The 71593-nt window shown below is 47.3% G+C and overlaps 1 protein-coding gene across 2 annotated transcripts; it reads right to left on the bottom strand.

The window, feature by feature from the left end:
- Positions 1–12988: 12988 nt before the first annotated feature.
- On the bottom strand, positions 12989–39526 carry PNPLA4 (patatin like phospholipase domain containing 4). 2 transcript variants are annotated; one of them, XM_032880227.1, is made up of 7 exons: positions 39490–39526; positions 38155–38339; positions 34467–34561; positions 34164–34299; positions 23163–23228; positions 13974–14126; positions 12989–13248 (listed from the first exon to the last, which is right to left on the bottom strand). In XM_032880227.1, the coding sequence occupies exons 1-7, from the start codon at positions 39512–39514 to the stop codon at positions 13117–13119; spliced, it is 792 nt and encodes a 263-aa protein (XP_032736118.1). In that variant the 5' UTR covers positions 39515–39526; the 3' UTR covers positions 12989–13116. The 2 variants fall into 2 exon arrangements, with proteins under 2 accessions (XP_032736118.1, XP_032736120.1); XM_032880229.1 differs by lacking the exon at positions 39490–39526 and adding an exon at positions 38682–38697.
- Between the last annotated feature and the right edge of the window lie 32067 nt (positions 39527–71593).

The following is a 71593-nucleotide window of genomic DNA, read 5'->3' as shown; positions in this document are numbered from 1 at the left end:
GCAAACTGTAGAGTCCAGCTTTGGAAACATCAAGGCTGGCAGAGAAAATTCTAAACAGACTTACCAAGCTGGATGGGTTACAAATCATGGGCTTCTTGGCGTCTCTCATGAAAGAAAAGAAAACCAGACGTGGCCTCCATGCCTGAATTTGGAAGTAGGAGTTGAGGGAAAGCCTTGTTTCAAGGCCGAGAAAGGTTCCTGGAGAAGCTTTGGCAAACGAGACAATCTGCCTGCACATGACTTTTAGGGACACTTGTCTCTTGGATAGATGTAAATGAAGGAATAAGAAAAAGATACTGCAAGTTTCCCCCCATTACCCCTCCCCTCTAAACCACGGAGAAGAGCTTTACCCCTCCCTGGAGATACAAAGAAGTCTAGCAAGACGCGACCTTGCCACTGCCACCATCGTATCCACCAGTACTAAGAAGCAAAGGAACGTATTAACAAGGAATTCAAATAGTGAAAATAGCATAAGGCATGATTTTCTGAATATGGACAAAATTGATCTTTACTGGGATAAAATCAACCCAAATGAAAAGTATTATGATCTCTAGGTTAAAACAAGGCCTACTTCCCATTTGTTTATTTTTGTCTACGTGGTCAGTGACCTTTGAAAAGACTGATACTATCCATTGTTGGTGATGGTGGGGAGAAAAACGTTCCAAGATTTGTTGAGAAAGCTTATTTTGTTACAATCTTTTTTGGAGGTCAGTTGGCCCAGGAGCTTTTGGAATGTTAACTGTGTTCCCTTTAGCAATTGTACCTGTAGGAGTTTTTCCTGATGTAAATATGTGTGTTGTGCAACGATTTATGCATAAAGATTGAAAGCTAAGTGACCACACGTAGGAAATGGGTAGTTGAGTTTCAGGGCCCTAAGACAAGGCAATTTAAAAGTAATGAGTGAATTCAGGGGAATGATTTCTGTGATATGCTACTGGATGTTGAATAAAACAAAAGAAAGTTGAAGAAGAATATATACTGTGTAGAAACTATGAACCAAATCTATTCTTTATCTCAAAAAATGTATTTCTGTGTGTGTGTCCCACAAAAACCAAATATATACCAAAAATATAACAAGTAATATTCCTAATATAAGGATATGAGGAACGAATTGAAGACTTTTTTTTAATGTAGAGAACGTTCTCATTTTGAATTCAAACACGCACAACCTTAAAATAAATAAAAACAGATAGACAGCTTTCAAAGTAAGATTAGCCACCATTTGCAAATTTTCGAAAAACACTCAGAATTTGTGCAGTAGGAGGTAGCTGGGCGTTTGGCTGCAGCTCTCATGGCTTGATAGCCCAAGAATTCTTTCTGTATATTCTATTTAAAAATATATATGGGGACACCTGAGTGGCTCAGTCAGTTGGGCGTCTGACAGTTGGTTTAGGCTTGTGGTCTCTGGGTCTTAGGACCGAGCACTAAGACAGGCTCTATGTTGGGCAGGGAGTCTCCTTGGGATTCTCTTCCTATCCCTGTGTTCCTCTGCTTGCTTTTGTTGTCTCTCTTTGTCTCCCTCTGCACCTCCCCCTGCTTGCATTCTCTCTCTCTGTCAGATAAATAAGTAAAATCTCAAAAAAATATACATATACATATATATATATATATAATAAATCTTCTGAATCATATTGATGAGGTAGACCTCACACCCCAAAGCTAACGTGTCACATCTTGTCCATCACATATCTCCCTCTTCAAATTAACCACAAGGGTTATTCAGCCCCAATGCTTCGCATGTCGAAAGCATCTGTAAACCTAAGTGAATTTTTCCCCTACAAAATTTCAGGATTGTAACCTCCTGTGAATATTGTTGCAGATTCTCTCGTGTCATGAAAGTTGAAAGAATAAGAAAAATCGGCTAAACACAAACAGCTTTAAAAAAGAGTACTCGTCAGGGGTATGAAGACGGGGGTGGCTGGGTGGTTCAGTCAGTCAAGCGTGCAACTCTTGGTTTCCACTCAGGTCATGACCTCAAGGTGGATGTGGTCAGGCCTCACGCTCAGTGTGGAATCTGGTTGAGATTCTCTCTCTCCCTCTTCCTGTGCCCTCCCCCTGCTTGTGCACACACCCTCTCTCTCTCGAGTAAAATAAATAAAATCTTAAAAAAAAAAAAAAGAGTACGAAGATAGGTCTTTTACAGAAATGCGTCAGAATCAAAATACATTAGCAAGCACAAGACTAAGGATAAATGGTAACAACTATGAATAGTATTTCACTACTTTGCATGGGTTCTGCCTTGTATCTGATTTTCTGTATTTTGTTATTTGCTGTAAACAAAAGTTTGTTTCCTTTTTTCTTGCTGTTTTCTCCCATAAATAACATTCTACTGATAGTTGTGGATTATTTAGGAAGGCTAAGATAATGGCAACTAAAATAAGTAGGTAAGGAGTATTTTTCTTTATTCTAAACATTCCATCTGTCTGACTATATTTATAGTATGTAAAACACCTGTTTTTATTTCCAAGGGACCAATCTGGTTCTGAAGTCGCAGCTGGTGATAGTCTATGAGGGTGTTTAGATACTATTTCTTGAGCAAGGCAGATGGCTATCAAAAGCAACTTCATAGTTTTATTTTTTATCACCATCCCCAGATTTGGACAAACTCATGTGGACAGAATTGACAGGACTTGAGCTTGAAAAGTGCAGGGCATGTGTTCAGCTGGTATGCACAAGGGATCGCCATAAGCATGGGAACGTCAAAGGGACCAAACATGGAGAAGGTTCATGTCATAGAAATAATGCTAAGAGAAGTCACTACCCAGGACTAAATGCAGGTAAGCAAGAATCATTGTCGTTTCCAAGACAACATTGACCTCAACTGTCAGATTCGCTGCCCTTGATGACCAGGTCCCTTTCAGAACCAGCGCTGGTTGAGAACAGCCCTTCTCTATATACCAGTCTGTGCAATGAAGGCAGAAAGGGCACGGTATGAATATGTTTATGATGAAATGTACTAAGAAGATGAGATGTTCAGATCAAGTGCCATGGGGGCAAAAATCCCCAATAAAATCAACCAACTGCTGGAAGCAATGACTTGGGCAATTCCTTCTGTAAAGGACTAAAGATAAGATTAAAAGTAGGACCACTCCAGTTGAGGAATCGACTCAAGGAAAATCATCTGGGAATGCACAGAAATTTCCATGACCTAGTCCAGCTGATAAACCAGATCATTCAACCACGGGCAGCCATGTGCAACTATCTGAACACTTTTTATCTTTAGGGTTAGAAATATGGAAATATTCAATGTATATACAGTTGCTAAAATCAATGAAATGCAAGAAACACAATTCTAATAATGAATAAGAGAATAATAATATAGATAATAAAGAAATGCCCATTATATTTACCTTATTAGTACTTTTGATCTGATTATCCTGAGTGAATCAGTCCAATTTTCAACATGTTCAATATTAACATGTCCTTATTGTGTCTGCTCTATAGGACAGTAAAGCATTTAAGAAAGACACATCAGACTGTGATTTGAATTAAATGATTAGATAATGTCATTAGTTGTGTAGTCAATGTTTAAATGTCTATAGAAACCTAATCTTTTTGTTTAATAACTTTTTGCTTTATTGGTTCCATAAATAAAATATGGGTCTTTCGAAGAATGCCACAGAAATAAATTGGGTATCAAAGTAAAAATAGTGGTATTCTTCACGCACATAAACTTTTAGATGTGAAGAATCTAGCAGCATTTAAAAGGGCAGGTGCATCGGTATCTCACCTTGTTCACAGCTAGTAGAAATGGAGATTGAATTTAAGTTCTAGAAATAACTGCTGGAAAGGAGAGGTAAAACTAAGGAAAGAATTCCATCTGGAATATGGTAAATAAGCTCCTAAAAATATGAGCGCTATAATCACTATTTGAAAATATGTGATTTTAGAATATTTAAATCAAGTAATAGGCAGCAGAGAAGACCACTCCATGGAAATATTTGTTGGATATTCATAGAATTAATTCTTTCTCTCTCTTTCTTTTTTTTTTTTTTTTTCAAATAATCCCTGTGCCCCTCATGGGGCTCATACTCCTGACCCCAAGATCAAGAGTTCCATGCTGAGGCGACTGAGCCAGCCGGGTGCCCATGGAATTAATTCTTAATACAGGTGTCCACCATTGAAGGGGAAGGATGTGATAGAACTCAGCAGTTAAAAGCATAAGGGGGAAGAACTCAAAGTCAAAGGATAACAGGTAAAATTGAAGACTGTCTATAGTTAACCCTGTGGAAACCACTTGAGAAGGAAGAGCCTAACGGAGGGCCACTCATGACTGCAGGATGGGAGGGGTGAGACTGGGAGTTCAGTGAAAGCCTTGTCAAGTTTGAAGGCATTTCTGAGACCACCCAGTAGAGGCATTCAGTAGGCACTTGGATGGATGGATCGGGAGGTCAGATGATGGGCATCTGCGCCATGGCTAGGTCTTGGGCACCATGTCTGATGGGCTGCACGTGAAGGCTCACTAACCACTGGGAAGGAGTGGGAAAAGTGGGAGCTTGCAAGGTTCTGTGACCTGTCCCCCCTCCTCACCCCCGGCGAGATGTGTGCAGAAGAAGATGCTGGCACAGGGCTCTTTGAAAAGAGGTGAAGGGTTACAAGGTCATTGCACAAATCCTCTCATAAGAGGGGAGAGACTTTCTCTTCATTTGAGCATGGAGGAAGGAAGGGAAGGTGGGAGTGAGTGCCAGATTTGCTGGATTGGTTTTGAGAAGCTAGTGGGATTCCCACTGGAGGCACTTCATTTCCATGGTGTGGAAGATGAAGTTCCTGGCTGATTCCGAGAACAGGGGAGGGGTGATAGTTGAGCACAAGAGACAAGGAACAAAACTTTGATCACAGTAGGGTAGCCAAAGAGTGAATTTACTTGCAAACATTTGGCATTGACACCTTTCAAACCTTAGAAGTCATGTAATAGAACTCGAAAACAGATTTTTGCAAAGTTTGGGTATAGAAAAATGATAACACATAAACATATGCAAAGTCTTAAACTTGAAATTATTAAGTGAACTGCTAAGGTCGTTCTACCATTGGAGGGAGAAAGACAAATAGCATTACCCACCATTAAAATAAGTTACTAGAGAACCTCCCATCCCTTAAATGGTAATGGAATTTGGATGTTTGTTTTCTGTGAATGTCAAAGGTAAACTGATTTTCTCTAATGAGCTTAGAACCTTCCTCGCCAGCAAACACTATGGTCCGAGGTACAGAAGGTTTTATGGAATTTTGCATCCAAAGGATTATAACTTGTAATTGTAGCATTCCCGTTTCTCTCCCAGACACAAGCGCCTTACTTGTTCCAACCCATTATCCTACTCACTGAAATCAACAGCAGCTCTGACAGTAGAGTTTTTCTCTGTTGCCACCTTAGAAGCCTCCACTCCACAAAATTCCACTTTTTGCCACTTTCCCACCATCACGATCCTTAGTCTCTGTTTCCAAGTGTCTGCTATTTAACCGTGCTAGAAAGCCACGGAAGCCACAGAGCGGTTTCCTGAATTGTAGAATAAATGATCCAAGCTGGCTTGGCAGACCCACGTTTCCTTCATAGCTGTTCTAAACTTGAATGGTCTGCCTTTTGTTCTGAGCTGAAAGCCAACACCCTGTTTGTTTTTCTGGATCGCTCAGAAATGTTTTGCATAGCCAGCGAGTAAGTATCCTGAAGATCCTGCTTTTCTGAGAGTTCCTCCTCTGTTTTCCACTATGCACAAATCCTCTCATAAGGATTTATGCATAGTGGTTTCTAAGGATCATAAGGATTTGTGCATAAGGTGGTTTCTACCACCTTCCGCTGGATCCACTCTCTGCTCTCTTCCTTTTCTCCAGGCACTGGATTCCCTCACTTGGTGACAAATGTGCCTTCCTCTTCCTTCCCTGTCTCCCAAGTGTCCCCAACCAAAAGTAGTATCTATCCACACATCTAACTTCCACGTTTACGATCTTCTCTCCATCCCTTTAATATCAAACATCCTGGGGAAAAATCTGTCTATATAATATAGCAATATTGTCTGTGCCATCTGCCATTACTGCCCCCCCCACCCCAGAATAGTCTCTTCTTCCCATTACTATGGAAACAACCATCTGACCAGTGTTTCTCAAAACTCAATGAATCACTTAGTAATATAGTTTAAAATGCAGATTCTATTTATGAGGTTGAGCCTGAAGCCTGAGCTTCTGCATTTCTAACAAGTTCTCAAATGATGCCCCAGTCTTGGTTGAAGGACCACAGTTTGAAATCCAGGAACCTGAAGGAAGATCACTCCAAGATTTATTCATGTCTTTGCAAGCTGTCACTTGAGAACTAAACACTAGACTCTCATCTACATTGTTTCAACTACTTTAACTGTCCAAGTCAATATTTATTTCTTGAGGCCATCCGTCCACAACACTGGTTCTCACTGGATCGACAGTCCTGTGGCGTCACGTTCAACGGCTTTGCCATCCATATCTTACAGGTCTTGTCTGCTGAACTCAACACAGGGCACCACTCAGGCAATTAAACTGTACAACTCTGGCTCCCTTGGAGGAAGAGCTTCTTTTAATAATATTACTGTGCAAACATCAATTTTATTGAAAGCCAGTGATAAAAATATTTCCATATTTCTCCCTTCCCTTTGGGCTCCAGGACTGAACTGACAAAATATCCAACTCGAAGCCCACAGGAGGACAGCAATGGTGCATGACCCACTGGGACCCAGTGAAAATTTTCTCTCTCTTGGACTTTCTGTTAGGCCTATTTAAAAAAAAAAAAAAAAAAAAATCCCTGCCTATGCCTTGTGACCACTTACATGGTAAAATAATGGGTTTTGCTCAGAGAGCAGCCACCTTATTCACCATCTGGAGAAAACATGTTCTAAAGCTAGATCATACCTGGAGATGTGATTTGAGCAACTACACACAGATGTGCCTGATACACCCTGGATTGTACAGCCAAAGGTACCAGTCCGTGCCCTACAACATAGCAACTATCGTTCTTGTATTTTTCTTTCTTTCTCTTTCTTTCTTTCTTTCTTTCTTTCTTTCTTTCTTTCTTTTTTTAAGATTTTATTTACTTGACAGACAGAGATCACAAGTAGGCAGAGAGGCAGGCAGAGAGAGAGAGGGGGAATCAGACTCCCCGTTGAGCAGAGAACTCAATGCGGGACTTGATTCCAGGACCCTGGGATCATGAACTGAGCCGAAGGCGGAGGCTTTAACCTATTGAGCCCCCCAGGCGCGCCTCTTTCTTATATTTCTCTTTGAATTAAGGTCTTTTGAATTGGGTTTCCTTCACATGCAACAACAGCTTTCAACAATTAACTGCCCTGAAAATGACCTTTATTTGGCTTTCCTTAAATAGAAAACATCTCTAATGCCTCCTTGGAAAAGTGGACAAAAGATATTAAAGAAAAAAATGAAGAAGCTTAAGGTCACAAAATTACTTAGCCTTTCTTGGCTGTCATGGAGCATTTCTTCTGCCAGCTGAACTTTCACATGCATTTGTCACATTTCGAAAACATAAACATTGTGGGTGTGAAAGAAATGTGCAACATTTGTCACTTAGTAGGAAGAGACTAGACACCACCCGGAATTTGAGGTTCCTATTGCGAAACATTATATTGTATGATCCCATAAGTAGGTAAATCTGTAGTGATTGTGTTTCTTTCCTATTTAATTTTTTTTTTTTTAAATTTTATTATTTGAGAGAAAGAGCAGCAGGGCAGAGGGGGAAGGACAGAGGGAGAGGGACAAGCAGACTCCCTACTGAACATGGAGCCTGCCAGCTGAGCTCCATGTCTCCAAGAGATCACGACCTGAGACAAAAATCAGGCTTCACCGACTGAGCCACCCTTGCACGTTTTTTTAGGTGATGGGCATTGTTTTGTTTTTGTCAATGCACTGTTCCATCTCTTAAGTTCTGGTAGAATAAAAGCACCATTTTCCTATATTTCTGTCGACTTTTTAATGAATACTTCTTGCAGTATTTTTTTAGTTGATCATCTTGTTTTTTGAGGCACAGAGTCCTTCACTCCTTAACCGTTGAGGATTTTGGTGTCCTGGACCCATCTCCAAAGGAAAATGTTTTTGCTCTGTTTTTCCACCATAAATAGAAATGTCATTTTCTGGCATAAGGAATTCAAACGGTTGCAGAAATGACAGATTCCAGAGCAGAGGGAGAGGAAGTAGAAGAGAAGCCTAGAGAATCTTGTTCCAGAAAGCAAGGAATTACTCAACGGATGAGGAGGATCTGACAAGGGATGGTGACAGGGGAATCGGCCAAACTAGGTTCCCGCTGAGCAAACAGGCAACTCTGGGCATCAGAATAAATCATGACAGTAGCTGATTATAATCCATTGAATAAAATAGGAAACCACGAGTCCACACGGAGATAAACTGACAGATTGATGAAGCAGGAGATATTTATATGCTTTTGAAAACGCTTCCCCACACACAGATAGGTGTTGATTATAAAGGGGGATAGAATAACTTTATGGGGGAAAATCCTGGTGAACATCCCTTTCACCAAGATCAGGTCACATGCCAACCGCTAAGATGCCATGAGAAAGAGGCAGCATTACATCTGTGATTTCCTTGCCGATCATGAGGATACACGAGATAAACCGAAACTGAGGGAAATCGTTTAAAATCACTCACGGGACGAACAGTGACTCCCCAAACTCTGTCCATCCAGAACCCCAGAATGTGACCTTACTTGGAAATAGGTCTTTGCAGATATAACTCATTAAGAAGGTCAAGGTGAGGTCATCCTGGATTTAGGGTGGTCCCTGGATGCACAGACGGCCATCCTTATGAGAACGTAAACAGACACACATGCTCAGGGAAGAGACCCACGGGAAGAGAAGCAGATGTTGGAACGATGCTGCCATAGCTAGGAAATGCCAATGATGGCCAGCGGCCCCCAGAAGTTGGGAGAGAGTCAGGAAGCAGAGTTTTCTTCAGTCCTCCAGGAGCAACCAACCTGGCCAACCCCTTGATTTTTGGATTCTGGCCTCCTGAGTCTGTGAAAGTTTCTGTTGTTTTAAGCCAACCAGTTTGTGGTCCTAGTGATGGCCATCCCAGGAAACGAATGAATAAAAGGACCCATCACCTTCCAACCTCCCACTGATACTGCCAGTGCCGTGAGGTCAAAGAAAGACTGGATAACGTGGCCCGAATGGAAGGAAACTGAAGAGACATGGTCCAGACAGAGGAGACCCCAAGGTGCTCCCTCATCCCTTACGCCTTGTGACAACAGACCGAGAACATGGCTGTCTGCGAACCTGGGCGCTCGTGGCTCAGCACCTTCAACTCGGACTTCAGCCTCCAGAAGCGTGAATAGTACTTTCCTGTCATCCGTATGGCACCCCCCGTGCCTGGAGTTTTGTTCTCGCCGCCCAAAGGACTAGCACGGCTTGATACGGACAATAACACTAATCAGGAATGGCCAAGGCAAGCGCATCCCCTCCCTCTTCACGAGGGATCAGCTCTGCTAATTGCTTTGGATTTGAAACCGCCACCAGCTATGTCTGCTTCAGGCTGGTCAGCGCGCCTTCGTCTCCCAGCTCCACAGCCTTGCCAGGAGCGAGGGTTTGGGGGCACTGGGAAGGGTGCCCATTGCCGATGTCTCCTCCATGTGAGTAAACCCAGGGAGCAATCACTCTCTGGGCAAATATGCCCCTTCCTCAAGCAACTTCTGCATTTGAACAGCTTCTCTACTAGCATTGCTGCCCCCGCCCAGGTGAGTGACAGGTTGGGGGGGATGGCAGAGCTCTGATCTTGGCTAGCAGTGGACACCAGTATGTCTGTGTGGTCAGCAGTGGACACCACTATGTCTCTGTGGTCTCTACTTGCTGTGAGACCGAAGGAAAGGCAGCAACCCTGCCCCCTCCTCCGTTTCTTACATCTCCAGTTCCTCATTGATCACATGAGCGGCATGAAGGCAGGAGCCCTCACGTACATCCTATAGAACTGTTGTATGGCTCAGTCCCGGTCTTCAGACATAGAACATGTCATCTGACCTCCACTCTTCAGGATGGGGTCACGTGCATGTCTAAATACAGGAGGCTTCTCAGCCTACAGACCACAGCCCTTGAGCCGGGGGTAGGGTGGTTGCTGGGGGGCGGGGGACAGCTGCAGAATCCTATGGCAAAGCTGAGGGACCCATCAGGGGAGGGCTACGTTCCTGCACTGGCTGGAACTTTGTGGCTTTCCACATGTGGATGGTACACTGATTTGCTCATTCGTTGGTCTGCCCACAGAAGAACTGGACAGTGTACAGCTCGAAGGACACTTGTAAATACGGCGGAGAAATGGAAAATCCACAGGAAGTAAATGAAAGAACTCGTAAGTGTGCGCTTCATGTCTGCCCCGTTGAGAGACACACGCCCCGTGCCTCCGGTCTCTGCGTGCCCGCGTCCAGAGGTACGTGTAAGGATGCTCGTCCACAATCGTGGTGGCTTTAGTTCCAGATGACGCTGGATGTGCAGTTATGTAAGGTGGGCAGGAATGTCCATTCGGAAATGCTGTCTACGGTGCGGAAAAGACGGAGTCCTCTGTTTGCCTCTCTGTAACTCAGGCACGTGCCTGAGGAATTACACTGAAGGCACAGATGTCAGGAGTGCGTCAAGACACGTATTAGCGCTGAGCAAGCCAAGGTTTCGGTTATGTCACCGGAGGCAAAACTGAGGGCAGAGGTGAGTGATTACATGGCAAATTCAGCCCAACTGAACGGTCGATCTGCAAATAATAATAATGGCGATTAATAATAATTACTAGTGATTATCAGTAATTGCTCCTGATCATTAGTAATTATTATCGTTGTTGTTTAAAAACAGGTCCACTTCTGGTGGCCCGCAGAGACTGCTTTTCCAATCCTGTTTTGGGTTACGTGGATAATTAATGGCAACGTTCAGTTTTACTTTGCCAGAGTGTAGATACGGCTTAGGCAAGAAAAACCTCAAAACTGTGAACCTCCTTAATGATTGGCTCCTCCACTGTAAAATTAATAGACTGGATCCGAAAACTTTCTGGGACTCATATTTACAAGTATCAAAAGGGAAAGGGAGTCTATGTATCTGTGTTAACTATCGGGAAAAAAATGAAGGGCAGAAAAACTAAAACTGGCTGCAGATAAGGGCCCTGGTTTGTTCTGACTCCTCGTACCATGCCCAGAGCCGGACGGCTGTTCTCTGCGAGCTGCTGGTGTGCTCACAATACACCCTGTATTGTGAAACCAGAATGTAACGGAGGTTGTATTTTTGTTTGTTTGTTTGTTTGTTTGTTTGTTTTTATACACCGCTTGCTCCTTTAGAGCATTATTTAACTTCAAAACCAAAGGTAGTTTCTCTAATTGCCAATGGAAACAGGGGGTTACCATAGTTACACAGTAAAGAGGGTTCCTGAAAAGAAGAATAGGAAGACTAATGAAATTTTTAAATGACAGATTCAAAAGCATTAGAAAACTGCCCCGATCGGGGACGTATTAGGCTGACAATCACAGTGAGTACCCAGCAAACCTATCAGGATCTGGGTCTGTTGGGAGTGCCTGGTTTCCGTCAGTCCGGACGGGTGAGGACGTGCTGTGAGCAGCACAGACCACGGGTCGGGACCTCTGCCGCCGGAGAACTCGGTCCAGCACCCCTGGCTCGCAGAAAGCAGCATTGCAGTACCCTGCTCCTCTTCCCTCATGGCAGAACACGGCTGCCCTGCACGCACCTGTCCATGAGCTAACCATGGTTTTCGGGGGGAGTCGTGTCCACCAGGACGGTTAGAGCACACAAGCAGTGCGTAAAGTCGCTTCCATGTCTAACATGGAACATTTGTTTGTGCTCACGGGGGCACCCATAAGAATGGGTTGGAATATGGTACAAATAGGAGAGTCACACAAAATGATCAAAAGGGGGGCAATCGAGCAGACAGACGGATGTGGAACTAAATGGAAGATGTTCATGTCACGTCTGAAACAACATGTTAAGATTTAGCCACCTGTGTTCTAGAGGAGCAGGAAATAGACACCCCAAGGAGGATCACTACGGAGGCCTGTGTCTCTGCATAACTCATAAGCAAAGAGGCAATCGGTGGCGGTTATGTGCTAAAAATTGTGTATTTGGAGCTTTTAGGAGCCATAAAAGTGATTTAAAGGATGGTTTCAAATGTTAAAAGAGAAATGCATAACAATTAAACATAGGCAATGAAACCAGTTTGTTTCTAACTGCCTCTTAGTAATTAAGAGTTGATGCTTGGCAAAGCCCCACACACACAGATTTAAGACTTGAGACAGTGTCCAGGAATTAGTATAAACCCACATCCAAGTCCTCAAAGTGATCGGATTGCTACTTAGAAAGCGGAAGAGCTAAATCAGTGTAACGGGACTTAAAATAATGGACGAATGATTATTTTCGATTGAATTCTTCTTTACTGGACTACTGGGTGGACCTGGTTCTTCATATGTAGAAGTGTATCTTCTTGGTTCCTTGAGTAGATTTACCCACTACCTAGAGTGATGGGTCAACATCTGATGGGATGTGGCCTGGCCGTAGACAGAGAGAGGAAGCAAGACATCAGCTGTAAGAGACAGAGATAGAGATATGGGTAAAGAGACAGAGGTATTAAGGAGAGCTGAGGGTTTACAAGAGGGAACCATGAGAGCAGCCTGATAATCACCTTAGCGGGGATACACGGGGTGGGCTGGGGTTTAAAAAGAGGAAAGTGGGCAGGGAATGCAGTTCTGCTGAAGAGAAAGGCAAACCCCACCCCCTAGTGCCCGAATCTGCTGGGCTTCCGGGCTGCCAATGTCGCATTGTCCGTAGGAAGAACGGTGGCCCTCCAGTTTCAACACCCCATGGTTCACCCAAATTGCTTACCCTCTAAATTTTCCAAAGGACTTGTCTGCTCTCTGGAAAGGACTCCTCAGGACCCGCGTACGTCCTGCCTAATAAAATACCTCTCACTTCCTTGCACAGAAGAAACAATCAGAAATATTACAAAAACTAGTAACAGAGAATCCTGATAGGTTTTGTGTTTTTTTTTTAATGATTTCATTAGAAACCTCCATCAACAACGATGTGGACAAAAATTAAAAAAAAAAAAAACAACAAACCAAGTATGAAGTCTTCTCTGCATTATAAACTCACAAGCATTCTATTCAAACCAGTTTTCTTTGAGGAGAAACCTAATGGCGTCATCCAAGCCAAGTTGATACAGAGATTCCATTTTCCTCTTGCTTGGAGGGAAGAGGGATTGGTTAAGTCTCACCAGGTTTGCCACGGACAGCTAGAAGAGAACAGATTGAAGCTAGAGGAAGTTACAGCACCGGTTAACGGCACCGACGATTTCTTACCGTAGATACAAATCGTGGCTTTACAAAATCGGTTGGAGAAAATGGAACTTTAAAGGTCTAACTTCAGCCCTAGACGAGCTGAGGGTTTCTCAGCCTCGGCAGTGAGGACGTTTGGGGCCAGACACTTGGCTGTTGCGGGGGGCTGCGTGCTGACTCGTAGCACTCACCCCTACGTACTGGATGCTAGCAGCACCCCCAGAGGAGACAACCACCCACGTCCCCTACCCATAACATGGCCTCCTGTACACAACCACCGGGAGTGGAGGCAAGGGAGCCCATATTTCACCTAATTTATTCAGTTAAGCCCCAAATCTTTTGTCCCGTACTTTGCCATACTTAACGATCATTTTTAAACAAATGATCTGATTTAAAATTGCACTGAAAACCTACTGTATGTTCTCTGTCCTGAAGAAGAGAAAAAAAAAGAGAACTTTCCCCAAACAGATAGTACAGAGTGAAAGGCTTGTGCACTCACGGTGCGTAGGTTCCCCAGGCCCATGTGCATGCGTGACGTGACGTGTGTTGTCGACTAGTCAGAAACCCTATGGCCGAGAAGATCCCATTTGCATATAAAATTATCAATGAGCTTCCAAAGTTTCGGAAGCGTGTGGTAGTTTTTAGGCGATAATCTGCAAATGTAATGGTGCCTCTGGCTCACCATTACGTCCTGATTGGCGACATTAACGTAGAAGTCCAGCTGTCCTTTGTCCTGCGGGGAGATGTCCAGGCGTCCGCTGAAGGGTGAGATGGTCACCGTCCGGCCTACAGGAAGGATGGGCAGGCTGTTCGTGAAGCCTCCATCCACCCACTTCTGTGGAAAGAAAGACCCCCTTGTCAGCACACGTCAACGTCACGCCTGCTACGAAGATGAGCACAGACTTTCCAACAGGGCGTTTTCCTTCTCATAGAATCCATGCCCTGGAAATACTCTTAAATTACTACCAATCATCACCCATCAGATGGGGGATTTCTGTACAACTCTTTACATACATATCATTTACCTGCATTATGAGAACCTCACAGAATCGGAAAGCCTCTCCAGCTGCTTATTTATTTTTTAAAAGATTTCATTTATTCATGAGAGACAGAGAGAAAGATGGAAGCAGGGACAGTGCGTGAGGCCGACTCCCCAGTGACCAGGGAGCCCGATGTGGGACTTGATCCCAGGGCGCAGGGATCAGGACCTGAGCCGAAGGCAGACACGTTACGACTGAGCCCCCCTAGGCACTCCCTCTCTAGTTGTTTAAAACCTTTAACTGGATTATTGTACATAAGAAGTACCTAAATGTTTATAACAGTGCATACACAAGAGGCCATGGAATAAGCTTGGGGTGCATAATTATGTCAAAGTGGAAAGCCACCTTCACAGTTGGTATTGCGTAGACCATCCACCATCACATTCTGTGTTTATTACAAGTAGTAGAAACTGGCATTTCCTGTCGCAAACTTAAAAGTAAGCTGAGCAACCAGAAATCCTTCTATTTCTAAAGTGGCACCTGTCTACAGGACATGAGGTTTCAAAGCCAGAAAGAATGGGAAGTACGACATGTAGAACAAAACAAAACACGCTATTGAACTCCGAAGAGGTTCTGTGTTTTTAGACCCAAATCCAAAGGGGACAGATGGACAGAGCAGATAAGAAAAGCTTCCAGAAGCTCCTGGATAACTATGTTAGGAAAAAGGACAAAGAAACAGAAATCCTTACGCTACCCATTTCAAAGCAAGTGAACGGAGAGTATTGACATCATCAGGTCTAAAAACAGACACACAGACACGCAACAGAAGTACACCTTCTCCAAGTTGTGTCTGTGATGGAAATAACCTTCAGTTGACAGGGAAAAAACAGTGTGATAATGGTTGAGAACCCCTCGCCAAAGAACCTTTAGTGGAGAATTCTGCTACGTTGTTTCCCCTGAACATGTGGAATGCGACGTGGGAAAACCCAAGCTGTTCTGTTTAGCACAAAGGCAGAGCGAGGAGAGAGAAACGAGTTAATACAAAATGCCCTGAACTTGGTTAAAACACACGTTCGTTTTGTTCTAAGGTGTCTGTGTGTGTCTGTGTGTGTGTGTGTGTGTGTGTGTTTTACTCCTTATTGGTAAAGCTAGTGACGGAATAATCAGTCCTTGCACAGTACACAATGGTTTCCCCCAGCCACTAACTGCCCCCACCGCCCCGCCAGAGGGAATAAAACTAGATACATGAAAAGGGAAAGCGTCTTGAAAATTTGAGGGGTGTGCATTTTGGTGTCGGAGAAAACAGAAGTAGAGTGGATTATAATACATCAACCTGCATAACTGCATATTGTCGTTCTAACAGAACATAACAGAGATCACCATGTAATTACGTTCTGTGTCTCATATAGACACATTCATGTGTGTATGTGTGTTCAACACACCCGTGTTCCCATGTGTTTGTGTCTACATATGATTATAAACACAGTTCAAAATAAGGGAGATCTGCAGTGAGAAGCCCCCCAAATTCTCCTTCCATGCCTCCTCGTCCCAGAGCTCCCGTTTGTTTTTCTGATTGCTTTGGGCATGGATACGGATTTCTGGCATATGTTCATCGCTAGAGAGGGGGAGGAAAAAAAAAAAAAACCTTCCAAAAGTATCGTTCGTATTCTCAATAGACTATATCACCAATGATTGAAAAGTCTGGGTAGTTTTCATCAAGCGAAATTAGAAATATGTACCGTGTGTCATATGACTCGCTCATCTGACTCGCTCAACTTAAGGGAAGGAAGGAAGGGCCGTCTGGCTCATCACGGTGCAGAATGCTCTCATTTACCACAGGGCTAATGACTGCTGTCTCCAGGAACTGAAAATTAGTTCTCTGAATTTTCCTCCCTCTCGTTAGCTTATTCTGATTGGATAAATGATGGTGGAAAACATATAGCTTATCCAATGTCTTGATTAGATTTGCAGCATTACCAGCTCCGCTAGAACCGTACTCGGTACCAGCTCAGAATCTCCCAAGAGCTCTGAACTGGGTTCCTGATTTACACTCTCAGGAGCTGAATTGTTCCCCAAACCACGCATTCCTGCAGGCATGCAGATTCTAGCAATATCTCTAGATACAATGGTTACAGCAGGAAACGTTCCTCGCCCCCAAATTAAAAGTGGGGATCTTCTATATTTAGCGTGCTCTAGTTTACACGCCTGCATTTAAATGCTGCGGTCCTCGAATTCGCGGGTGGTTTGCTACATGTTTCTACAAGTCATCTCATCCTTCCCACCTTATGGGCAGCATTCTGTAAGGTGGTCACTACCGCCATGAGCTTCTGTGATTCCGGAATCTTCTTTGGGGAGAGAAGCAAACTGTGCTGGTGCTTCCCGTGATGGTTTCGTACCAATTCTAAAGGCACAGTGGGAATTGTCCCACCCAAACAGGCCAGGTTATGACGCGTCAGGACGTGCCCAAGTTGGCCTTACACACGGATGTGCTCGGGGACAGATGAGGAACATGTTCCGCGATTCATAAATTCAGACAATTCTTGGTCCATAACTAAAGGGGAAAAGCTAAGGAAGTAATCTCTCTTCTAAGGGCCTATGATTTCATTCTGCAAGGACTTCAGGACATCTGATGTGGACACCGAGATAGGGATGTTCCTGAGCAAGACAAAAAGCAAATGACTCCAGAATTCTTTGTCAGGAGAACGAACGCCATGTCGAAAGCTAGAATTATTGTAAGCACCATGGCACAGGGCCTCACGGTTTATGAAACCACCCCCCGTATGACCTAGTTTAATCTTCGAGAGTGCCAGCAGATGGGTAGGTCATGCTCGTTATCATCAGTTTTCCCATCTTACAGGAGAGGACACTGAGGCTTGCAGGGTTCGTCACGCTAGGTTGCAGGTTGGCAAACTGCGGCCCACCACCTGCTTTTGTCAATAAAGTTTTATTGGCATATAGACGTGCCCTCTAGTTTATGTTTTGCTGTTGCTCCTTTCCCACGGCAACAGCAAAGCTGAGCGACCGGGTCAGCGGAGCCCGCACGCCCCACCATGCCGCATGTATCTCCTCGCGGGCGCCTCCCGGAAGTTATGTGCCCCGTCCTCCTGCGGAGTAGGCACGCAGAAGGTGTGCGGCTGGTCCCCTCACTTGCACTCTTCCTTCTCCCACACTATAAAACAGCCACGGAGATCAGAACCGTTTCCTGCGGGGGGAGAGGGCGTGGCCAGGGCAGCAACTAAGTCCTGACGAATTACTCGGCATTTGCAGGCCTGTCTTATCTTGTATGAAATAGAGGAAAAATCGTCATGTCCAACAGAACATTCTCGGTCCCTGAGTCTCAGAATGGAGACAGGGAGGAGAGACGGAAAGACAAGGAGATGCCTGCTCTCCACGACATAGGTCAGGATCTCCCATCTGAAGTAAGGAAACACGAGCGGGAAGGAGAGATCGACGAACTTTCCTTAAGAAAAGGGAGACGGCTGAAAATGAATAAGAAATTTAGGAAGAGGTTGAACAGCCCTACTACTATTTTACTAAAGATTATGGGTACATTGTCTTAATTTTGGAACGTCTCACTTTTTATTTAAAAAATGGTGATATTCAATTTTGAGAAAACACGGAGTGTTACATCAAAAATATTCCGTGAAAGACTAATAATGTGTTTTTTTCAAAAAGACCATGCAAAAAATTGTAGAATGTTGCTGAAAAATAAGGCCTTCTCTTTCAGATGAACTGGGAATTGATGCGGGGATTTCCGTCCCGCCTGGTGGCTGGTGACCAAGCCTTTGAGGGGACCGAGCCACGTATCCGTGTGAAATGTCTAAATCATAAAGAAGTAGAAGCCTAAGGTCTGTAGTAATGATTTTATACAAGTACATAGTGACGTAGACCATTCCACAGCTCTCCTTTCCTCACATTTGTCAATAATGAAAGAGTTAATAATTTAGAACCCATGAAAAATGCTCAATAGACCCGAAGAAGTCAATGTTAAATTTTCTCTATATAAGTCAACATATTACCCGAATTTTATTTCAGACAACAAACAAACAACAAAAACCCCCAAATTCTGAAGCTTTTCTTGAGATGTGCATCTGTCGGCTCTAAAGATGCTCTTATTCTGTTATTCGGACGTTTTAGTCACTTGCCAATCATAGTGCCATCTCTTAGAAACAAAACAACTTGTTAGTCAAGAGCTCTTCTTGAAAATGCTCATTTTTGTTCCAAACTGATGGCAAGAACCTGCGAAAACGTGGCCTGATGTAATGCATGTCCGGAGGCCATACATACGGATAGAAAGGTCATTAGTAAAAGATACAAGTCTGACCTTCAGTGTGTTTGCATTCTCATTTGTGTATTCAGCTGTGAATGACTCCCTACTATAAATAAGGTTTTAAAAATGCTCTTAAAAGATGAAGCCAGGAAAAGCTACGAGAACTTTTTTTTTTTTTTTTTACTATTTTGTTTATTTATTTGAGACAGAGAGAGAGAGAGAGCGCCCAAATCAGGAGAGTGGCAGGCAGAGCGAGAAGCAGACTCCCCGCAGAGTAGGGACCCTGAACTGGGACTCTATCCCAGGATGCTGGGATCATGGCCTGAGCCAAAGACAGATGCTTAACCGACTGAGCCACCCAGGCGTTCCTATGAGGACTTATTTTTTTAAAAATTAGGTTAAAGGAAATAGAGGTCATTCCACTTCAAACAGCTGGTAGACAGGTTAGGAAGGAAATATACTGTTTGTCAAGGTAATCCTCAGTGTTACAAAAGTATGACACTTTTAAGTGATTAATAATTGATTTTAAAAATAAAAACATTAGGTCCACAAATATATATTAATGAAATCCACTATTTTCAATACATAGTTTCTACCAGATGTGGAACAAGGAGGTCTGTGCGTTGCTTGGGGCCGGCAGGAACGGAGTCTGCATGTGGCCCTTCTTGGTCTCTGCCACACGGGCACTGCTCTGTCTGTGTCCCAAGGCTTGATGGCCCCAGTGCAAGTCGTCCTCCATTCCCTTTGCCCCCACTGTGGGCACAACCTCCCTTACTTCCGAGAAACCACCACAGCAAACACCCCAGTCAAGACCCGAATTCCACGAAAACTTTAAAACCTAGAACTTGAGAGACGTTTTCAGCATGATGGAAATTTTTCTGTAATTTAAATCCTAGGAAAAGCTCACACCCACAGCAGGACACTGTGTTTAAAGCACACGAACCATTTCCCTGAAAATGGAACAGTTCTGGAAAATAACTTGGCCTAGAAACCCTCTAACACCATGGGAGGCTATCAGGCTGATGGAGAGTCTGCGATGAGCACAGAGCGAGCCTGCGCTGTTTTTGGGGTCTGCGTCAATGGACAAGGTCTCTGAGGGCACTGTCCGTCCTTGGCTACATGCCGTCTCCTCTTGGTGGACATCACTAAACCACCGAGGAATACCGAACGCTTTCAAAAGGCATCAAAATTAAGTACTTATCATGTGTCTACTAGGGACACACGTGGGTCATTAGCAAGACCTTGTCCTCCTGCCCAAGGTCAGGGGCCTCAGTGCTGGTCTCCATCCTTCTCCCGGCCTGGGGGCCGCATCCCCTGCTGCAGAGTTACGGCTGGGCTTCCACAGTCTTGTCCAAGTGCTCAGTCACGTAAAGGGAAATGCAGGTGAGAACAGCTGACCCTTTTAACCACTGCTAGTCATGAGGTCACAAACCAAAGAAGCAGGAATGGGGATGGAGGGAGATAAGCTGAGGGAGATGAAGGGACACACTATGCAAACTGGGGCAAGAGGCACGGATGGCAGAGACACAGTGGTTGGGGATCCTCCTGGGAAGGCTGCCCCCTTAGTAGCTAGGTGGCCTCGGGGAAGCAACCAAACATCTCTGCATCTGCATACCTCATCTTTAGATACTGGGGAGTAATCCCTTCTGTTGCCACTGACAGCAACCAGTCACAGCACAAGTTTTACTTCCTTTTCTGGGAAAAAGAAAATGCCCGGTGGTGTGCTACGGGTAGCCTCCCCAAATCATTTAGGGTCTTTCTAGCTCACTCTGGGGCCATCTCCAGGTGGTGATTTCTCCGTCCTCATGATCCACAACAATTGCTATGGTTCCAGTCATCACATGAAGGTTCCAGGCAGCAGGAAGTAAACGAAGGTAGGTCCCTCTGTAATTCAGCTTATCTGTCTGGCCAGCACTTAGGTGTGCAGCCACAGCTGGTGACAAAGGAAGCCAGGAAATGTGGCCTTTTAAGCATACTCCTCCAAGTCCAGCAAACAGCTCTGACTCCGTTTCAAGGAAGGAAAGAAAAGTTGATGGTGCAAAAAAAGTAGAAGCCTCTCCCACCCGCACCTGCTTCGTGATACTCTTACCAATACTTCAACAGGAAAGTGTTTAGCATCGTGTCAGGGACAATGTCTGGGACTCGGCTCTGCTGTCACCTTGACTCCATCCTCCCTTTCTGAAGTTCCCACCTTGTTATTGTCACATGCTGTATGGACATCCTCCCTGCCCTGTCACCACTTCAGAGTCATTGATCACACTGGCAGTTCTCATGACTGGACTCCCGCTCCCCACTTTCATAATACATAATCTCTAAAACACCTTACTATTGTTTCCCAGGGAGCCATTTCTATCATTGTTATTATAAATTGAAACTCTGAAGTAAAAACGATGACATTTTAGATCATTATAAAATTAACGTTCCTAAGACAGAGTTGGTTTTGATAGTATCTGTGTTCAAAATTTACAGCTAAAAATAAATATGAATTTTTACTCTTATAGTAAGAAAGAAAAGGTTAACTTACTTTAAGTCAACTAATTATGTAATGTACGATACCTTCCAAACAAAATTTTAGATGACAACATAGTTCACGCTCCTTGGGAACTGAATCTCCTGCTTTGGTGTGCTGAAGTTTAAATCATTTTATGTTGCTCTTAAAAAATGCGTATTTTGTTTCTAACCAGTCACAGAGAGGGCTTGAGCCTTCTGTACGTACCGTACGCATACCACTAATCAACAGAGCTCGAGTCAGAGTAACGGTCACGCTTAGGCTCTGCCTCTTAGTACCTCCATGGCCTTCCCAGTTACTTAACGTCTCTGTCCCTCGCTCTCCTCCCCCGTCCCTTTAGACAGTCATCCTGGGGCAGAGCAACTGGGGCCCACGATTGAACAGGGAGCAAAGGACTGGAAAGGCCAGGAGAGCTCCAAGAAAGAAAACCATGAGGACTCGTGAGATCAGAACTCAGACAGGTTCCCAGTCACGCGAGGTGAGAGATTCGTACGAGGGCCTTCCTTCCGTGCAGCTACGGTGCTGGGCCCTCAGAGTGAGTGAGTGAACGTGCGAATGAATGAATGACGGATATCAAACGTTTTTCACGTACCCACTAGAGATTAAATACATATTGTGTATATCATGAAACCAGTAAAACGCGTGGCCTTTATTCTTCCACAAGTATGTGCCTGATTTTGGGTGTTAAATTAGTAACTGTATTTGAGGGCACCCGGGGTCTCAGTGGGTTAAGCCTCTGCCTTCGGCTCAGGTCATGATCCCAGGGTCCTGGGATGGAGCCCCGCATCGGGCTCTCTGCTCAGTGCGGAGTCTGCTTCCTCCTCTTTCTTCCCTTGCTCATGCGGACTGTCTCTTCCTCAAAAATAAATAAAATCTTAGGAAAGATACATATTTGATTCTACAATATGTGTCTTTGGTATGTGTTAAACGGATGCTGTATTTGGTTAGAAATACAGATCTCTGTTATGTGTTAAGTTGATAGTGCATTTGATTATAAAATGCGTATTTCTGGTATGTGTCAGATAGTGTATGTGATTATAAACACTTATCCCTTATATGTGTTAAAATGATACTGTGTTTGATTACAAACATGTATCTCTGGCACGTGGTGAGTAGATAGTGTATTTCATCGTAAGTAGATAGTGTATTTCATTATAAAATGTGTATCACTGGCATGTGTTACATGATATTGTGTCTGATTATAGGGGTGTGTACCTGTGTAGGACCCGGGGAGGTAGGACGGTAAAGGAGCTGCTAAAATACCTTCCTTTGAGGTGCCTGGGGGCTCAGTCGGGGGCGTGGCTGCCTTGGGCTTGGGTCATGATCCCAGGGACCTGGGACAGAGCCCCGCATCACATGGGGCCCCTCTTCTACAGGGACTCTGCTTCTCCCTCTGCCCCTCTCCCCAACTCCTGTTTGTGCGCTCTCTCTCTCTCCTTCTGTCCTTCTCTCTCAAATAAATAACCGAAATCTTTTTAAACAATGAAAAGAAACCCTCTCCCCATAGTGCTGACCAGGAGCAGACTGCGGGGGGGGTGAGCTGTCGGTGCTCACCTCTCACCTCCCCTCCCCGGACCCGCCCCCGGCCGTCAGCGGCAGCCCCACGCGAGGACAGCTCTCCTGCAGCGCAGACCGTCTGACAAGCACCTGGGTAAGTGACGGGCCTGACAGTGGAGGGGGTTGCTCCCCAGTGTGGGGCTCCTGTGTGGCGGACAGAGGGGACAGGGTTCCAGCTTTGGTCGGGCGGGGAGGGTATGTGGGGCCCTGGTGCCTTTTCCCACCTGACCGCGCAGTTCTGCTAACAGAAGGAGCGCTGAATAGAACTTAATTTTTTTCTGAAGTCGTTTAGTCTTTTTTTTTAAAACAAGGAATGAAGTTTTTAATCAAATGAAAAAAGAAGCTCCCTGATCATTCTGAATCTCGACATCCTGACTAGAAAGTCCCAAGGCCCCTGTACTTAATTTGTTTTTTCTGTTGCAAATAAAAGTATTATGAAAAAAAATCATATAAGCTCATCTGGAACTACCAGAATCATGATAAAATCGGATCGCTCAAAGGAAACCTGTGACTACAGGAGTCACAGGTAATTCATCGGTTATGAGAAACCGTTACCTGCCCTCTGTACTCCACCGGTTTCAGTCCCGCGTAAATGGGCACGAAACTGCTGGCCAACAGCACCTACGTGAACAAAATGAAGAAACAGCTCATAAACGTGGGCATTCGCATGCGTGCAACATATTTGATATATTGACTATAAAATGTGGAATTGTTCAAAAAATAACATCATACTGTAAGACATGACATGAGTTCCGTTATCTCCAAAGAACACAGGACACTGAACTGGAAGACAGCACTTTCCATATCTGAGACGACCTTGGAGGGACACGTACAGTTCAACGTTCTGCGGCTCCGTTGGCTTCACGTGAGGAAGATCGGGATTTTAATTACAGACAACGGAGTCCCTCCCACAGTAAACTCCGGGTAAGGCTCCCCGTTCTCGAGTACGTCCTCCTGAGCTAGTCACAGTGCTCGAGCATAGACTAAAAATCATTCTAACATTGCACCCGTGTGGTGCCTGGCTGGCTCAGTCCGTACAGCCTGACTCTTTGTCTTGGGCTCATGAGTTTGGGGCCCACACTAGCTGCAGAGTTTACTTTAAAAAAAAAAAATAGCAAGAAAGTCAGGGGCACTCGTATTTTTCCGAGGAGCGGATGGCTCTGGTTTTCACAGCAGAGACCAGCCTGCAGCTTGGTGGTGTTCTAATTTGTCACAGGATGTTGCTAAGGGGAGTGAGACATTTCGTGGGCTAGCAACACGGTCTAGAGACGTAATGAGGCAGTGGCAGGTACAGACCCAATTATCCTTTATCTTCCTTTGGGAAAGTCAAAAAAGGTTGCCCTTTAAAATATTACCATTTCTTCCAATGGAAGAAGCTGGGCATTGGGAACCTTTGACATGTACGTGTTTTATTTTCCAGTATAGTTTCCAGATCCGTACTGTTCGGAAAGACAAAGCAGTAGACACTGAACATTTAAGCTATAATCTTCCAGCCTATAAGCGAAGATGCTATGGCTGTTCATTGTGAAGGATTTCATGAGATTTGGGGGCGGGGCATGTAGTATTCAGAAATGGGTTATGGCCCCAAAACTGATTTGTAAATTAAGTATGTAGAATTGTTGAGAACTCAGAGGTCATTTCCCCCAAAGAAACGGTATTGCAGGTATGTTTTCTGAGGTTAACTCCCAAAGGTCTATTTATTCTGAACTGTGAGTAAATAAGAGATCTAGTCACCAGCAACATGCGCTTTCTATTGGAAATGTCCTCGGGGTTGTCACCTGCCACAGCTGAAACCCACTCGGGTCTCCATCGTGTCCTGCAAGCTGGCCCAGGATTCCCTAGCTATGCAACGCCTCATGCTGGCTCCTCGCTGCCTAAAGCTGCTGAACGGTAAGGCTGTGTGTCTCCTGCACGGTCAGTCAGTCCTTCCCAGGGCTGATTCTCGACAGATGGCCATCCCCTCCTCCTCTGGTGCTTCCCTGCCAGTCTGACCCGCGGGAGAAATGAGGATTCTCCCATGTTGTTGGGGGCACGTCGAGGACAGACAGAGAGGGCCTCACAGCACCGGGCTCCCGCCAGGGGGCCCAGAAGCATGTAGGGCGTCAGATTTGTGTGGTCACAAATTCACTGGTACCCTAGCACAACGCAAGGACTCCAGCAGGAATGGGGGGAGGGAATGACACGTGTCCCGCATCTCCGTGGTCCCAGGCTGCTGCTCGGTGCCAGAAGAGCTACCTGGTTAGTGCAGAAAGAAAAGCCGGGTACTAAGGACTGCGGGATGTGGAAGGCAGCGCATCAAACCAAAGCACAAGGGCAACAACCTTGCGTGAGATGGGTGCACGGTCTACCGAGAAGAGTGAGTGCAGACAGGCCCGTCGTCAGGCATTCCCCTCGGCACGAGTGGCTCGACAGAATGCCATGTTTTGATGCGGGCCGCACCCAGCGTACAAAGCAGAAAAGCAAGAGTGGGTGCGCTCTCTGGATTGGCGGGACAGTGCCTCCCCAGCCCGCGGGGGACGACAGGACAGAGGCCAACCTCCTGAGTCCCAAAGCATCAGCAGTTGGGTGCTTTTCAGAGAAAGGCAGTTCTGCGTACGGGCCCTGCGTTCACCCTAAGTCTGGCTCTGTCAGCAATCGGCTACTCCTTTCAAAAAACAATTACAGACCCTAGGTATGTTTTGCGGGCACACTGTGGCCACTTAATGACGTTATTTGGCAAAACGCCCCATCGCAGTGTGGCAATAACGGACACAGTTTGTGGATAGCACACGTATTGGGAAATTGCACAACTTCACGCTCTTTAAAGAGCCCAAGGCGCTCTGTAAACATAGCGATTTATTTCATTATGCTGCATAATTATATCTGCCCTGAAAAAAAAAAAATCACTATCATTAGAATCAGAATTATGTGTATTTTTCCCCCCGTGTCAGAGTATAATGTGAAGTTCACACGTTAATGCCTGGAACTCCTTTGCGGTGTTTGGTTGAAAAATACTATTCAATTACTTTCCTACAGATAAGAATAGTTCGCATCCTCCTCGCTGATAGGAAGAGCTCACCCAATGGGAAAATGCCTGTCGCTCCTCTAAATCAATGTATTTACTCTGCCATCCCTCACTTTCCTTTATATTCGCTGCTGGTTTGTAGGTCAAACTACGTTTGGTGGGAAAATTAGCTCCCCCAGTTAAGAACAAAGTGGCTTTTCTTATTCCTGTGCGGTCCGCTTCTGGCCATTTTATGGCAAGCAAAGAGGATTTTCTAAAGAAAGAGACAAGCGATATTCTCAGGCCCTTGGGTAAGATGGGAGGCATAAATGTGTCCTTAGGCTGTGTCTTAGCGTTGTTTTTCCGGGGAGAGTCTTCTCAGTCTCAGTCCCTGGAGAGCAGAGGTTCTTAGCAAAGGGAGGGAGTGTCTTCGTTTAGCGATGTCTGGAGATAGTACTGTATGTCACAATTGTGTGTGTGTGTGTGTGTGTGTGTGTTGAGGGGTGTGGGTACTACTGGCGTCTAGCGGGGAGAGCCCGCAGATCCTTCTACACATGCTGTAGTGCACAGGACACCCTCCACAGAGAAACAGAGGACCCCAATATCAGGGGTACCATAGCTAACAACCCTGAGGCAGAAATTGGAGTCTTGCCATTCATGGCCCATCCCACGGCCCAGCGGCTTAAGCGATGCAGGGAGGTTCAAACATTGATTTGCTTTGTCTCCTTCTTACTAAATACACAATGATGAAAATACGTCAGTCACTTCCTGCAGCAACTGTGTAAATGTTGCCAAGTGCATATGCAATCCGCGTTCTGACGAGCTCTTTTCATTTCACATTTTATAGAAAAGGGGTGTTTAGAAAATTATGTGGCCTGGCTTTCTCGGAGAATAAATTCCCAACAAGTTCCGTTCATGCCTGAAGTTTGCTGTGGAGTTTAATGAGGACCTGGCTGTTTATTCAGAACCTGCTGGCGTAGTTGAAATTCAAAGACAGATTCAAATTTATCTTCCCCAGTCTTCTCAAGATAAGGACCATCTTAAATTCAGGCCTTACTTCACCTTCAGAGGGCTCGATGGGAGACGATCTTGCTATCAGAGCATTCTCGCTATGAGAGCAGAAACCTAGAACATCCTAGCAACGGAGACAGAGTTGTTCTTCTTAAGGGGGACACAGGAAAAAGCCTTTCTGGGAATACAGATCAATGAGCTTTCACTTGGGTGAAAAGACCAGCTCAGACCACTGATGTCCATCAGCTTGAAACCTGAAGAATTCAGTGACTGATCCTATTTCAGACAAGTTCTAGCACCACCGCTCCACGGCACGGATAATTTCAAAATCATTTCTGCTCAGCTGTGCAAGTGACTACGAGTTTCTTATAAACAAAGGATTTACCTCCCTAATCACACTTGGCTGAAGGCTCTATTAAAATGTGCTTGGATTTCCTGATCGCATCTTTCCTTGTGAAGACAAATAGCACAGACATCAGTGGATAATGTGTAAAGGGGCTCGCAAGGAAAGGACTTCACACAGTCCCATGGCACACAGGAAAAGAGTCAGAAGTGCCAGGGTCCCTGAGCTGGTAGGTACTCAAAGGACCTGAGGAAGCACTTCCATGGATGTGACCTCTGCCTCAGACTGTGGGATAGGTGGCACAGCGTGGATTCCAATTTATAAAGAAACCAAGGGATGGAGAATTTGTGCCAACGATCCCCAAGAGACCAAGGGACGAAGACGTTGTGCCAATGATCCCAATCACACTCCATCCAACACAAGGGCTAAGCTCTTCCATCACCAAAGCACCATTGCCTTTGCAAAATGGGGTCTCAATTTGGTACTCATCTGTTGAAAACAACCGACCCACAGCCATAAATGATCAGCGGCCTTCATCCTCCAAGGGAACAAACACTATTTTCATCCGCCCCTCAACTCACTCCCCTCCCCCGAAAAACGTGCGGCAACCAAAATGAGTCTCTGGTTGAGGAGAACAAAAAGTGAGGCATTTGCAGGAGGGGGACAGCTTGGGGCTCTGGTCTAACTATGTAAAGGGATCCTCCGGGAGGGGGGGTGTCATCTCCTCCTTGTGTGGTAGCACAGATCACATGTATCTCCCTTTCTTCGCTCAGTCACTACAGGGGAGCAGGGGCGGACTTGACAGAAGTAAATTCTGGACAAAATAATATCTGAAGATCACATGCCTGCCTTGTAGTGGGAGAGAATGGGGCGGAAACACCACCACTACCAGCCCCGATGATCTCAGTCTTATCCAGGTTGCTCCAACAAAATACTATAAACTGTGGGACTTATAAACAACATCACAGTTTTGGGGACTGTAGCGTCCAAGAACCTGTCCTCAGCAGGTCTGGTGTCTGGTGAGAGCTCACTTCCCATCTTCTCACTGTGTCCTCTTGTGACCGAAGGGGCAAGAGTGCTCTCTGGGATCTCTTTATAAGGTAAGGGCGCTCTTCCCGTTCGTGAGCGTTCTGCCCTCATAACCTAGTCACCTCCCAAAGGCCCCACCTGCTAATGCCATCTCGTGGGAGTTAGGTTCCACCCACATTTTGGTGACAGAAACATTCAAAACGTAGCATTCCACTCCTGGCTTCCCCACATTCATGTCCTCCTTTTGTGCAAAATCCATTCAATCCCTCCCAACAGCCCAAAAAGTCTTCATTTGTTCTAGCAGCAACTCAAAGTTCCAAGTCTCCCCGAAATGTCATCTCAGTCAACCCTGGTGAGCCCCGAGGTACCCTCCATGCGGAGGCAATCTGCTCTCGCGCTGTGAGCCTGTGAGATCCCGGTGTTCTGTGCTTCTAAAATAAGCGGTGAGAAGGCGCAGGATAGACATTCCCGTTCCAAAAGGGAGAACTAGGGAAGCAGAAGGAGGTGACATGTTCAGAGCAAGTCTGAAGTGCACGGGGACAAATGCCATTCGACCCTAAGACCGGACGATAATTCTCCTTGGTGTGCCGTGCGGCCCTGCAAGGCCCATGGTGACGGGTCCTGCCCCGGACGCTCTGCTGGGCGGGGGAGGCGTCCCACCTCTGAGCGTCCTGCCAGAAGCTCCCCAGAGCTTTCCTCGTGTCTGGGGTCTCCACTCCCATGGCTCCGAGCGGAGGAGGGTTGTCCGATGCGAGGAGAGCGTGTGTCTACAGTCGCCCTTGAACTCTGGGCTTCTCTGGAGAGGGGCAGCCCTGAGGACGTCTGCAGTGGCTCATGGGTCATACTTCCATCGTCTTGGACATCACGTGGCCGTGGGCCGCACCTTCCAGCTCCGTTCTGAAGACGCCGTCCCTGTTCAGGAAGGACAGGCTGAGAACGGGCCAAGTCTTTCAGCTCGACCTTGCTTTTGATAAGCGATTGCACCTCTAAGGCCTTTCTCTCTTCTTGCATTTCACACAAGCGGGCAAGAGACGCCAGGCAGCATCTTCAACCCTCTGCTTAGAGCACGGCCTCGTCAAATACCCATTTTTGTCTCTCGCAGGTTCCATCTTCCAGAAAACACTGGAAGCCTTCACGGATCCCCCACAGGAGGGAAGGCCTTTAGTCCAGTGTCCAGGACCACATCCTTGTTTCCGTCGGAGACCTCATGACCCACAGTCCCACCGCCGTTCTGCTCATGGCCCTTCAGGAGTCTCTGAGAAGACGAGGCTGTCTCTGCAGCTCACGTCTCTCTTGTGCAAGTCCTCTGCACATGCGCCTCTCAAGGTCCCCTCACAGTGACGTGGGCTCTTTCCAGCACGCGCCTCTCCCAGTCTCTGTGCGTGACCCGCTTCCCAGCGCCCCCACGTCGCACAACCGCTTTTCTGTCTTCGTCCATCTGGGATGCTGCAGCAAAACACCGCAGACACGTGGCTTCTAAACAACAGGAACTGATTCTTCACGTCTCTAGAAGCTGGGACGTCCAAGGTCACGGTGCCAGCAGACTCCATGCCTGGTGAGAGCCTGCTTCTCGCCGTGTCCTCCCAAGGCAGAAAGACGATGCTAGGGGTCAGGGGTCCCTTTTATCAGAGCATTAATCCCATCGGACAGGGGTTTACCTTCAAGACCTCTTCCTCTCCCACACGCCCTCATCTGATCCTATCCCATCCGGCATTCAGAATTCACTATATGAATTGGGGGTGGGGGGGGGACTAAGACATTCAGACCATGGCAATGAGTTTCATCACTGTGCACGTGAGGTTCAGAACACTATGGAAATTCAATCCTAAAGAAAGGGAATGTTTGGGAGCCTCTGGGCAGCTCAGTCAGTAAAGCGTCTGCTTTCGGCTCAGGTCATGATCCCAGGGTCCCGGGATCGAGCCCCACGTCCGGCTCCCTGCTCACTGGGGAGCCTCCTTTTCTGTGTCCTCCCCCTTATATTCTCTCTTGCTATCTCTGTCTCTCTTAAATAAGTAAAATCTTAAAAAAAAAAAAAGAAAGAAAGAAAAGGGAATCTTTGGACCACATAATTGGTCAATACAAGTTCTTAGAGAATATTCAGCTATCGTGGCAGATATCAGAGGAAAGACTAACCTTTTATGCAAATATAAGCGAACTTGATACAATTTAAGTAGGAGTCCTCACACAAGAGCACATTTATAAAAGAAAGCCAATGGTTAAGGGATGCAAAATCCTATGCCAAAAGGTGGTAAAACTAGGTAATGATCCATTTCCCAAGATATTGCAGAGGTAGGTCAGCACACTAGTCGTGAACACAGAGGATAAGGAAAGGGGAGGAGAACTACTTGTGCAAGAAAGGCTGACTCCCGCTCCACAGAGGGCAGGCCAGGACACTTGACATGTCATGACGGGCTCACACCGGCATGCCGACCAGTCACGTGTGTGGCTTAGTACCTGACTTGTTTACTATTTGCTGAATACGGGCTGTGACCAACAGCCAGAAACGCGCTTCTACTTGCTTTATTCATTGTTCTCCCTGGTAACACAGGTTGAGTTATTACGTCCATTTCACAGCTGGAAAAACTGAGGCTTGAACATCATTCGCGCTGGAGGGCACTGTCAGGAAATGACAGACCTAGATACGATACTGAGAGATGCACATAAAACACGTAGTAGTGTAGGAGAGCACCCACGCATGCACAAAGGACTGGACACACGTACACATATACACATGCGCACACACGCTTTAACATACAGAGACTCCCTGTTTGGAATTAAACGTGGCAGTCACCCGGTGGGTAATAAAGAGGCCAGCATTTAGAAAAAAAATAAAAACACTAGTTAGAGAATAAACAAGTTAATGATAAAACGGGTAGAAAATGCAATGCGGTGGTTGAAATCCCTAAGTACTCAGTACTCCCAGACTCCTTCACTAGCGGCCAACTGACACCTGACATCCTCTACCTCTGGTTTTCTTCTTACTCTCTCGGCCCATGTCGGCGTTTGTCTCTCTCACCTCCAGAATTTCCGAATACTGGGAAGGAAACCCAAGGCTGTGTGCTGAGGGCCCAGGGGTGCAAAGCTGCCAGGAGACCCAACTGTGCACCGTGGCACTGCTTCCCCGCTTAGCTCCAGGGTCCTCCTATCTCCCTGGGAGGGAGGGAGCGGAAGGGCCAGCAGACGGCTTGCTCCTGTCCCTCCCCACCGTCCGAGGTGGTCAGAATGGCCAGACTGCCGCGTGGCTCCTCACTGGGCAATACGCCACTGGCCTCCTCGTTGTTCAGAGCACAGAAGCTCATAATGTCCCCACCACGAGGGAGTCTGCTCTCTTTCTTCTCCATGCCTTCTCCTCACCCCTCAGTCCCCACCCGAGCTTACTGTTGAACTAACTGCTTCTTAGTATTCCAGGGATGGGTTTCAGACATTTCCTAGCCACTGTCTGCCATCCAGGATCCATCCATCCTTCCAATTTGTAGTTCTGAAAAAGGTTAGAGCATTCTGCTCAATGTTTAAAATGCTTCTTGTATAACCTAGGATAAATGTTAATTATTCAATTATTCTCCTTACAAGATATTACACATTTGTGTCAACCATTTCTCTTCTGTTCAGTGAACTCAAGTAATTACACCAATTCTCTGAATAGTTATTATCCAAAACAAAGGAAATTGAAAAAAAAATCATGTTTACTTACTGCAGTAGTTTGCTATTGCTGCTGTAACAAATTACTACAAACTTAGAGGCTCAAAATAACAAACAAATCTCTTACTACATAGTCTAGAGATCAGAATGTCTCGTGCAGCTACAACCCAGGTATCGGCAGGCCTGCATTCCCTCTGGGAGGCTGTAGGGGACAATGCTTCCTGCTGGGGCACTTAAGTCCCCTTTGCCTTGCTGGCCGTCAGAGGGGAGCGGCCCACAGCACCCACTACCTCTGTGCTCTACCAGTGTGAGAGCTGGGAACTGCAAACGTGCATGGCATCCAGGGACGATCTCCATTTTCAAGGACTTATGGATTTATTGGGACCCACCCAGATAATCCAGGGTCATCTCACCATTTCAGGATCTTTACCTTGATCATATCTACAAAATGCTTTTTGCTGTGGGAGGTGGCGTGTCCACGGGTGCCGGAGATTACGGAGTGGACATCTTTGCAGGCCACGATTCAGCCAAGCACATTGTCACATCAAAGGAACCGAGAGGAGGATAATATATCCAGCATGGGATGTCATCAAGCAGAACGTTGGACATCTGGTCGGTGGTCCCAGCCAGGCCACTGACCAGCTCAGTCATTTTGTAAAGATGACTCAACATGTAGGATCCAGATGCTGTCTTCTTTTTCTTTCTTTCTTTTCTTTTTTTAAGTAGATTGCACCCCCATTGTGGATCCCAGTGTGGGGCCTGAACTCACAGCCCTGACATCAAGACCCAAGCCATGATCAAGAGTTGGATGCTCTGGGCTCCTGGATGGCTTAGTTGGTTAAGGGACTGCCTTTGGCTCAGGTCATGGTCTCAGGGTCCTGGGATCGAGCCCCGCATCGGGCTCCCTGCTCAGTGGGGAGACTGCTTCTCCCTGTCTCTTCTCATGCTCTCTGCTGTCTCTTTCAGATTAAAAAAATAAAATCTTACAAAAAAAGAGTTGGACGCTCTATCCACCAAGCCACCCAGGCACCCCTTTGTTTGTTCCCAGTGAGGCCACTGTCACAGATGCCAGCTCAGTTCATCTACCTACCCATTCCCATCGTCAGGCACGGGGACTGTCACAGCAGACAAAACAGAGCAAACCCTGCCCACTGGGAGCTTACACTCACGCGAGGAAAGATCTGCAATAAACGCTGAGTACGTAAGGCAGTAAGCGACATAGCACATGAACGGTGATGTAAGTCAGGAGGGTTACGGGAACCCCAGGGGCTCTGCTACGGTCGAGAGAGAAGCCAAGGACGGACACAAGGAGCAGGTAACAACTGCATGGAATGCCTCCTGCCTTCCGACACGGTGACCGCAGCCCTGCCCAGCGCACTGACAGCTCCCCGTGTCTGTGCTGACACTGGCAGGTGGTGACAACCCAGGTGTGGACTGAGCAGCTCCTCCCTGTACAGCTTGCACGTCTGCACCGGATTACAGCAAAATGTCTTTTTTCTACGATGGAGAGACTGTTAATTTGTAAGCGCAAGAGTAGCACAGTCAGCACACCGAGTAAAAATATTCTAATCTATTAAGTCACAAAGTAATTTTACTTGTCAGTTCAGCATTTCATTAGGTATTTCAGATTATATCATTCACACAGTAGAACTCCAACAGATAGACTCGATAGTAAAAATCAATGCGTTCATCATGTAATTCGGGCAGAAGTTTCCCCACTTACCCTCAATCCATCGCCCACCGCTGTGTCCAAACACGCATTCTTCACATTGCGTGAAGCTGGCCGTGACTCCCTCCAAAGGGAAAACAGAGAAAAAACTGCCCGGCTTTTGTAAGAAAAGTGCGCTCTTTCCCATTTACAAATATTTGATATATTACCTTAGCAAGCACACTGTATTTGCAACTCTAGCCAAAGTATTTCCCAGAGATAATAAATTCGCAACCGAGCAACTTTCAAATGTGTAGAAAAAGCATGAAAACAGAATGGGAGGATGAAATGGAACGTTAGATGGGGACGTCGAGAGACCCAGGGTCCACAATGCCTCCCCGCAGCCAGTCGGTATGACCCTGGTGCACGTCACGTAAAATCTCTCCACCCGTTTCCTCTCTTTAAAAGAAGAAAGCAGTAAAAGGGCAGGAGTCACACCTGCCCTCCCTGATGGACAGAAGGCCTGTGCCGGACTGAAGAAGACCGCAGAATGAAGAAGAACGAAGTCTTCCAGGAACAGGGAGATACCAGCGACGTCATGCCAGGCACTCAGTACCACTGTGCACCCCAGCCGCATGGGCGACCCGCCTCCCAGGGGCTCGTGGGCGAGCCGGCAATCATGGGGAAAGCACAGACCCAGTACGGGAGGTCGCTGGGGCCTCCGAGGTGGCCTCTGAGGGACACCGGTTAAGCCACTCACCACCCACATCACTGATCGAGCCCTCATCATGTTCCAGGCATGATAGGAAACCTTGGTTCTAAAGAACACGGTGATGCCCATGGCCTGGGGGAAGGAATTAAGTCCTCGCTGAATCTCTCCGCTGTGAGATGTGGCTGCATTACCTTAATGAGGTCCTCCCTGGAGGGAAAGTTGGACACCAGGTAATTTTCTCTGGTTTTGGTGTTGGTGATGGATACGTGCAGGCGGCTGTGGGCCAGCTCATGAGCGTTGGGAGGGAGAATCAACTCCATTCCGCTTCTAAAGAAGAAAAAGTGGCCTGCGTTATTCACCTTGAATTATTGAACATCTTGTAAATATTTTAGAAGGGAGAACGCTGCCCCGAGCGTGCCCCAGTTTACACAGAGCGTCCTCCGCCGTCTGTCCGCACCCGCTTTGAGGGAAATGTTCTATATTCATGTATGTACCTCAGTCGGGCCATGAAATCGTAGCCGGGTGTCACCGCCCCAAAAGACTGCCTTCGGATTTCTTCAGCAAACTCGTAGGTAAATTCATTACATTCCTGAAAAAGAAAACAATTGGGTGAACCTATGATTTGTAGAGAAAGAGAAAATTCCTTCTTTTTCCAGAATTCTCTGGCCATCCCACAAGGCACCTGGACCCCACATCTTATAAACCCAACACTCAGCCTTCAGTGCCCCTTTCCTTCCCAGCTGCGTGAGTACCCACCCGACCTGTCCTCACCCCACTATGCTTAGTCCCCCAGCAAGCTATGTGGCTCCCAAATCCACTTTTTCCCCCCCCTTTTCTTTTTAAACCACCTCCAAGGGCTTTGCCCACATGTGGGAAATCCTTGACGGCTCAATTCTGATTCTCATTTAGCACATGTCTTCAGCCCAACTGACCTCCTCTCCCATCCCAATTCTGTGACCTCTGACACAGTCTGATTGCAACAGTTCTGATTACTAAGGACGACAGCAATGACCAAGAGAGGAGTCGTGATGATGACTGGTCTTGGGCGTTAGGAGCCTCCAAGTGGTGAGGAGGGTGGGCGTGTACTGTGCTGGGACTCCCTGATGCAGATTCCAGAAGCTCATGCTCTCGTAACCCTGGGAGGTGGATATAATACCCCACTTGACGAGTCAGAAGACAAAGGCCTGGGAAGATTAAACATCTTTCCCAATAGCTCATCAAAACTCGTCTAGAGACAGGGTCTGAATCCAGGTCACTCTATCTTTTATTAACTTACACACGACACAACCTGTACTGGGTCCTAGGCACTGGGACTCGGGTGCAATGAGGTACCAAGAGGCCTTGCCCACCTGAGACCAAGGACTGCCTCAGTGCGTAGATCCCAGAACACGACGAGAGCGCTGTGAAAGTGCAATAAGCAGAATCAAGCCCCCCTCCCCCAAAGATGGCTACATTCTAGTCTCTGGATTCTGTGACGGTTTCCTTACAGGACCAAAGGGATTTTGCAGAAGTGACTAAATGAAAGATTTTGAGATGGGGAGGTTATCCTGGCTTATCCAGGCGAGTCTGGTGTCATCGCAAGGATCCCTGTAAGTGAAAGAGGGAGGCTCGAGTGTCACAGCCAGAGACAGAGACTGGAAGAGGGTGCGCTTAAGGCTTAAAGATGGAAGGAAGGGCCATGAGCGTAGGCATGCACGCTGCCTGCAGAAACCGTAAAGGGCAAGGAAAGAGATTCTCCTCCAGAGCCCCCAAAGGGAGCACCGCCTGGCTGAGAATTTGGTTTTAGCCCAGGGAGACCCTTCCAGAACTATGGCCTCCAGAAATCTAAGACGATAATTGTGTGTTATTTTATGCCACTGAGTTTGTGGTCATTTAGTGTAAGGAGCAACAGAGATACTACACAGTGGGCGTCAACCAAGGCTTGCCTGCAGGGAGACAGCTAGAGTAAGATCTAACATGTGAGGAGGAGCGGGACAGGAGATGCGGGCAGATGAGGAAGACTGGCAGGGACAGCTGGGAGCACAAGCCAGCAAGGGCCACCAGCCTGAAAGTCATCATCAGCGAGCCAGTGGAGAACCAAGTCACAGGGGCTCACGGGAGGCAGCCCAAGCAGTCTGGATCCTGTCCTAAGTCCAAACAGAGCCCTGTGGGTGGCAGGGGAGGGGAAGGGGAGTAAGACAGCCAGATTTGTGTTTGTGAGGTGGTGGTTTCTGGTCGTGAGTGGACACAGGGCTGCTGTCGGGCAGCTGCCCTGCGATGTGTGCTCCTTCTACCAGGGCAGACTGCCCACTTAACCTACTTTCTTGTATTAATTTTACTTACACACACACACAGACACACAATCCCCTGACGGCACTGGAACCTGATTAAGCAAGGGGCTTCCTCATCTTTGTGCTCTCCACTGTACCTCACACCGTGCCTTGCAGATTATGGGCTGAGAAAAGGCCTGCAGCACCGAGCGGTTCCATACGGACGTCTAAATTTGCCTGCCACCTAAAATACATCCAGCATCAGGTGCTCCTCTTAATTATACATGCATAAACTCAGAGCTAGATTAATTACTCACGTATTTGTCACAACACCGCAAAGCTCGAGGAACCATCCGCAAGAGCTGAGCTAACGCGGATGTGAGTAAGTAGAAAACAGTTTGCGAAAAAACTCAAAGCAATGGTGTATTTCCAATGCTAAAAACAAAAGAAATAAGATAACCTCAAGTCATTGGGCTGAAAATTTATTTTGACAACGGAGAAATGAGGATGGTCCAGGTAAAGACAGAGAATCGTTTCATACCTTCCAGTGTGAGCACCCCCTACGTCCTGCTCCTTTACGCACCCAACAGCCCACCCAGTCTCACCCACACAGCTAGACAGTACAGCAGGGGCTCGGAGTCACTGAAAAAAGATACAAGAACAGGTAATCTGGCTTGAAATAGGATATCAAGTCTCAGATCCAAAGGAACCTTCTCTGTCTGAACACCACAGAATTTCAGTTAAGTGGCTATATTATGGCAGTATTTCTGAGTCACATTACTCGGAAATCACACTTCATACGATTTAGAACTAAATCTGTTCAATTGCAAAGCTGAGGATTTGCGCCACGTCACGGAAAGATGGCACTGAGGAGGCGAAAACAACCGCTTCGGTGTCCCTGGCCTCAAGAGTTCTGGAAAGGAACTAGCTTGCAAATCCAGCTCATATGGTCCTGCTAGCTTTGGGGGCGGTGGGGGTTGTGTTCACACCTTACGTCTACGTTCACTGCCTTCAGGTTCTCGTTCTCTGCAATGTGTACAGCACCGCATCCGTTCCCTGGTTTCCCAGAACGCAACCGTGCAGAGACAGGAAGAAAACATAAGTGGGTTCTCGTAGGACTGGCTTCAAATCCAGTATTTCCTACATAAGCAGCTCATCCTAGCTGATGAGAACAAGAGTCTGGATGTTTCAAGTTTTGTAGTTTTGACATTTTAAATGGGACTTAAATTTATTCTCGGGCACGAACGTGTTCGTTATTGACTGGTTGTTCAAAGCCACTAGAGTGTGTAAGTTACGAGTGAATAGGATTTTCGGCACCTATAGAAGAAGACAGTCAGCAAATGCAGGATTGCTGTCTAGAAGCAGAAAGCATTTTTACAACATAGATGGCATCCAGTGTAATACCTAATGAAGGTTAATTTTCATTACTTCTGGAGAGACTGCTTAGAATTCACAGTTTTTTAACCGGGAGAATGAAAAATAAAATCTCTACATCATTCTGATGAATAGGAATTCTTGCTCCACATTTTCCTTTAGACACCTGTTTGTAAACGGGAGGGAACAAAGCATTATCGGCCCTGTGTTCCCGGTCTTGAAAACGGGGCTGGTTGTTTTCATGATCAGATAAAGAAGGAATATCCTTTGCTTGAAAGAAACAGAGAGCTGGGACCTTAAGACTAAATAGACACTCAAGGGTGGGAAGGGTGGGGGGAAGGCATTTTATTTCCTTGCCTCACTGTGATCCGAAATAATCTTTCCCAAATCCAGAAGACAGGTGCATAATGATTAATTTTTGAAAGAAAACTCTTAACCTTTTGTGTTAGCCAGGCAAAGGATTATTTCTCTGCAGTTCACTTGGTGGGGGTAGCCTTCATGTTGGGGGCAGGGTGTTAGTTTGCTGGCGAGGAATGCAGCCCGGTTACAAGTTCATTACCTCTATTTTTTCTGGTGCGGTCAGCAGGACGGTGGCCACCAAGGATCCCGCAGAAGCCCCTGCAAAGGCCTTGACAGCCTTCAGGAGCTTCTGGCCGTGTCTACAAAGTGCAGATGCTGCCCCCAAGTGGTAAATGCCCAGGAACCCGCATGCTGCAAAGGACAAGTTGATGTGCTTCATTCTAGCTGCAAAAAAATAAAAATAAAAAATAAATTAAATAAAAATAAAAATCCGAAAACCAAAAACAAAAAAGGCCGTCAGTCGGTACAGTTTATTGCACATGCTGTGTAGTCTCATGCCTCATCCTTCCAAGGTTTTGTTTTAATACAAATGTTCTGTGCTCAATACAGTATCGTCCATGAAAATCTCATTCAATATCAACATTTTCAAGGAAACTTTTTTAAAAAACCCTCATCTTGGCCCAATACAGCTGTATTAATTTTAAAAAAGGGAAGTGCCCTATGTCTTCATCACATAGTGTGTGCAAATCTGCTATTTCATGTGCCCGGCAAGAAACAGATCACTACGTTACATGTGGCAAGGATTCTGGTCTTTTTTGTTGTTGTTGATCTTTTTTGAACTTCTTGGGGGCCGGCTACTCTTGGGAAGGTGGATTCGCTACACAGTAGCGAGTTCCCAACAAAGTAGCGAGTTCCACACAAAGGACAGGCGAGCTCACGGCGAGTGCATCTCAAAAGCCCCTGCCTCCCTGGCCGCACGCTCGCGTTGCAGGCACCCGTGTAGATACTGAAGGACCCCAAACCCAAAGGAACACACGAAAGGGATGCCCACGAAGCAGTGTATGGACGGGCTCGCCCAGGTTCTCGAGACAGACCGAGGTCACGGCCGGCAAGGGCATTTGAAGGCCCCGAGGCAGGTTACTCGCGGCACTCGCCCACTCGTGATCAGTTAAACGATGCAAGTGTTTTCCCGGAGGCTCCGCGGGCCCGAGGGGCACAGGTGCACGCCATCGCGCAGCCGCAGAGCGGCTCACCTGGAGGCCCCCCGGAGTCTCGTCCCCACCCCTCCCCCACGCCGGGGTCTTCAGCCCGGGCCTCGAGTCCAGGGGCCTAAGACCTTCGTTGGGCTCGGGAGCGGGCTCGGCCCGCGTAGCCGAGCCCGGGTTTGAGTTTCGTTTGGGCAGAGTGGACTGGAGTGGGGCCGCTCAGCGTCCAGGCGGCAGTACGCGCAGGCCCAGCATCACTGCGGGGGCCTGGGGACCTGGTGGGGGAGGGGTCGCCGGCGCACCCGCCTGGGGGCTGCGAAACGGCTCCGACCCGCCCACCTCCGGGAGAGACCTCTGCGGACCAGAGCCCGCCCAGCGCTCCGCCCTACCAATGCAGCTCTGAGGCACCTCCATCTTGAGCGGCCCCCTAACCCGGAAGGCGGGGCCGCGCCGTCACTCAACAAGGCTCCGCCAATCAGAGCTGCCCCCACGCTCGCGGAGGGCCTGCCCAGGAAGGTCTCGCGGAACAGGGTCGGGGAGGGCCTAGCGGCGCGGGGCTGTGACGTCATCAAGCCGACGCCCACCGCGTTTAAGCCACCGGGCTCAAGATGGCGGCGCACATTCGGACGCTTGACCCCGGTGTCTGGGGCGCGGGTAGTGGGCACCAGTCATCTCGAGTCCTGCTGTGTTGGATACGCACCGATGCGCGTTCGTGCGCCCGCGCGTCTTAGAGGACCCTGCGGGCGGGCCCGTCACTTGCGAGTTTGCTCGCCCCGAACGACCCTCGTTGGCGGCGCCCCGGATGTGCTTGCCCCCGCCCGCGTATGTGCCCCGGAAGTGGTTCTCTCCTTGTTTTCCTTACTCTGGGGGCGGTCCAGCCGGCCGCGAGGGCGGTGTTCACGTGCCAGGACGCGGGCGGACGGCCTCCTGCCGTTTTCAGCGCCTCGGGCTGGTTTTTACCTAAGCGTTGCGGGAGAGCTCGCACGTGGGCTTCGGGCGGCGTCCGCCCTGGCCTCCTGAGGCTGGGTGACCCCGGGCAGCTCGCCTGACCTCTCTGAGTTTCTCGGGGGACCTGTCTGCCCCGTGGGATGCGGGCATCGGCGCTGGTGCTCAGTCCTGGAGCTCGAGGCGCACAGCAGGCCCGCAGCCCACGGCCTGTTCCGTCGGGCGGCACGCGTGGCTCGGGGTAGACTCAGGACAGCTGGACCCGGTGGCCCGGCCCGCTGACCTGCCCCGTCGGCCAGCTGCCCTGCCTGGTCCTAGTGCGCGCGCCCGAGGAGCCACAGACTCCTGGTTGGAGGTTGCCCGGGGCCTCTGGCTGCACGACAGGCTTCCTCTGGGGCTGCGGAGCAGAAACAGTCCTGTGCCCGGGGCCTGCGTTCCAAGAGCCAGAGGAGGGCAGACCCCGCACAGCCTGCATGAGGGGCTTTTTCTGCCCCCGTTTGCGATGCCGGGACCGTGGCTCGGGCCCACCTGCACGGGAGGACTCAGGGAAGACCTTGTGTCCTGCGCTGAGACTCTTGATGCTGGCGACCCCGTAATGCCTCAGTACGGCCCAACTCCTGTGCGAGTTCTTGACCGCCCTGAGAATGGAGGGGAGGCTGGGCAAGTGTCCTTGGGGGAAATGCAGAAGGACAAGCGCTTGGTTCTGGCACTGCGGAGCAGACAGTGGTCCTCGCCTGAGACCGCCCTCCAGGAAAGTTCCCAGAAAGAACGAATCTGAGGTCTCCTAGCCGAGCTCCTGATGCAGAACCTGCATGTCAGTAGAGCCCCCCACCCCAACTCCCCCGGGGCTGGCCATGCTTGTAAAGTCTGGGAAGGCCCCTGTCTAGCGGGTGGGGTGCTGGGGCTCACGGAGATGCGATGACATCAGAAGTTTAGGGAGAGACAGAGCCCTGCCGGCCAGTCGCTGGCGGGGGCATAGCCCGACAGCTGTGTCTTGCAGCTGGACGCTGCCACCAGGCCGATTCCCGAGATGAAACCGTTGTCACCGGGCAGCTTGGATGAACATGGGACTGCGAGAGCCTTGGTGGAAAGGGAAGGGCACATCTCCCACTAGGAGCACAACTGCCGGTGAGTCACATTCCACTACATCTGAGTGTCATGGGACAAGCGCTCCCAAAGTGCCAAAAGTTCATTCTTACCTTGTTAAACTTTCTTTTATAAATTAGTCTCCTCCCCCCCCCCCCCGCCCCACCCCCGGCCATCTGCCTCTTCCCCTAATCATATTCACATGCAGCTAATTAACACACTCAGCTCCCTAAGATAAGGAAGGATTTCCAATGCATTCACATTTCGTTTTTGCAATTTAAGGGCCAGCCATAATATTTAGGGTCTTGTCAATAAATATAGTTTGCGTGTTGGATTTAACTAAATTACTCTTCTGAATATAGAGTAATTTAAGTGCCCTTTAAGACCTTTTTTTTTTTTTTTTAATTTGCTGGTTTTGCTTCTCGGTGTTGCTCAGTAGTTTAGTTTCGAACTAGTTTATTTATTTAACCATTTATCACACGTTTCTTAAGCTGCTGGCCCGGGACTTACAAAGTTGGGGGGAATTCAGTTCTTCCTCATCAGAGATGCAGACTCTAGTGGGCAGGGAGTCGGTTGATGGATTGATTGTTACAGAGACCTGATCCTGTGCGGGTCCTGGGCACGCAGGTGCTCTGGATGGGAGCACTGAGCTGGGGAGTAGGAAACTCTTAACTCGGAGAGACACCTGGAGAGAAAACAGACTGAACCTGACTCTCCTTTCCCGGTGCCTGGCGTTATTATACAAGATTTTATCGTGTATTCCACACAGAGGGACACCGGTACAGAAGAAGGGGTATTTGCCACACTTCGGCCCCCAGGACAGGACTGTCTCTCAGCGTTTCTGAGTCTAATCTCTTCTTCCAGTCTGCTCTGCTCCTAGTGTTATTTTCCCGTAACACATTTTCCTTAACACATACTAGTACCTCTGGGGAGGGGGGGCATTCAGTGCCCCTGCAACACCCTTGTCCTCTCCTTTTCGGGGAGTCCTCACCCTGTCACCTCCTCCTCGAATCTTGGATGCTGATCCTGATTTCAGGAGGATGCGGCCACACTGTTGGAGCGCACAGCGGTGCCCTTTTCGGGGGGCAGGGACGTCGTGTAGTAACAGTCCGTGTTGGCCTGCACTTTGTGCCTACTTGAAGCATTTCCTTGTTTTAAAAGCACCGTGGAATTCGAAGAGAGGCGAGTTTGCAGTCATGGAGGAGAACTTCCCCGCTAAACATAGGGAGACAGGCTGTGTCCCTTCCTAGGGGTCGCTGTCTCTAAAGAAGGACACACAGTCACCAGTGAATGCTGCCACCCAGAGTAAAATTTACCCCAAGTAAAAGCAGCCTAGGGGGAGTTAGGGCTGGGAAGCAGAGAAGCAGGGGTAAGGTGTGAGCTCATTTCTTGAGCCTGTGGCTACAGCTATGATTGTCCCAGAGTTACTCCCCAACGGCTCCCACCCTTTTCTATTTGCTTTCTGAAGCTAAGAACCGCGTTTCTAAATCTTGCAAGACAGTTCTCACTAAGAGATGCACTTCTCTCTCTGCATCTGACCGTTTTCTCTCTCTACCAATTTGCTAGAAGAACCCATTACTCTAAAGGAACAGTAAGAGAAACACACACACACACACACACACACACACACACACAGTGGGGAGGGGCAGAATGTCGGGGAGAAGCCGACTTCCTACAGAGCAGGAGCCTGTCTTGGGGCCAGATCCTGGGATGTCAGGATCTGGTCCTGAGCAGAAGGCAGACAGTTAACCAACTGAGCCACCCAAGTGTCCCTAAGTGAATCCTTTCTAAATGGGAAAATATTTTTTCAAGAGATAGATGAATTATGTGTTTTATATATTTCTGTTACATATGTGTATATGCATGCATAACTGAGGAGTTCTGTAACATCTGAAAACATTTCCAAGTAGACATTCTACTTTAGAAAAGTGTGGTTTATTTCTGGTTGGACGCATTTAGGAGTATAGAGTCACCTATAGGTCTCTACATGGCAGAGAAATTGAATACCAAGTCGTTTCTATGAAACAGACATCTTTAAAATTTGACATGGATTTATAAGCTCGTGTTATTTGTAACTGTTTAAGCTTCATTCTGATTGAACACATTCCCAACGTGCTGCGCGTTTGCACTGGACAGCAGAGACGGTGAAGGTGTTCTGAGCGTTTCCGCTGTCATAGGAACGAATTACGGCACTTGCGGGTGATGTTGTACATAAGCATAAGGTAGAGCATCTTTTAAAATGGGTGTTCTGAATCTATTTTATGGGAAAGAGGTGTAGGTCTTTGATACGCACGTGGTGGGGTTGGGCTACCAAATGCATTAGAGCGTCCGAAATATCTCAGAAAGCACAGTAGAGGAAAATCCGTGTCCTCTGCTCTGTATGCTATGTTGCCCCACAGCTGTACTCCGTGACCTGGTCACACACGGTTTGTACAGGTAGATGGAAATTGTCTTTCGTGCTATCCTTACGTGATGTTCTTACAGCGGAAGAGATCATTAGGGAGATAATGTAAATGTCAAGTAATTGTTGAGTGGCAAACAGAATGTCAGCATTGATGCCTTCAACTTTATTAAATTTACCAAAATACTCTCTTTTAACGTGGAGGACTATTTAAACATCGCTGCTCCTTTTATCCAGAGAAACACCCTAATTGCTAAAACATCCGATTACCTAATCACCTCATTTCAAGGAGACAAAATAAAGATTTTAGTCTGTTTCCTATTTGCAAAACGCCTTCCTTTCCTGAGCTCCTGCTTCTATTTACTGCCATCTTGTTATTAATAACGACTTCACCATTGACCTTCCTCGACCTGCCAGTCCTTCATTCGCGTTGTCTTGTGTAACGTTTGCAACGAGGACGAAAGGAAAAAATACACGCAATAGGTGAAAATGGGGAATCAAAACAATTTTCTCACATCCGCACAGATGCACAGATGATCCGCCCAGGTCCCCTGCATCCCCAAGCACGCCCTGGGCAGAAACTCGGCTCTCCTACACGGTTTCAGCCGTGAATTAATACAGAATTGAGCTCTCATTCTGTGCTGACTTGTGCTGTGGCGCCACCATAGGCTGCGGAACCTTGAACCGGTTCTTTCTCTGGTCAGAGTTTGTAATCACTGTTCATTCATATTTAGATACATATGATTTTACTGAAAAATGGTACAGGTCCTTAGTCCTTAGGACGTATATATTTGTTTATTTACTTAAAGCATTTAGAGAACTCGTTCATAGCTGGGAAAGAAAAAAATACAAGCCACCCAGAAATTAATGAAAGCTCGCCTTTCTGCACTTTTCCATATCAGCAGTAACTCATTTCAATGATGACTTTTCCTGGAAGCTGCGACGTAGAGTAGGTTATTGTAAAAAGAGGCTAATTTCCTGTAGGAGCAATGTCGTAAAAGGTCATCATGTCACTGACCAAGGCCTTAACTCCAAAGAAACTGTTTATCCAATCACTTATCTTTATGCCTTTGCTCACTCTGTAAACTCTGTTTGGTGTCTAATACATGACAAGGACTAGACTAGGCATTAGGGAAAAAAAAATTCGAAAGATGAACTTCTTGCCTTCAGTTCACTGTGTTTTCTTACTGGAATGTCCTTGCACGATTTTCTGTTGGGTTCAGTCCTACTTATTCTTCAAGGCTGAGAGCCGGCTCTGCTGCCTCATTATATCCTCGTGGATAGCGTTCAGCTGCCTTCTGTCAGTATTTGCCTCACCTTCCTCTCTGTTGGTGCATGAGGCATTGCCATAGCATCTATGACTTTCTATTTTGGCAGACTTGTGTTGCCTCCACACTCTGTGCTCGGTTCATTTGGAGCAGGGACTGTCTTGTACTTCTTGGTTTTTGCCAGGTTCTGGTAGAGAACTCGAGACTCGTAAATATTCGTAAGTGTGGGGGCATCTTTAGTTGGCATGTTTCAGATATCTAACTGGATTAAGCAGGAAGTGAATTGCTAGTTGAAATAATCTCAAAGTTTAGACGCCGGGCGAACTGCAGGTATGGCTGGATCAAGCGCTTGGGTTTCATTTAGTTTTGTTCTACAGGTAGGGCATCTCCAAGAGGTCGCTGGCTCCACATCCTCTTCGCCTAGCACTGTCCACCTCCCAGACTTAGGAATCAAGAGTGCTGCTGGTTCTGTTTTTATCACAGGACTATCCCTGAATGAGTCATTTATTGGGGCACCTGGGTGGCTCAGTCAGTGAAGCTTCTGCCTTTGGCTCAGGTCATGATCCTGGAGTCCTGGGATTGAGTCCCAAGTCAGGCTTCTTGCTCAGCAGGGAGTCTGCTTCTCCCTCTCCCTCTGTGCTCGTCCGTGCTCTCTCTCTCTCTCTGTCAAGTAAATAAATAAAATCTTTAAATAAATCAACGTTTCTGCTATAGTACGCAATAAATATTTGTTGAATTAAACACAAGGAAAAATGCAGGTATAATCTCTCTATGAAACAGCAAAAATGTATTTACTCCTTAGGTCTATAAAACTGTACAATACATAATCATCTGAGGAGTATTCCCCCAGAGAAAGGACACTGTTGAGGTGTTTGATGCCTTGAGAAGTTAGTTGCGAGGTCAGTTCTGTTCAGTACAGTACGTATAGTAAGTATTAGTTGGTATAAATGTTGTTTAGCTTTCAATTAGCAATAGTATAGTTTGGCCTTTCTTTTTGGATTAGCTGGGATACTTGGTACATTGCTCATCAAGTCCGTGTAAATGGATGGAAATGTTTCATCGTGATAAATTTCCTATAGGAAGGTGTGGTACACTTGAAGCTGTAGCAAGCATCTTATCCTAGACCTAGGGTCAAAAAAACAGATGCTAGCAAATGTTTGTTTTTGACACAGTGACAATAATGGCAATGCCGTTCTACCAAAAATATTTCACAGAATAGAATGTGCTCCCAAATGTCTTTTCATCTCTAATTTTAAACCGTTTTGAAAAAAAGTGTGGTCACCATTTAGTAAGCGTCCACTACTATATCTCTTACTTTCTTTTAGAACTGTAAAGAAGTATATAATTGACGCAAACTCTTAAAAACAATCTTTTTTTTCCTCTAAGATTCTTTAATTAGAGTGCACGCACACACATGAGCAGTGGGGGGGAGAGGCAGGGAGAGAGGGAGAAGCAGGCTTCCCGCTGAGCAGGGACCCTGACGTGGGACTCGATCCCAGGATCCTGGGAGCATGACCTGGGCTGAAGGCAGACGTTTCACCGGCTGAGCCACCCTGGTGCCCCTCAAGAGCGTTCGTTACAGTATCTTCACTGAATTTCTAAGGTAAAAATGACATCCGCAGCTACACAGGTGGGTTCCCTATTTGAAACACTACAGAATGAGCACTGACGATGGATCTGAAGTCTGCGACTGGGAAGGACCCAACCTGACATGTAACAGACTGCCGTAATTTCAAGATCTGTGATGGCTTGAACATGCAGGCTGCAGAGTAGGAGCTAATGACATGTGACGGTACTACGTGGTAGTGTTTGTTGAATTAGACGGCCTGGTGCGCTTTTGCCCGAGGGGAAAACAATTCCCGAGTTCTGATGAACCATCCTAGATCCCTGTAGGCGCATATATTTAAAATAATGAAAACACAGAATTCGTTCTCTGGGTAGAGAAGCTGGCAAGTTCCAAGTCATTCCAACCACATCCATTGCCTGGGGAAGCCTACCTCCAGGTGTGGGCTCGCCTAATAGTCGCTTCGCGTTTGTGGATTTCTCGTGGAGGGCCGCTAGCTCTACTGAGGTGGTCATTATAAGCACCAGGCTTGCTTTCCAGTATGGTATTCTCGCTTGCTCGCTTCCCCGTGGGGTGCGCGATCCCACTGTTAACATAGTTTTGGAGTGCCGTATTAAGAAAGTTGGCTTTTCATACATTGTATAAGCCTTGGACTAGCCATTGCTTCACATCTCACTTAAAAAGCAATGGTAGAGGCACCTGGGGGGCTCAGTCAGTTAAGCATCTGCCTTTGGCTTGGGTCATGATTCCTGGGTCCTGGGGTGGAGTCCCGCATCAGGCTCCCTGCTCAGCAGAAAGTCTGCTTCTCTGTCTGACCCCTCTTTATCTCACGGTCTCTCTCTCATATAAATAAAGTCTTTTTAAAAAATCGTAATAGCTAATAATAAGCAATTTATGGTTACTGAGCGTGTAACGTGTACCAGGGTCTTAGTTAATCATACATGCGTCACCTCAGTTTTGAGAATAGATGCTCAGGATGACGTTAAGAAAGTGTCCTCACCGACATGCTAAGACCGTTTTCCCAAATGATCTGGACAGTGGGGAGCAAGGGAAAAAAACCCAGGTTCATCCGAGCTCAGAACTGTACTCTTTGTATCGCCGGAACCTAATAAACAAAGGCTGGGTTTTTTTGTTTTGTTTTATTTATTTTTTAATTTTATTTATTTGACAGAGATCACAAGCAGGCAGAGAGGCAGGCAGAGAGAGAGGGGGAAGCAGGCTCCCCACTGAGCAGAGAGCCCGATGCGGGGCTCGATCCCAGGACCCTGAAATCATGACCTGAGCCGAAGGCAGAGGCTTAACCCACTGAGCCACGCAGGCGCCCCAAGGCTGGGTTTTTTTAAAGTGGTCTCTGCGGCCAGTGTGGGACTCATTCTCACCCAAAACCAAGCGCTGCACCGATTCCGCCCAGCCCCCCTGCCAAGGCCGGGCTTCCTATGTAGTCTGTCGAAAGTCCGCTACCGCTCTCCGACTTCCCATTTCCCCGCGGTATCCGTTGCCCGCCCTCATAGAGTTGAGGAAACTTCTGGTCCTTGATTTTGTTCAGGGCCCTCCGTTACGATGGTAGTCGCAGTTACGCACAGCAGATTCTCAGAGATGTTTGCCCTTCTTCAGTGAGTGACTTCCACAAGAGAGGCTGTGTGTTCTCCAAGAGGACGTGCACGATCCCACAGAAACTGGTACCACGGGGAGCCGACCTGCGTGGGAAAATAGGCTGCCTGGACGCGTGTTGTGTTCTGGGACTCTTTCCCGGCTGCCCCCTGCTGAGAGGTCCCATAGAGCGGGACCCGTCACTCGCGACAGAAGGATGTCAATGCCCAATGCCGGGAAGAAGCTCCAGGGAGGTCTCCGTTTCACGTGGCCTCTGTGCAGTCGGAAACGGACCTTCCCGAATGGCGCCGTGCCCCGCGTCACCTCCGCGGCAGTCAGAAAGGGCGCACGGCATTTCCTGCTGCCATCTACGTGCTGCTTCCAAAGGGCTTGTGGCTTGGGGTTGTCAGGAGTGAAAGGTCCGTGTAAGTGTAGATGCGTGAACACTGGAAAGCAGATAAGTTAGGTGAGTGGCGGTCCTTTGGGTCCCCGTCCTCCCTGGCTTTCCTCACCTGGACTCTGCACAGCTCTTACTGATTTCGAACGTAGATGAACTAGATCCTCTCCCGAAATGGGATTATGTCAGATGGTTAGAGATACTTGTTTAGACTGTTTTCAATGTTTGATTGTATTTAAAATGCTCATTGTGGTGCCAGTTAAGACACTAGTTAGTATTAAGTCCACATTATGAATTCGCTTTTTTTTTTTTTTTTTTTTTTTAAGTGAAGAAGGTTAAATTTAAAAAAGAAGCATGAGGTGGGGCTCCTGGATGGCTCGGTCAGTTATGCAGTCCAACTCTTCATTTCAGCTCAGGTCGTGATCTCAGGGTCCTGGGATCGAGAGCTGCGTCGGTCTCGGTGTTCGGTAGGGAGTCTGCTTCAGGTGTCTCTCTGTCCCTTTCTCTTGCCCCTCCCCAGCTCCTCTGCACACATGTGCGCACTCTCTCTCAAATAAGTCTTTAAAAAAATAAAAAGATACGCATAAGGTGATTTCTGTGTTAGCTAGCATAGTTATTCATTAGCTTTTGTAATTAAAGCTAATGCAAAAACAACATCTCGGTCATGAAAATAAGCCATAAAGCTATGTGTGTGGATACAGGAATGTACTCAGATGTGGATAATTATTTCACAAAACATGTGTCCGTTGTTTTTATTCCTGTTAGAGTTTAGCTTTTAAGAAATAAAGTCTTATTCTTGCTTCCAAGGAAGTACATATTCGTTGTAGAAGATCTAGAGAATACCAATACAGATTTAGAGAAATATTGACTATGCTTGTAATATTTCTATGTGTGGTTATGTATCACACACCCGTCTAGGTTAAGCGTAGAGTATAATTTACTTTCTATCTCAAATTTTCTATCTCAAATTTTAATACAAAGCATTATACAAAAGGCCATAAATATGAGATAACCAGATAACTGACAATAACTTGATTATCTAGTGAATGGGCTGATACTATTAAATATATGTAAGACTCCTTTTTGCTTGTTGGCTTCCAGACATCTTATCTGTAACGCAGACCGGTGAGTATCATTTTCACACATGGTAATGCCCACTAGTGAATGAGACCAGAACAAAGATTAGATTCGATATTAATGTTTGGTTACCTACTAGGCTTTGTTCCCACCTCGGTGACCTCTCCCCACCGATTTTAATAACCAAGCTGTTTCAAGTTTAGGTCTTCATGAATTTATAAATTCTGATACACCACGGGCCTTAGCGCCAGAAGTTTAAATGCCGAAGACAAGGATGTCTACGGTATTAATGGAGCAGGTTTTTAAAAACCCATCTGTTAGAGCTTGTCCTTTCCAGGACGTGTTTTGGTGAACATGGCTGCCTAAGAGGTTACGCATCGTCTCCACAGTCTGGGACTGTCGGTCGTGAATGTATTGATTCAGCAACACTGGGTGCTGTGTGTGCTGGCGTTTTCACGGGCCCTGTGGATGTAATAATGGATGAGACACGTAGGCTGACATGTCATGAGGGAGAGCGGTGACAGCCAGCCATTGTGAGACAGGAGTTCAAGCCGTGAAGGGAAGGCGGCACAGGGGGGTAGGAGCTCCCGTCCCCCCCAGTCCCTGGAGTCTGGTGGCTTGTAAAAGCCGCGGGAGTTCTACACTAAATACTGTGGGTGGGAATTCCAGGGTGTTGGGGGAGGCGGTGAGAGAGAAAACAGTGTCCCAAAGAGATGAATGAAGAAGCAGACATGAGCTCCGGTTGTCTTCCCTTACCCCAGACATTAAAGACATTCGCAAAACAACGGCACTCTTCTCATCATATTTTTTGTTGGGGAAAATACATTTTTCATAAAAATATATGAGATCTGTAGATGTGTATGTAAAAAGAAAGTGCATGAATCATGATGGCTGTATTTAGGGCCAAGAATGGCTGCTGCTTCAAGAGACCGTTAGAGTCACACTGACCTTGGAAAAGCCCCAGGATTTGGAAGCGGGTATGGCGGGCAGTAGGTACTCTGCGAATGCTTCCTGATAATTGACTGACAAAATGATGGTTGTGCAGCTGCGAAATCCTTGTTGAGGTCTAACCCCAGATAGGTCTAAGCCTTGGACTGCTCCCTAATTTGTTATGTCACTTCCAGGAGTTCCCGAGTCATCCGAACAAGAAAGTCCAGGCGGCTGAGGCATGCGGAACCGGCCTCCGCCTCTTGGGGTGAGTACTACTTGGATTCTAAACTTGGGATACGTTGTTTTACATCAGATTCGTTTGACTTAAAATCACCCAGTTGGCACATGCATGGATATGTTGACCTACGTACACACACTCACAGCCTAAAAGTTTGACGTGGCTCGAGGTAAGTCAGCCTGTGTTTTTCCTGCTTGTGCTGACTGTTTCCAAGCCAGGCTCTGCCCTTTGTAACTGTGTGACCTTGGGAAGGTTACTTGACCTCTCTGTTCCCCAGTTCCTGAACTTGACATTATGGGTGATGATTACATCTCAGTTGCAGAATGCGTATGATGCTCTGAGAGGTAATACGTGTAAGGAGCGTAGATACTGTTTGTGATATAGAACTGTGTAACTATTGTACTGTCATTATCCTCAACTAGAAAATATTAACATTAAGAACGTGTAACTTCCACATCCAGGTGTCTGTGCAATAGTTCTCAGTATATACCCGGTAAACTTTATACTTGAAATTTTGAATGTTTTGGGGGGCACCTGGTGGTCTCAGTTGGAAGAACATGCGACTCTTGATCTTGGGGTCATGAGTTTGAGACCCACATTGGGTGCAGAGATTGCGTAAATAAATACACTTTAAAAATTTTTTAAATGTTTTTGAAGCCAAATCAGTCGATATATGCAAAGAGCAGAGAATACTGTGTTGTGGTAATAGTCTATTGTTACTGTTTTTAACTGTGATAATATTAGAAACATTGAGATTGGGGCGCCTGGGTGGCTCAGTGGGTTAAAGCCTCTGCCTTCGGCTCAGGTCATGATCTCAAGGTCCTGAGATCGAGCCCCCCATCAGGCTCTCTGCTCAGCGGGGAGTCTGCTTCCTTTCCTCTCTCTCTGCCTGCCTCTCTGCCTACTTGTGATCTCTCTCTGTCAAATGGATAAATAAAATCTTTAAAAAAAAAAAAGAAACATTGAGATTACTAGATCAAACTAATACTTCAGTTTACCGTCTGTCATGAAGGCTTTCGTTATTTTCAATGTTTTAAATATGTTGAAAGGCATGAACTACGAAAAGCAGGAATGAAATTAAGCGGAGAAAATGGAAATGGAGTCATTAGAATACCTTTTCTGTCTTCAGATGAAAAATATATCCTCAAGGAACACAGTTCCTTGTAACTGAATACATTTTAAAACCTAATTCATTTTTCTTGCAATTTATGGATCTGAAATTATTAAAATGTTCATATCTTTGAGCTAATGTGGCATAACAAATTTAATTTGCAAAACAAAGATGACATGACTAGAACATGATCCATAATCACTTTTTTTCCCCTTCAGCTTCTCATTGTAGGCACTCTGTTAGGAAGATAGACAAGTCAAGCGTATTTTATAACTTCATAGAACTTTCCCAATAAATATGCTCTTAGAAAATCATCAAGGAGTAGAATTTTGGAACAAAACGATTCCTCAGAATTTATCTTTTACAGTGTTTCTCAGTTATGTAGGGCACGACCTTGCAGCGCTCGGCAGGGGTGTTTGGAATGTAAGGGGGTGCTCTGAGCGCGGTGTACCTGGGTACATGTCACGAGGTGGGGGAGTCAGGGGAGGACTGGGTGGAGAGGACAGGCTAATTGGAAGCTTGCTATAGAGCCACCCGCAGTCCTGGGACAGCCATGGCCGAGCTCATACCGATGACTGAGCGCGAGCCTCAGCTGCAGCTTCCCCGAGAAGAGTGGGCCCTCCCTTCCCACGCGGCAGCACGTCTGGAGGGGCTGCGTTTGGAGACAGCCAGCCCAGCGCCTTCCTTGCACGGGTGGTCTCTGAGCTCCGTCTGCAAGGCGGACTGGCTTGGAGCAGCACGGCTCCAGAGCTGCTGGTCACGGATGTGTCTAAACCCAGCTTAGTGCCTGCCCGCGGTCTGATCGTCCCGTGTCTGACAACGATGACCACGTTCAATGTTGGCACGTTTCTGGGGTGTCTCATTTCATAGTGTCATCTTTGAAGGTCATTCGTGTGTCATGCTGGTGTTTTGGAAGAGTCTGTGGGAAGAGAGTAGAGATGGTAAGGAATCTCGTCTCTCGGAAGGGCCATTTACTCTGCCCGTAACGGGGGTGGTGATTAGTTCTGGTCGTGGTAGTAATTACAGCAGTGAAAGGAGCGGAGGGAGTGAGAGGAAGCAGGACTAATAACATTCGTGTCGACTGGCCACAGGACTAGGGACTGCTGTGTAAACGCTCGTGTACTGCTTCCGGCAACACAGCAAGGAACGGATCATTACGATTCGCATGTTGGAGGTCACGTACAGAGCAGTGCAGTAACTTGTCCCAGCTCGTCAGGCTCGTAAGTGATGCAAGTGGAATTCAGACCTGTCAGACCGATCCCTCCCACCGGCTCCCATCGTCTGTCCTTAGAATCGGGCCACGGGCTCGGTTATCCCGGGTGCTGGTTGTGGAATCTGATCACAGCTGATCTTTATGCCTGGATTTCCCCATGCACAGAAAGTCTGTAATAATCGTCACCATCTGGCTTTGTTGCTGGATAATGTGAGGGAGAAGAAGAAGATGGTGTCGAGAGTATGTTTTGTAAACTGCAAACCCTTCATCAGTAAATGCTGGTTCTTACCTTGCTGGTATTAACCATTCCGCATTCTAGAAATGAGAGTAGCTTGTGGTTCTGAAACGTTGACAGCAGCAAGTGCCATAGATTCCTTCTCAGGAATGACCCCAGATCTTAGGAGCTGGAGGTCCTCCGGTTCACAGGCTCTCAGCCCTGCTGCATATTTCTGTCCTTGGGGGGAGGTTTTAAAATGACTTGCCCAACATTACATTCACTTTCGGACACTGTATTTAATTCACCTGCTGTAGGGCTTAGGCATCTAAGTATATGTGCTTGTGTCCATATTTGTACTGGACACGGCTGGCTTGAGCAACAAGCTTCGTTCTGATGTGTGGGGCAACCGTATGTTTACAAGGGACAGCCCCCCTTGGTGCCTGTTGCCCACTGTCCCACCTGGTAGCCACCCCTTTCGCTCTCCAGTGTCTTTGAGATGGTAAATTATATGTATTATATAAATCGTGTCCCCTACTGATGAGGAACCGAGGCGTGAGGAGGCTGTTTTCCTCCTCAAAGGAATTGAATATGGGATTGCTTTAGAGTTACGTTTCTTCAGGTTCTCAAGCTGAGAGCATTTCTTGACTTTTCTATATGATAAGAACTGTTTAAAGTAGAAATAGGCTGTTTCCATGTAAGCCAACAAAATTTTGCAGTACTGAGGTCTCCCGTCCCACCACTTTCATTTATGTAGAAAACAACTGATCATCCTTTATGATTTCTGAAAGCACTTTCTTGGGAATACTCCCCTTTGTTATTTCAAAAATTGAACTGAGAAAACAAATCAGTGGTTTTATTAACTGTCCCAGTACCCGTTTTCTGAACATCCCACATGGCCCTGCTGCATATCACATGCCTAATGACAGAGTTTATGAAACCTGGAACCAAAAGAAAATTTGACTCTGACTGAAATATCTGACCTGTCGTTTCTCTGACGGGCCGTGATGCAGTCGTCTTAGCTGTGTCTTTCTCAGCCAGTGTCAGACTTGGTTTTGACATCAAGGTCAGGACTACCCAGAGGAGCCATGCCTCAGAATACCTACAGTACTTTCCAGCCAGAAGCCGGGCTTTTCAAGGGCACACGGGACGTCTGCATTCAGTACACATACCAGTCGGTGCCTGTGGGCATCTCGCGATGGGAACAGTAATAGTATCGCCTCCTCATCGGACACATTGTTGCAGGATGGCCCAGTTGGCACCCATCAGAATGAAACCAAATGGTGGAAGTTCCTGTCACCCGGCATTAATGACTTGATCTGCTTCTGGAATCCGGGGCCTGTAGGACGCCCTGAAGATTCCGTACCGTGCAGCCTGCGAGCCGGCGGTGTTCACAGCCTTGTTGGTGGATGATCACGGACGAAAGTCAGAGGTTGGTTTAATTTTTTTCATTCCAGGGTAGGTAATATACGGGGTCGTGTTCGTTTCAGGTGCAGAATACAGTGATTCAGCAATTCTCTGCACGGCTCCGTGTTCATCAAGATAAGTGTCCCCTTCACCCCATCCCCTGCTTCCCCATCCCCCGTCTCCCCGCCTCTCCACACTTCAGTCTGTCCCTTGCTGAGCCTCTTTTTCCCCCGTGTTCCCTTCTTTCTTAAATTTCACCTATGAGTGAAATCATACAGCGTTTGTCTCTCTCTAACTGACTTAGTTTGTTTAGAACAGTATCTCCAGCTGCATTCACACTGTTGCAAATGGCGAGATTTCGTTCTCATAACTACCTGATTTAAGAAAGGATAGCAAATTTCCCCAGACATTTTCTGAGGAAAGGGGATGATTAAAAGAGTTGTTTAATCCAAGTGTCTTTCTCATTCTTCCAGGACATGCTGGGTGTCCGTCCTCTGCATGGTTAGGGCACAGTGCACACATCCTTTCTCAGGATTCGAGCCGCAGCGTACTGTAATTACTATTTTGCAAGCTCTTCTCTGGTCTAGAGCAGAAACCATATCCTACTTAGCTTCGCATTCCCAGCACTTAGCAAAGAAATCAGCCCATACTGGATATTTAAAAAACTTTGCATGAATTAATAACTTACCACGAAATGCAGAGGAGCTTGAGTATCTGATCAAGAAGTGCATCCTGGGGCGCCTGGGTGGCTCAGTGGGTTAAGCCACTGCCTTGGGCTTAGGTCGTGATCCTGGAGTCCTGGGATCGAGTCCCGAATTGGGCTCCCAGCTCCACGGGGACTCTGCTTCTCCCGCTGACCTCCCCTCTCATGCTTTCTCTCTCACTCTCTCTTTCAAATAAATAAAATCTTAAAAAAAAAAAAAAGTGCATTCTTGGAGAAAACATGAAGTCAGGGAGCTATGATACTTAGGCTTACATGGAAATATACAGTGACACATCATGGAGACCAGGCGTTTCCTACGACGAGAGCACTTAACCTCATTCAGGATTCCGAGAGAACCGAGCACCTTACTCTCGGAGCTCGAGGGAATGAGGGAGGTTGGAAGAGCTTATCAAAATCCAGTTGTGCTCAAATTGATCAATATGTTTTAATGACCCTCCCACGAATGCTGAAACAGTTGCGCTCATCAAAGTGCATTTCGACTTAATCCGATCAGTGGGGAGTCTCTCTCAGTGTGGAAATGGCCAGAGCTTCATGGATAGGCTTTCTGGAACGATGGGATCCTGAGCTCAACCAAAGATGACCCAGTGTAAAGAGTTTAAGTAGTCGTAGATCTGCATGAAAATGACAGCTGCATGCACAGTGACAGTGTGTGGCTAATGCCACTGTCACCTGCTAAGAATGGCTCTGGCTCTGCTGCCACAGCCGTTTCCAGAGAGGCAGTTCCGTGGTCAGCTGCAGAGCCTAAGAACTCTGCACCTTCCTGAGCCCGTGAGACGTTCCTCCTGCCCTTGGTCCACGGAGGTATCCATTCCTGAACCACCGCATGATCTTTGTGATGAAGAGGAAGGGGAGTGAGAGATGGACTTGGCCCCTGAGTGGGAAGGTGCTGTCTGTAATACCAGCTCCTTCCCCACCTCCCCGTGCGTGTTCAGAGGAGTATAAACCCCCTGGCCGAGTTCAGTTGTGCCCATCCATAAAGCGCCAGACAGCCCCCAGATGGCAGCTTCGCTTACTAATCACAAGCCAGAGCCGTGTCTCTGTTAGCGTAAAGCACAGGCTGATGAAGGTACGCAGTCATCCTCGGACTGGGGAAGTTCTAGAACCCCCCAGCCTCTGCGCGTCACCGTCTGTGATGCTTACAGGCCGCTTTGGGGATGTTTCTCCAAGGATGAATCGATCCCTTTCGTCTTGATATCATCTGTACGTCACGGGGGTCTTTTGCTGTGTGTTTTTACCTGTGGGCAAGATGAGTGGGAGTCTTCCTTTTGGATCTCAAACCAGCATGTGACGCGGGAAGCAGCCGGCCACCCGGGAACCCCACTCGTGCCAAGCGCTCTGGACCCCGGGCCATCAGCAGTGTGTGTAACCACTCGGGGTTGCGGGACTGCGATGCTCTCTGGAAGCAGATTGTAGAGAAAGGTTTCTCCGACGTTAGACACGTGACTGAGCCACCTGGTGTTTCTTCCGAGATCTTTCCTTTGCCTTTCGGCTCAAAGAAGGGGAGTTGATATCTATGGCTGTCCGCCATCCCCTTTGAAGGAAATGTTGCAGAAAATCCACCTCTCAGTTTCCCAATGGCAGGTAACTGTTTCATGTGACTGGGATAATTTTTCTGGTTTTTGAAAAACGGTCATGACTTTAAAATGGAATGTACACCAAGGGGTGCCTGGGTGGCTCAGTGGCTTAAGCCTCTGCCTTCGGCTCAGGTCATGATCTCAGGGTCCTGGGATCGAGCCCCACATCGGGCTCTCTGCTCAGCAGGGAGCCTGCTTCCTCCTCTCTCTCTGCCTACTTGTGATCTCTCTCTCTCTCTCTCTCTCTGTCAGATAAATAGAAATCTTTAAAATAAAATAAAATGTAATATACACCAGTACTATTTTTTTTCTAATTTTTTTTGAAGTAAGCTCTGTGCCCGACGTGGGGCTTGAACTCACGACCGCAAGATCAAGAGTGCCGTGCCCCACCAACTGAGCCAGCAGGGGCCCCTTAGAGCAGTGTGATTTTTTTTTTTTTTTTTTAATTTACTTGACAGACAGAGATCCCAAACAGGCAGAGAGGCGGGCAGAGAGAGAGGGGGGAAATAGGCTCCCCGTTGAGCAGAGAGCCTGATGTGGGGCCCGATCCCAGGACCCTGAGATCATGACCTGAGCTGAAGGCAGAGGCTTTAACCCACTGAACCTCCAGGTGCCCCAGTAGTGTCATTTTTGAACAAGAATATATCACCCATGAGCTGCATTAGTGAAATAGTTGTCTAATTGTCTAATGTATTTTATCTGTATCCTGTTGCACTGTTTCTTTTTTTTTTGTTCTATTTCTGTATTTTATAGTATTTAATCTACAAAAAATGTGTTTTAGAAGTAGACGGCTCTGCCATTGTCTACTTCTAGTTTAGCAAACAAATATTTAATTTTTTCTTTTTTCTTTTTTTTTCCACTTTTTTTATTAACATATACTGTATTATTAGTCCCAGGGGTACAGATCTGTAAATTGTCAGGCTTACACAATTCACAGCACTCACCACAGCACATGCCCTCCCCGGTGTCCCATCACCCAGCCACCCTCTCCCTACCTCCCTCCCCTGGCAACCCTCCATTTCTTTTTGTATTTTAAGAGAGAGAAAGACCTCGCCTAGGCATGAATGGGGGTGGGCAAGGGAGGGGTGTGGAGGGTGTAGCAGATACCACGCTGAGTGCGGAGCCAGACAGAGGGCTCCATCCCGCCATGACCCAGAGATCATGACTCCAGCCGGACTCAAGAGTCAGACACCCACCCAACTGCCCGAGCCACCCAGGGGTCCCCAATGAAACATTTGTGAGGTGATCTTGAACAAAGTCACATTTTCATGGTGGAGTTAGACTTCCCAGGAGTAAAGCTTTTCTCGGTAGAATCTGCAGTGTAATTGCCACGACACAACCCATTCTGCGTTTCACAATGATGAGGAAATCAGTAGATGAAGCTGATTTTGAGAACTGTCACTTTTAGAGCTGCTCTAGTGGTATTAATGACGCGCAGACCTTCCTGCGATGGAGGACTTACTAGAATCACTTTTTTAAATGGCTCAGTAGGATCTGTCGTGAAGGAAGACCTGAGGATTGGTTTCTTCAGCCTTTTGATAGGGTTCTAGGAGAGATGGGGCTTTGCCCTCCTAGATAACTGTTTTCTCCAATATTCGTGAATGTTCTCTTGGATTTCATAGACGCGGGTGCTCTGCTCAGGCCAGGATTTCAGAGAGAGCTGGGTCACATTTGGGTTAGCGGGCGCCGACTCAGTCGGGCTCTTGGTCTGTCCTCGTCCAAACCGTCAAGACAGTGTCCCGTCCCAGCCTCTTCAGATCTTGATTCCCACGCTCCCCGCAGGTGGGCGTCTCCTCCGAGCTGGTGTCTGACTTTCTTGATGCCATTCTCCGGGCAGAAGGTCCCCCTGCTCTGAAGCCCCGTCCAACTCAGAGCAGCAGGGAGGACAGAATTATGTGACGGCAGGCGCACCTGCTGCTGTTTTGTGTCTGCCCAGACACTCCCGTGACGCTGCGAGGACTCTCCATCCGTTGAAACTGGTCGAGTACAGACGGCGACAAGCCCACGGAAAGATGCGCTGCATCTCTGTCCTCTGGGAAACGCGGATTAGAACCACGACGAGGTGGCAGCACACAACGGTGAGAAAGGGGGACGTCCAAGACACCGACAACACCATACCCAGGGGAGGAGAGGGAGCAGCTGGGACCGTGGCACGCACGGAGGCTGGGAGAGCGAGAGGGTGTGGCCGCGCTGGAAGACGGTGCGTGGGCTTCTCACGGAACTAAGCAGCGTCTGCCCACGTGATCCAGCATTGTGCTCCTTGGTGTTTACCCAGAGGAGCTGAGAACTTGCGTCTGCACGGAAACCGGCACACAGACGTGCACAGTAGCTTCATTCGTGGCCGCCAAAGCCCGGAGGCCGCCAGGACGCCCTTCAGGAGGTGCTGAGTAAACGAACCGTGGCCTGTCCAGACACTGGATCTTACTCAGCGCCAGAAAGGGGTGAGGTCTCGGGCCGTGGGAAGACAGAGGGAACTTGCAGTCCGTGATTGCTAAGGGAGGAAAGTGGACCTCAAGACGCTCCCTACTGTAGGGTTCCAGTTCTGTGATCTGCTGGGAAAGGCAGAACCCCAGAGACAGTAAACAGATCTGTGGCTGCCTGCGCTGGGGGTCACGGAGGTACATAGGCCGTACCACGTCAGATGTTCAGGGCGGCAAAGTCTCAGTATGATACTGTAGTGGTGGGTACGTGTCCGTAGATGTTTGTCCAAAACCCACAGACCTGCAGCACCAATGGTGAATGATAAGAAAACTGTGGACTTTGGACGAGTATGGTGTGTCACCGTAGCGTCATCAGTTTGTAACACGCTCACGTTGCTAGTGGGAGAGGTGGTGCCTTTGTGGGGGAGCAGCTGTCCGGGACGTCCCCGGACCTTCCTCCCAGTTCCAGTGTGAGCCTGAGGCTAAACCTGCTCTAAGAAATAAACACTTAACAAAAACAACAACTCGTCGAGCACCTGTGGGGCTCCGTCCTTTGTGCCTCCGACTCTTGATTTCAGCTCAGGTCGTGGTCTCAGGGTCGTGAGATGGAGCCCCCACGTCGTTGGCTCTGTGCTGAGTCGGGATCTACTTCTTTCCTTTTCCCCCTCCTGCCCCTGCACCTGCTTGTGCCCTCTGTCTCTGAAATACATCTTTTTTAAAAAATTAAAAACGAGTGATCCAGTTTTGGTGTGATCCAATCAATTAAGAGATTGGACCCTCAGCTTATTCCGCTCGAATGCCTGCTGGGTGGTGTAGAATTTAAAATACCCTGTGTTCTCTCTCTGGGTTCAGTACCTGGTGTCTTTGCAGAATGTCTGCTTAGGCCCTTACTTGGGTTATTTTATGCATGTGTCTATGGATACTAAACCCTGCAGTGTGCTTCTTGCGCGCTGGTGGCATCCGTTGCCTTCTCCTTGTGTTGCTTTAAACAGTACGAGCCACTGTTTGTGCGTGCTGGCATGGGTCCGTTACCTGCTCAGGTGGCGGGCCCTGCGGGGCATCTGTCGCATGAACTTGCACTCCGGAAAGCATGACAAACCACATTTCCTTCTTTTTGTATGAATGCTCGGCATTTTCATAATTTTAGGGACAGTTTACCAAGTGCCCCCGTGAGCCAGGCCTACCAGTAAAGTGTGCACGTCGTCGTTTATCTTCCCAACCCCACGGACAAGAGCTGGGCAGGCCTTTTATCCCTGTTTTGAAATCCATGAGCTGCCGTTTGCTGAAACGCATGAACTTTTCCGAGGTTCTGCAGCTACAGCGCTGGAAGCACCAGAAGGAAGGAGTAGCAGCATCCCACAGCCCGCCCTGCCCTTCACGTGGGCGCGCTGCGTCCTGGTGGAGCGCTCCGCTGTCTTCCGGCCCCCGTCTGCAGGGGCGCAGGCGCTTCTGTCCCAGTGCTTCCTGCTGCTGCTCTGCGGGCCGCCTGCGTCTCTGCACTCCCTGTTTGCACGTGGGGTTTCCTGGGTTTCACGCCCATCTGCCCCTCCTTGGTCTCCTCTCCCACCCTGCAGCACCCGCTTGCTGTATAACCTTCCTGTAATGTCCCCGACAAGCTCTGTTAGGTCGCCCCAGCCTTGGAGTCGCGGTTGCTTTCTGCGGGGAGTCTCTCTGTTTCACTGTCCGCTCCTTCCGCACACGGCAGGGTTCTCTGGACGCCGCTCTCTGTCTCCCACATCTGCAGTGCTGACACTGGACCGTGAGGCCTGAGCATTTGCTCAAGTTTCCCCAGTTCACGTTCCCTGCACGTGCACAGCTCCGCAGCCCTGTTTGGCTGTAACTCTGACGTCGCCAGGCCGTCGTGCGGGGAGCGGCCCTCTCTTGCCTCTTCTCCGCTCCCTCAGCTCTACCAGCGGAACAGCATTCCCTCCGCAGAAGCCTGTGGGCGTCTTGTGCGCAGTGTGTCCTCCGAGCTCTCGCTGCTGCGGTCACCTTTGTCTAGGAACCTTGTCCTCTGTCGGAGTCTGCGCGGGTCCCACTTTTCCATCAGTGTCTGCGCCGGTGCTTGTCTCTGCACGGTGCTTCCTCGAGGAGGTTTCTTGGGGGAGCTATGCTCTGCGAATGACTTCACGGCCAGGGCCATGAAACCTTACTGTGTTCGGTATGTGCATGTCTACGTACATGTACACACGCACACACACGTATGTACTGTACACACACATGTACTCACACGGTACATGGACACACACTGAGGTCAGAAGCCTGAGATCAGAAGCATGTCTCACCTCTCAGGGACGTCTTTACTGCTGAGGGCAGTATGGCCTCTGTTGCTCTGCCCCTGAGCTCCAGCCATCCCGGACGCAGCTTCTGGAGCCTGACTAGATCTGTCAGTATCTCCCTCCCCCTCCTTGCATGCTCCTTCCCTCTCCCTTTTCCTCCCTCCCCCTTTCTCTCCCCCTCCCCTCTCAGTCTCCTCCCCCTCTGCATTTCCTCTTGCTCTATTCCCTTCCCCCCTTTCCCTTTCCCCTTCTCCCTCCCCCTCCATTTTCCCCTTCCCCTCTCCTTCTCCGTCCTCCCCCTTCTCCCTCCTCTATCTTCCCTCCACCCCCTCTTCTCCCCCCCATTCTCTTTCTCTCTCCTTCCACCTCTCAAATTCCTCTTTCTCCATCTCTCCTCTTCCTTTCTCTCTTTCAATGCTGACCCGGAGCACTTGGCTGGCTTAGACCAAATAGCCTTGCTGTTCTTGATGTCAGCGTCAGGAGTTCAGGTCCCACATGGGATGTGGGCGTGACTTGAATAAATAAACATTTAAAAAAAATTTAAAAACTGAAAATAAATATTGACTTCTGATCTTCAAATGAAAAGGTAAAAATAAATAAAAATTTAAAATTCAGTAAAAGAAACGAAAGATCATAACGATAATGATAATGGGGTAGCTGTTGGTGGGCCCTTACACGAACAGCTTCGTTTTTGGACTCCCCATGACTATGGTTTTCCTCCCGGCACCCGCCCCAGTGCCAAGGGTCCGTGAACTTATAGTCTCCCTTTTCAAGAATCGCTTGTGTTCTTGTGTTTCTCTGCCTTTGCACAAGCTGCTCCGTTCCCAGCGTGCCCTACTCCCTCCGTTGTTGCGTTTGTCTGGAATCTGCAGACTGCTGCTTTGGGCCTACCAAAGGCTCCGTTCTTTGGGTTGGCACCTTCGCGTGTGCCCTCCCCCGTTAAGGAAGAAATGATGCTTTCTTTTTACTGTCTTTTTTTTTTTTTTTTTTTAAGTAGGCTCTCTGCCCAGCGTGGGGCTTGAAGTCATGACTTTGAGGCTGAGAGGCGTGTACTCTTTAACTGAGCCAGCCAGGCGCCCCTCCTTGTTGCCTTCTTGATCTTCCGTGACAGCCTCAGTCCACTAGGTCATCCCTGTTTTTGTGCATGAACGTATTGATATCAGTGTTTATTTACGTACAGATTTTGGACTTCTCTCCTGTTCCTCCTTGTACCCTAATACCGTGCACTGCGTCTCGTACCTCCCTACCAGGAAATGCTTTCCGAACGGGCCTTCCCGCTGCAGACTGACTTCTAAGACGCTCCCTCATTCAGCCTTGAGCTACCTTCTGATGGAGAAGACATGACTTTCTTTCATAAACCATAAGCACATACATCCATGTCAATAATTTTCATCTCAGGAGTTGAATTACTTATTTAAAAAAAAACAAAACTGCCCATTTTTACGCTCGCTCTCCTGGGCCTGACCGTGACGTCTCCGTTGTGCCTTCCACCGTGTGGTGACCAGCGAATATCCCTTATTTGTAAAGTACGGTATTTTATGTCATGATATTACAAGAGAGAATCTGAACATGTAGTATAAAATGGGAGGTAGTATAAAAGCCCAAGAATTTTCCAGCATACAAACTTAAGCTGTACATTACTGCTCTCTTGTTTTCTATGTATTTCCTCTTCTTCCCCTCCATCTCCTCCTCCTCCTCTCCCTGTTCCTTCTCCTCCCTTTCTTTTCCGAGTGCTGCCTTCTGGCGAGCTGTGCTCACCTGCAAATGAGGTTCCGGCCCTATGGCTCATGAAGATGTTCCTCACAGCAGAGAACGCGAGGGATTTTTGTTTGAATCCTTTTCTCTCTAGAAAGGAGAAACCAAAGAGAACCCCTGTGGGATGCTCTGCCGCTCAGCAGGCGTCCCTGCTGCCTTCGCAGAGCGGTTCATCTGACCCTGTTGACGGCCCTTGGGCAGACGTGATGCGCTTCACCCACAGGGAGGCCCGTAGTCGGGGGACCGCCCTGTGCCTATTGCAGCAAAGCCTGTGCGAGACTCATGTGTGCCCTGGATACACCGATAAGGCGGGACTCAGGGAGCAGATTTGGGCTGCTGGTCAAAATGGGAACCCCAAAACGGTTTTCTTGGATGGACGTCTGCCCCCCAGATCTGTACATGGCGTTTGTACCTGTATGTGACCTAGCGGCACCCCAAGTGTCACTTGTCCAGCTGTTTCGTCCTGTTGCGCTTGGCAAACTTAGTACTTAATGCCGATCATTGAGCATTCTTCACGGAGGCAGTGTCGCGTGCCGTCGCGCACGAGTTCGTGCGGTCGCCTTTCTAATATGTTTATCACTGCCGTGTTCCTATGAAATAATCTTCCATCTCAGTAAAGTACGTCTACTTAATTTCCTTCAGGATCATGACTTCTGTACAACAAGAAGCTGTTTTCTGGGGAGCCTTGTTTCTTTTTCACCTCGCTGTGGCTTTGTCACTTATGCTCTGTTCTGTGAGGACGTTGCTCGGCCACATGGCCCACTTTCTTTTCCCTGCACTTTGCTTTCCCCTCTTTGTGTAATGTCTCAGCGGCAGGTATGCTGCGTGCATTTCCACGTGCGTCCCGTTCTCACTCAGGGACACGTCAGAGCCACGATGCGCTTGCCCTGAGCACAGTCGTTAGGGGCCCGTTCTCAGTGTGCTCTGTGCACCAGGCGCGCGGGCATCCATATGGGGATTCTGTGCCGTGTCCCACACTACAAACAGTACTTGACCCCTCAGCACTGCTTTCCAGGATCTTCCCCAACTGTTTCCATAGACCTCGGAAAAACAATCATGCACAGCATCTAGTTTTTATTTTTGTTCTTAAGAAGATTTTCTTGTCTATTTCATAGCGCACATGTCCTCAAGAATTAGTTTCTTGACTTTAGGTCTTTCTTAACATTTGTTTCAAAAATAAAATTGGTGACCTTTTGTAGATGTTTGGTTGGAGAATAAAGCCCTTTGTTTAGCAGAGATAGTGCGAAAGAGGAACATTGGACATATCGATAGATGCCTGCAAAGGGTCCGGGTTCTAAACTTTATTGGTTTGCCGATGACATTTTCTTTCCCTCTAGTTTCCAGGGGCTGTCTAATCCTTTTCTTACAGTGCTAGGTAAGGTACATCCCTTTGAAAAATTATTTGCTCCTTAACAAGGAGGTGGGACATACCCACATGGGTTTATGTGTGTACCTATATACATACCCACACACATATACGCCACACACACTTATATGTGTATGTATATACACACACATAATGCATATATGCTGTACCTGTGTGTAGGATAGTATATCAGTCATGTATAAAGTAGAGATTTGTTGGTAGTATATGCATCATGTATAAACTACATATAAGTAGTGTGCATTCTGTTTACACATGCATGCGTATAGACACACATATAACATATTTGTTATACCTGTGTGTGTAGAGTATGTGTGTATATATGCCATATAGATAGTGTAGATTTATTATTCACATGTTTTACATATATACTATGTGTATGTTCTATATATACATATACTTGCTTCTATACACATGTAATACCTGTCTGTTATACCTGTGTGCCTATATGTGATCGTGTGTGTATATGTCATATATAGTCTGTATTAATAGTAGTATGTGTATTTCACATATATACTACGTGTATGTTCTATGTATACATATACCTACCTCTATACACATGTAGTACATGTCTGTTATACCTGTGTGTATATGTGACTGTGTGTGTATATATGTATATATAGTTTTATTAGTAGCATATGCATCTCATATATATATATATATATATACACACACACACACACACACACACTACATATATGTTCTATATACGTATACATCCTTTCATATGCAGGCAATACGTATCTGTTACACCTGCGTATGTGTATATGATACTGCACGTATATATATGTCATATATAGTCTATATTTATTAGTAGCATGTGAACCATAAATGTATACTATGCATATGCTCTATATACATATACATATGTCTGTACACATGTAGTACATGTCTGTTATACCTGTGTGTATGTAATAGCGTGTGTGTATATGTCATATATAGTCTATATTAGTAGCACATACATCTCATATATATACTTCGTGTATGTTCTGTGTATACATACAGATCTCTATACACATGTAATACACATCTGTTTTGCCTGTGTGTATGTGATAGTGTGTGTGTATATTTGTCATACATAGTCTATATTATTAGCAGCATGTGTATCTCATATATATATACTATGGGTATGTTCTATATATACATACACAGACCTCTATACACATGTAACACACGTCTGTTATACCTGTGTGTGTATGTGATTGTGTGTGTATATATATGTCATATATAATATATATTATTAGCATGTGTATCTTATATGTATACTATGTGTATGTTCTATATATACATACACATACCTCTGTACACATGTATTACATGTCTGTTTTATCTGTGCATGTGTGATAGTATATATACATGTGCACATGCTACTAATAAGTGTAGACTATATATGACATATACACACATTATCATATACACACAGGTGTAACAGACATGTACTTCACATGCATATAGGTAAGTATATGCACACTACATGTATGAACTATGTACACATACCTGTGTAGACATAGAACATGGATCTGTTCTACCTATGTGTGAGTATATCTGCGATAGTGTGTGTGCATCTATGTCACATATAGAATGTATCAGTATGGTGTGTATCATATTAATGCTACATGCATGTACTCTCTCTGTATATATACACGTATATATACATATGCGTGTATTTGAAATTTGAGTGTAATAGTAATGCATCATTACCCTGCAGCTTAACTAATGAAGTTGACAGTAAGTGTGCTAGAGCTGAGGAGGAACTGAAGGGCGGAATGCCAGAGAAGTCCTGTCCTCACACAAATTTCCAGTTAGTTGTAGGTGAGGGCAGAGGAAATACTGGGAGGTGGGGCTGTGGGTAATAACGGCTTCTTGACAGCGTTGGTGATAGAAGATGGCCATAGAGGATTAGGGAAATCCATAAAGGTTCAGGCAAGAGAAAGTAGAAATTGAGTCCATCTGAGAGATGTAGAGAAGTGCTCATAGTAAGAGTCTCCAGGGGTCATTGTCAAAACCAGCCAACCTGGCCTTTGGGCTCGTGCCCTGCGTGCGATAAGGAACTGAGCTGGAAAGCACAAGTGAAAGCAGAAATCAATGGGAAAGCTCAATGGTAAATGGGCCAGTAGCTCAGCAATGTCCAAACTTCCTTGTCGTCCAAAAAATGTGTATTCACTGAAAAAAAAAACCCATTTCAAAATGCAGATTATAAGGAAAAAAATAAGTAACATACACATAATTAGCAAGATTCACACTGAAGTTTTGTTTTGCTATTGATTGAGGTGACCTGGCGTTTCTGTTGGACATCGCTGGACGGGCGCTCTGTTACAGACTCAGGGTTGCTCCTGGGTCTGCAGGATGTGAGATGAAACGAGACCCAGGGTTCTAACAGAACACCAGGTGGAAGGGTTTGGACTGTGCCTGTGGGCCGTGGGACTCCAGGGAACAGGTGTGAGGAGGGCGGGGACAAGGAGAGCTGGACTGCAAAAATGTCACTTATTATAAACGTACACGTAGCTCAGCTGCTGGCGGGTGGTTTCAGGCTGGGTGTTGCTTAGAGCACCCGCAGTAGAAAGATTTGAGTGCTCTCAAGGTGCAGAGTGCACGTAACGTGGCATTTGATGACAGCTGGTGGGTGAAGAGGGGCAGGTTCTGGGAGAGGTGATTCGGTGTCCCAGTGACCACAACTCCCAGAACCTGACATTATTTTCGTGGATTTGGCTAAGAGGCGGTTACGGATCTCGGGGTTTGGTATCCAGGTGAAAGGAGGAGACATGGGAACCCACCGGGCCAGGCTGAGGAACTAAGCTCATTTTGAAATGGCTTCAAGGAGAGCAGCCTGGAGCCGAACTTTCTTCTGTTCATGTGGGGACCACTGCTCATTTCTGCATCTTCTCTATGGCCAAAGAAGGGCAGGGCACCTGTCAAAGTAATGATCTGATGAATGCGTGAAATCTCTGTTTTTGTGAATCTTTGGTCATCTTTCTTGGGTTTGAGGTTCTTAGTGCAGGGTTCAGAAGTCTGTCGTGGGGATTTCAGTTCCCCAGTGGAAGCTGCTGTTAGGCTCCAGTCCAGGAAAGTAGGGCTCCCTGAAAGCTTGCAGCGATTGATTGATTGATTGATGGATTGATTGATTTTATTTGAGAGAGAGCTAGAGAGACCACAAGCAGGGGGAGGAGCGGTGGAAGAGGGAGAAGCCGACTCCCCTCTGAGCAGGGAGCCCAACCCCAGACTCGCGAGCGAAGCTGAAGGCAGACGCTTGAGCAGCGGTGCCAGCCAGGTGCCCCCGCCGACAGCTCTTATGGGAGTGAGCCAGGAGATGACCAGAGGAGCAGACCCGTGTGTTTAGATTAATGCAGGTGCGTTCCTCCTGATGCTCCAGAGGCATGTTGGCAAGTAACAGGCGGCTGGCAGGAGGGGTAGTACAGGGGAAGTCCCTGAGTCGTGTTCAGCACGGGTACGCAGGGGCACCTGACCACGGGCTGCAAGTTCCCTTCCATTAGGACACGTCAGAGTCTCCCAACACCAAGCACGGCACTAGAAGGAAACTGAAAAGAGGTGCCTCCAATTGAATCCTTTGTGTGTAGACCCGGGCCGTAGCATTGACACAGGGCTCCAAGGTAACCTCTTCATGCGGCACATGACAGTCACCTGACAGCCCCCCCCCCCAAAAACTTTCTCCCCCTTGCACCGTGTGTCTTTTTATTTAGGCAAACATGAAACCAGCCCAGGTTTATGAAGACCCAGTAGATCACAAGGGTGGGAAAACGGGAGACCGATGGCAGAAATAGTCAAGTACAAAATCAGTACATCAAAACTTTGTACTTTCCGCGTTAGAATATAGGTGAACCAGCCATCCTGTGTCATAGTGAATTCAAATAAACATTTGATGAGCCTGAAAATTTCAAGACCGTTTTTACAACGACAGAGATCATTGGGTCTCATGTATTTTCCACAAGAGAAATTCTATCATTGAAAGTGCTGTATGGGGCTCCGGGGGTGGGAGCGCTCAGTCGTCAAGCATTCTGCCTTCGGCTCAGGTCGTGATCCTGGGGTCCCAGGATCGAGTCCCGCATCGGGCTCCCTGCTTGCAAGTCATCCGTTTCTGCTTCTCCCCCTGGGTTATGCTTCCTCCCTCTCTCTCTCAAATAAATAAATAAAATTAAAAAATTGTTCAGCAACTGCTATATGAAAGGGCCTAAGATTGTTGTCAGAAGACTTTGGGTGCTGGGTTGACCGGTTAACTCTTCGTTGTCTGCACGGTCCCCCCACCAGGACCTTCCGCTCAGTCGACTGTCTGTGAAGCATTCGTGCTAAGAGCAGCTTCTCCGTTGGTGTCTCCAAGAGCCTCGCAGACAGCTAGTGTGTGGGAAAGGATGTCGTAAGCTTCCGAATTCACTGCAAATGTAGATGTCATTAAAGTATATAGTCCTTGCTTTAAGTAGCAATATATGTACGGTTCTTCGTTTAGAACTTTATTCGTAAGGAAGTAAGTACTCCTGGAACAGTAATTCTAACTCCTCGAGTAGTAAAACGAAGGGCAATTTCTTTTTCCTGTTATATATGCCATTTGATAGCAAGACAGTAACGTTTAAGGCTTTCATGGGTTTAATGGATAACGGAGATTAGAGCTCTTTTTTTTTTCTTTGAAATGATCGAATTTGTCCTTGAATAAAAAGGCATTGTAGTCAAATTAGTATTCAGTTGGCTTGTTTTATCCCAACTTTGTGAGCTATTTCCTCAAAAATCATTGCCTGTTTGCCACCTCTTTTAAAATTCAGAAAATGATATTTAGGGAAGCGTTCCATTTTAGAAAGATGAAAGCTAGGCAGCAACACAGGGGTACTTACGCTGTGCAGATATGAAGAAAATATGTAATAGGGGTTTTGGTGGGGCTCAGAATGACAACCTAGTTTCTGGTAACGCTTGGTAAGATAGACCTTTGCCCTCTTTACCCACCTCGGTTTCACTCGTATGGGCTGATTGATTTGCACACCTACCTAGGGATAGCGGGGACAGGACAGGGAGTCGCAAACTTTGTTGACAGTTGCAACAAGGAGATGCATTTCTGGTGGACTGCCCGGCAGGAGGAGGGAGCGGGTGGGGTTGGCTGGGAGGGAAGGACTGAGACCTTTGAGACCGAGTCCTGTAGGGGATGATGTAGCCCCTGATGTCATTCTCCTAATAGAGGAGGAAGCGTTCAACTCCTTGGCGGGAATGTTGGAGATGCAGACGTGTTGCAGGTGAGCCCACCACCCTGGTGGACACGTGATGGCTTTTGGAGTTAAGGATCAGTAGAAGATGAAACAGCTGTTTGTGGGACGAGCTGGACAGCCCCTCTTCTGAGAATGAGCAAGTCAGTCTGCAGGTGGCGGGCGGAACAGCAGTAGCTTTTCTTCTGCCCCACAGGACAGGGGATGTCTCTGAGCTTGCATTTCCTGCGATGCCAGGTAATAATTTCCCTCCGTAGAAAAGCCCTTTGCAGTTAAGGCTTTGGACTTCTCCAGGAACTTGTCCTGAATGCTGTGTCTTTTAATTTTTCTTTCTTTTTGTGGAAACAGAGTGGGTTCTTGGAAGACCCAAGAGAGTATGAATGTGTGTTGCTCCTTGTCTGTCCACCACCGTGTGTATTTTACGAGAGGCTGGGGAGAGGAGAAGAGGGGAGCCGTGCCGTGACTGCTTGTCTCCTTGGCAGCCGCGCTCCTCCATTCTGCATCGCGTCTCTGTTCTTACATACATAAAAAGTGTCAATTGCTTGATGATGGTTTGTCCTGTCTCAAACCTTAATGACAAATACATGCACGGAGACAGTCCGTTACCTGCCGTGTGAAGCGGCAGGTTGCTGGGCAACCATAAACCGATGTGTCATCTTTGACCAAAAATCTCGAAGGAAGAATGAATTAGCAGTACCATCTGGATGAGAATGTTGTTCCTAAACCAGTCGGGCTTCTCAAAGGGTTTTCGGGAAAGGATGGATAAGAAGAGCGCGTGGCGTGGCCGTGCGCTGCTCAGGGTCATGGTGGGAGCATCTGAAGCCCCGAGGGAGGGCTGGGTCCGCTGTAGCCTCGCGCTCATCCTGCGTCCCCGGAGCTGACCCGCGTCACGCTGCAGACACAGACTTTGTCTCCGGCGCTGTGGAAGCCTCGCAGGACATCCCGGGCCACCTCTGAACTGGCTCTTCCTGGAAGGGACTCCTTCAAGTTTCTGTCTGACTCCTCGATTTCCCGCTTGAGTCAGGTTTTGGCACAACTTTCCTGAAGCCTGTGGTGCCCGGATTAAACTCAGGGCCGTCACGTTTGACCTCCAGGACGTCACTGGTGAACACCCGTTCTTGGTTTGTTTTCAGATTTGTTACGTGGCTGGTGCCCAGACGTGTTGATCCACCAGAAAGTGTGTCTCCTGCAAATCACAGCTGTAGTCCATTTGCTGGAACAAGGCTGAGCTGCCAGTTTCAGAAGAGAAAGTGGGTGTCACTCAGGAATCCCATCTAATTATGCAGAATTTATGTGTTTTGTGTTTTTGTTTCTCCTGAGGGTTGAACTAGAAGGGCAGCTAACGAGCGAGAACCCGTGTCAGATGCCTTACGGGGTCAGGCGGACGGCAGACGTGTCATACAGGGTCCTTCCCCGTACTCTCGGGCGTCTCTCCCTGTCCTTCGCCAGGAGGGGGTCACGGGGTAGAGGTGGGTCACCGGTCCAAGCTGCGGCCAAGGTGACCAGTGCAAAACGGTGCATGTGTGTGTGTGTGTGTGTGTAGGTACAAGAGGGCAGTAAGCTTAGAACGCGCAGTGGCCTGCTTCCTAGCAGCTGGGCTGAAGCCGCAGAGGACGGTCGTCCGCTCTAAGAACCACATGTGCTTCTTTAGGCAAAGGGTAACTCGCTGCTTGGAGATCTGGTGGCCAACCGTGTGCCCCAGACAGTTTCAGAAG

The sequence above is a fragment of the Lontra canadensis genome, unplaced genomic scaffold, assembly GCF_010015895.1.
Source record: "Lontra canadensis isolate GAN:19392208 unplaced genomic scaffold, GSC_riverotter_1.0 scaffold68, whole genome shotgun sequence".
Lineage (NCBI taxonomy): Eukaryota > Metazoa > Chordata > Mammalia > Carnivora > Mustelidae > Lontra > Lontra canadensis.
Note: the sequence above shows the minus strand (reverse complement) of the source record. Positions and strands in the feature narration are given on the sequence as shown.

What these genes read in the sequence shown, in the direction of transcription:
- PNPLA4 (XM_032880227.1), bottom strand. Translation starts at nt 39,514, where the DNA reads ATGGAGGTGCCTCAGAGCTGCATTG. An exon ending in CGGTGGAGTACAGAGGGCAG is followed by an intron (nt 14,127 to 23,162) that starts GTAACGGTTTCT and finishes TTCTTTCCACAG; the next exon opens with AAGTGGGTGGATGGAGGCTT. An exon ending in TCGCCAATCAGGACGTAATG is followed by an intron (nt 13,249 to 13,973) that starts GTGAGCCAGAGG and finishes GTTCTCTTCTAG; the next exon opens with CTGTCCGTGGCAAACCTGGT.